Here is a 72,089-nt window from a genome sequence, read left to right on the forward strand (position 1 = left end):
TTCCGACATATGGGAAATAGTTAAGTATAATTTGGTCTAGTGTAGAGTTAGGTAAAGTGTATTTCTTTACTATGTACTTTTGTAACTTACAATCCGATGGTCACGATATGTTCTAGACATGAAGTGATCTAGTAGTTCATTCTCTCCTCTGTATTACCGACACTTGATCTATGGCTTGACACTTGATTGGTCAATGATCTCTATTTAAAGAGCATGGAGGGTCATTTTTAGAGTAACCATTCATGAGAGAAGCTTATGTAAATTTTCATTCTTTTATTAATAAATTACTAGAAGTGGCTGCACTGGCTCAGGTAGTGGACTATTTCCCTCTTTGAGGGTTTTAACCACGTCAAGAATACTGGTTTATTGATATGTGATCTGTTTGTGAGCAGTGTCCTTTGGTGTTCTATTTGAGGAACTTACCCTGTAAATTCCTACATTATTGATCAGTACATAATCACTAGGTTTTGCCTACCCTCAACTTTAATGTTTGATAATGCATCTTATTTTTCTGGAAATACCATGGTAGAATTTTCCACAAGCTAATGGATTAGCCGAATCGACAAACAAAAACCTTATAAGAATCATCAAGAGGACTATAGACCAAAATCATAGGAATTGGCACAAAGCATTGCCATTTTCTCTTTCGGCAAATAGAATAACACAGAAGGCCTCAATCGGTTCTTCTCCTTTTGCTTTATTTTATGGAAAAGAAGCAGTTCTCCCCACAAACATAGCAATCCCATCTCTTGCCCTAGTGCAATTTATCAACAAATATCATTCCTCTTCTCTTCAAGCAAGACAATTTCAGATCCTTAAACTTGAAGAAGAAAGAGAAAAGGCTAAAGCTACCCATTCCCATCATCAACGGTTAGTCAAAGCCACTTTTGATACAACCTTTGCCAGTCACAAAACTTTTGAAGTAGGTGATCTAGTTTTGAAATGGGAAAAAGCACATGAGGAAAAAGGTAAGCATACAAAGTTCTAAAGACTGTGACTTGGAGAATTCCAAATCATTGAGAAAATTGGTCAATCAACATTTCTTTTAGAAGACTTGTCAGGTAAAGTGGATTCTTTGCCTGTTAATGGGCAAATTCTGAAAAAAAAATACTTTTCCTATAAGACAAACTCTTCTATTTTTGTATCATATTGTCTTTAAGATTCTTAGGAAAATAAACGTTAATGAAGTATTTACTTTTGGATTCTCAAAATAAAATCTCTAATAATATTTTTTATTTTTCGCTTCTATAAGTATGAAAAGTTAAAGAAATAATCAGAGCATTTGAGTATCAAAATGAACCTTATTTCTTTGAAAAAACTTGACCTTTATAAAAACATTTGTTCAATGAACAAGCTCTTATATTTATAAAGTATAGATGTCTTGTTATCAGTCAAGAAAATAATCTTTCACCTAGTAAGGACTTTCTACCGATGAGTATCTCAAAACTCTATCATTATCTTCCAAAACTATTTAAAAGGATCAATGATTCACCCCATCAAATAAAATTTTATTTTTTCACAGTGTAATTCTAAAATATACAAAACTTAAAAGATAATAAGTCTCATTATGAGCTTGTTTACCATGATCATAGGGGAATAATTAAACTGATATTACCAGAAATGCATATCAAAATACGGTAATAGCCAATGATCTAATCATTCAAAGGATAAGGGGTCTCATCAAGAGCCAACTTGTTCAGTTTAGTTACAACTGGTGAATGTCATTGTCATTACTAGGTTACCAAGCCTAGACAATGTCTTTTAAATTTCAAAAGAAAATTACATGAAAAGAAAAGAAAGGTCCAAAGAAAAAAGAAAAATCAAATGAATATCGTTTTGAATTTTGAAAATTGCTTCGAATGGGAAAATGAATTGTTGTTGGTTAAAAGGTAACCTTGTTGAGGCTATGAGCACCTACTGGTAGCAGAGGCTCCATTTGTGATAAATGAGAAAACCAAAAAAATAATCTATAGAAGATCTCTTTAAAATCTTAGAATTGACTGATGCAAACATTTGTTTTTTTATCACTACTAGAGTAAAGTATTTTAATAGATATATTGAGTGAGTGATTATGAATTCAAAGGAATATGGTTTACTTTATAACTCATGTAATTGTTATCCCTATAACGTTTCTTATTTTGAAAGTTTTAGAAATTTCAAAAGATCAATCAGAGATAGCTGGTTCTCCCAAGTGAATCACCAATTGTTGTACTATGTAACAACCCCCACATTTAGACGAGTAATAGTTGATATTTGACATATAAATGAGGACCCTTTTTAAAAGTTTTAGTCTTTGAAAAATAAATCCTAACTCTAATAAATTTCCTTGAAAACCCTTAGAAAACAACCCAAGCTTAGGATCTTTATCGCAAATCACATTTCACAGTTTTTCATGTGATAACTATAAACATCTTTAAGTGAATCCTGAAATGCGATATGTGATGAACCCCCCGCTTCAATATTCTGATCAAAATTCCTTGAGAACACGTGATCACACTTCACAAAGTCACAAATAAATAATGCTTGCCATTGTGTCATCCTTTAATGATTTGCAAAATGCGATATTACAATTTTTGCAACCGTATTTCGCATTATCTCCATGCAACACTATATTAAAACGTTTAAAAGTTGCAATGCACAAATAAAGCATGAAGTGTGGGAAGTTACTGTGTTTTCATATAATAATGAGTGGTTTGATAGGGTAATTAATGTTTAGCAGCTCGAGGAGAGGTAATGATGTTGTAAGTTATGGCTAGTTAACACTGAATATCTCATTCAAAATCTTCCCATGATTCAAAGTCATTTTAGAGAGCTTTCAACCTTAATTTCCCTATATCGTCTGTGATGATATATCTCTTCCATTTCAAGCAAGCTTCAAAAGACATGTCAATTCAAAAGGTGATGCAAAAGCAGAACAAGTAGAGCATTATAGAGTCTGAGCTATCAAAAATGTCACCTATATTCTCTGATACAATTTGCAGTCTTGATGGGGAAGCGACAACATGGGAAGTCATATACAACGAGCTTGAAGATGAGCACCCCAAAATTAATGTCATAAAGGCAATGGATGACTCAATAAAACCTTTGGGAGTCCAATTCAATGATGCTACCTGTTACTTCTTTCACAAAATAGGAGTGAGAGTGAAAATACTCCCATATACTGATATGATTAGGTGGGTGGTGGAAAATATCAGTATTGAAGACAAGAAATTCAAGAACTTGAGGATGGAGCTCATCCGGTCATTCAAAGCTGAAGGCCTGAAACAAATGTACCATATACCTCACCCTCGGGACATATATGACAAGTCATACCTTGCCAACTTTGGAAACAAAAATGAAGAACCTTTCAAGATGATCCAGGGCTAGAGGGTACTAGAGAACAAGTTCAAATATGATATAACAGGTATGTATCTTGTACCCTCCTTTGCAAACCCGTACAACTATGTAGTTGCTATGCTATGTAGGCTATATGGATTACCTAATAATGCTAAGTTTTCTATAGAATGGATTCCTTTAATATATGCTTGTGTCAATTCCCACATAATGAATTGGGCCACTATCCTATCTGATAACCTAGCCACTGCCATCTCTTAGTATCGCCAGAAGAGATCCTCCTCCACAGAGAACCTTCCTCCACTTTATTTTAGTGCAAACATCATGGATGCCATCTGTTACTGCACTAAATTTCCAATCATGGGTTGGAAATGGACTTTGCAGGACCCCTACCCTATCCATATCAACCATAAACAAATTTGGGAATCCCATTATATAGCCCATTTTTATAAATTATGCCATGTTGTTATTTTTCCATTGCATCAATTGATTTTTAATAAGAAAGTCCCCATGTTTTCCAAAGAAGCCGCTACAGACCTTCTCGTAGTAGGCAAGTCTTTTGTTGAAGAATGGTTTACCTACATCAAGGTTTTTGGCAGTACGACAGACCCGCATGTCCTCCTTTTGCATGTCTCTGATAAACTACTAGCAAGAGAAATAGCCCACCAGACTGTGGGAAAACACTTGACCAAGACCCTAAAAGATAATAAAAAGTCATTGTGGCCATATTTTCCCATTCACTGTGGTTCCTTTTTGTTAGAAAATTTTAACCATGAAACCAAGGAATCACTAAGCCTAGAGAGCCTGAGGCTCCATACTCTGCCAAAAAGGAAATTTGATCGAGACAAAATAACACATAATATTATTACTGCAGTGAAGATTAAGCCATTTAACCATGAGGCTAATAATTTTGAAGAACTTTTATAGTCAGCTAAATAATTCAAACAAGCATTTGAGTGGGCAAAGAAAAATCTAAGTCCTAAAGATTTTGAAAGCTTTCAGGAATTCAGAAACAAAAGGCTCGAAATAATTCCATTGCATTTGTTAAAAACCGAGTACAAACCTACACCTAGTGTAACTGTCAATAGTGAGGGACCAAATTCTTGGATAGAGTCTCAAGTAGACACAGGGAAAGGACTGGATATAGGGAAAGCACAAGACACTGAGAATATAGCAGAATCCAAAAGGAGGTCAGCCGAAGAGCAGGTTATAAGTGACCTGACTAAAGATACCAGTTTTGCGATCAAAAGCAGCAGTTTGGAGTAGGAGTGGGACCAATTCAATAGAAAACTACAAGACACTCCGAAGACAATAGATTCCTAGGAAACCACAGAATATCACATTCCTCTGCATACCCAGAAAATTACAAAGTCTGAGTTGATGGATGAGCAAGGGACAAGATCGCATCAGACAGAAATAATTCCTGCTTTGCCCAAATCAGAAATTGTCCTAAAGGTGATTGAAATTCCTCCTTTAGATGTGTTTGACAGCCCACTTCACAAGGCTGTAGTAAGGAGATAGAGGAAAAGGAAAAGGGTAGAGACACCTGAGATCCCACTTGGGAATGAGCTGATGGACATAGTCTAGAAGGACATTCCTTCAAATAGAGTTAAAAATTTGCCCAAACTATCACAGTTTACACAGGCATATGCAACTGCCACCATGGATAAAGCTACAAAGATATCTATTTTGTTAAGAGAGAATGAAGAGAAGATAGTGCAGCTCGAGCAACAACCACAAATTGAAAAAGCAAACGTGAATTAGCAAGTTGCTAAACAAATCACTCAATTGCAGCAGAATATGGAAGTGTTAAAGATAAGCCATGAACCAGACATTTCTATGAAGAACATGCAAATTCAAGAATTGCAAGAAACCATGGAAAAATATGAAGATTAACATACTGTTGATGAATTCGTCGGAGAGGCACTAGAGCTAAATTCCCTCCTATCAAAACACAAGAGTAATTTTGCCAAAGAATGTCGCGTATCACTCCTTATATCATCACTAGTGATTAGTTAACAGATAAGGCAATTGACCAAGAACTGAATTTAACGAGCTAAATACAAGGATCTCATAATTCATTGAATGGCAAGAAATGGAAGAAGGAAGGAGAGTTAATCTTCCCGAGATTGAGGAGACACATAAGGAAATTCTATTCACGGATTGGGATGCTCGGATCAAACAAGCTAAATTAGTAGTAGAAAGAGAAGCAAGAGTGTCAAAGGACATAGTAAAAGTAGTAAACCACACTTTGCATGCCACCAACTTGGTGAAAGAAGGTAACTCGAAAATACTGCTAGATTTAAATGACTTGCATAAAAGCTGGAAGGAAAGATTGGAAATCCAAAGGGAAGTGATCGAAAAGTTAGCAAGGACTGACTTGGAGGCATATTGGCAATACCTTGTCAAGCCACATAGCCAAATCATCACCCTCAACTACTCACTCCATTCAAATCAATGGATGATGCCACCTTTCACAGATTTTATTTACGCAGGACAGGTCAGAAGACAGTTTGGGGCACCTCCTCAAGTGAAACTGATGGCAGATATATATGATTTAAAAGAGAAGCTAGCAGACAACAAGTCATCATGATAACCTCTGCTCATCAAGTCACTTTTATTTTTAGAGTTATTTGACAAGTTAGGAGGAAGGTTGTTTGAAACCTCCTCAAATTTTTGTATAATCTATTTTTGAACATTAGTTAGAATAGTATTTATACCCTTCTCATGCATTTAGAGAAGGGTCTACAATTTTATCAAAAAACATTTGCAAGGAATGCACTTCTATAAGTTTGTGAATGCCTTGATGAAATTATGGAACATGGTGATTTCTTTTAAATATCAGACTACTTTCCTTTGTTGATGCACTATTGTATACTTGGAAGATAATTTGTTGTGAAGAAAGGAGTTGATCTATGTCATTAGTCAATGAACATAACTTCACACATATGGTACTTCTAACCTGTATGATAAGTTTTGTTTCTGTTTAATTAGTGATAACACTTCATTTTCATGAATTGTATATGAGATATGTTCTTTTTGTTATGCGTTAATTGCACTACTGTATGATGCCTAGCTGAAATTTTTTATTTTCATATATAATCATCAGATATATGCGATATAGTTTATACATTTCTTTGACTAACTATTTAGTCAAAGAAATTATCTTTACACATTATCACCTCTGTTTAATGCATGATTAATCTTTATTATCACATGTCAAATAGATATCTTTTTAGATCTCATATCACACAGAATACGTGGGTTTGTATTAGATTAAGTTAGCTATAGATTTACATGACAGAATAGGCCATTTAGTGATCACTATCCTTACTACAATCGCTTGAAAACAACCCACTTTAATTTTAAAACCCACACTAGGAAACTGGTCCCATCATCCCCAGTTGGAGCCACCATTTCAAACGGAAAAGGAGATGTCTTTAAGGTCTGGTCTGGGTGGTTATCCCCCATGTTGGAGCAGCAAAAAGTTGAGGCTTCAATAGAACCCTAAGAGATTTTGAAGGCATTGATTCCATTATGCATTTAAAAATGTAATTAAATAATGAAAATTTATATATATATTATATCGAACCATTATAGATCCATCTTAACCATGAATTTATCAAGTATTGAGAGGCACTGAAATATTTCTAGTGCAAACTTTTTTTCAAAAATTTCACTTCCTCTCAGTGCTTGTTATAGAACCTGTATAGATCCATATTAACCACAAATTTTTCATGTGTCAAGAGAGATCAAATATCTAGAGGTTCAAACCTTTTTATGAAGTTTTGCACTCTAAAAGAGGTTTCACCTCAAGAGTTTTGATCCTTCTTGTCACTTACTAAATCAATGTTTAAAATGGAATTATACTAGTATAATTTTAAGGTCACAGACAAATCGTACACGGAACATTGGAATTTCCTCCATAGAAATTTGACTGCTAAAGTTTAGTGAGGTGTAAAACAAAAAAACAAAGAGATGGTAGAACCATCTCGATGAGAGAGTCCTATTAATTAAAAGTCCCATGCCAAATACATGAAAAATTCCAATTTTATAGATATAGTAATGATACTCTAGATAATCATAACAACTTGGAAGTTAATGATGCCTATGTAGCTCCAAATCATTCCTACATTAGGAAACCTGACATTCTAGAACATAACATTGAAATTATAATAATCTAGAATCTTCATTTCTCTAATTATCTCTAACACTCCCCTTAATGGAGAAATAAATTATTTGTCAAACTTAATTTGTCTCTACAAAAAGTAAATTTATCCTTTCCTAAATGCTTAGTAAATATGTATGCCGGTTATAATCTGTATTACAATAGATCTAATCAATCCCATTTTACTGTAATTTTTCCCATACAAAATGATGTTTTTCTTCAATATGCTTTGGTTTAACACGATATACTGGGTTGTTCACTAATTTGATAGATTTTTTATTATCACATTGATGATTGTTAGTTATTCTTTTTTTTCTCCCATGTCTTTAAGAGTTCTTCTTGTCCGAATTGCTTCACAGGTTTCACTACCTAAAACGTTGTACTTATCTTCAGTTCAAGACAAAGAAATAGTTGATTGTTTCTTGTAACTCCATACACAATTTCAAATCCAATACTAAATGCATAACCATAGGTGGACTTCAAGTCATCTAGATCTCTTTCCCAATCAAAATTTGTATGTACATTCACGAAATATGACATCTCTTCTTAGAAAGACTTTATGACTTGTTGGATCATACATTTTATAAGATTTATAGTTAGAAAAATAACCAATAATAATACATTTGATTTCCTTCAAAGTAAGATTTCTCCTATCGTCTCTAGGAAAATAAGAAAATAGTGTGCTTCTAATGATTCTAAAAAGAATCACTACTAGTTTATAGCCATAAAATTCTTCATAAGGTTTTTTTTCTATAAACATTTTATAGGCTTTTATTTTTCAAATATACAACAGTTCCTATTGTTTTAGCCCCAAAACCATTAGACCAATTTTTACCGTTTACCACACATCAAGCACATTCAACCAAAGCTACATTTTTCCTTTTCGAGACACCATTCTATTGAGGAGTATGTGTCACTGTAAATTGTTTTTGAATTCCATGGTTTTTGCAATTGTTGATGAATTCCCTTGAAGTGTATTATCCCCCTTAATCCAAATTGAAGATCTCGATGTATTTACCTTTGTGTTGTTCAACCATATTTTTAAATTATTTAAAGTATTCAAATACATCACTTTTTCTTCTAATGAAATAAATCCATGTGTATCTAGTTTTATCATCAATGAAAAAAAGGGAATATGAAGCTCCACCTAGTGACCTAGTTTGCATGGAACCATACATGTTTGTATATATTAACTCAATAATTTCCCTTTTTATATTTTATTTTCTTATAGGAAACTCTTCCCTATGTTTTTTTCCTAATGCACATCCTTCACATTCAAAATATTTGTTTTTAAAATTTGGAAGACATTCCACGATTTCTTTCTTTCGAAGTAACACAAGATCATTGTGATTGAGATGAACATACCTTTGATGCCATATCTCCACTGCTAACATCAATGTCGATTCCATTTCTTAATGATATTTCATGTTAACACTGATCTTGCACAATCCTCTAACTCATACTCCTCTTATTATGATGTTGTAGTTATCTTGTATATCCTTCACAATGCAATGTGGCTTAAATGATTGAACTTTCTAATCTACAATGGTGAACATTAAGATAAAATGTTTCTTGATTCTAGGAACATACATCACATTTTGTATTTGTCTCACATGACCACTAGCTAAAGTTACATATACATCTCCACAACCCTTGACTTCGTGAGATATACCATCTCCTAGATAGATGTGAGAATGATTATTATTTTCATGATATGCATCAAACCACTCCTTATTGAATGCCATGTGAATTGAAGCACTAGATTCAATAAATCATATATTAATATAATCATTTTATGTTGATAAAGTTGTATCTAAAATGAATAATCTGAAATTTTTGAGAATATCACTAAATGTGGCTTCTTTATGAACAATTTTTTTGAATGCCTTCTATAATTGGACTCATCAAATTTCATTTGATTACAATCTTTAGAAAAGTTCCCAATCTTACCACAATAGAGGCATACATCTTTCCTCTTCACATAGGTATTTTTCCTTGATGGTGACGTGCCTTGATGTGGTTTACCTCCCTTGTTATTTTCCCATGGTTTTCCTTTGTATGACTACTTCCTTTTCACTACAAAATGTTAAATCCAAACTTGGAGATATGTTAATGAGATTGTTCCTTCTTTATTACTCTTATAAGAGAATGTTTTTGATTTTTCCTTAGTATCCCAAGCCTATGTCTAATCATGATCATAAACGTACTTAAATACATAACTTACAAGAACTTTCATAATGGAAATATAACAACAGTGAATCAATGAAAGTACACAATACAAATATTTGAACGAAAACATCTTTTTACTATTCCTTCAATCAAACAAAAAAAGGGATCCCATACCAGGGATCATATCCCTTACAAATCCCTAGTACAAGACAACTATGACATGAGGTCAACTGCCTTTAACCCTCAATTTTCACAAAAGAACAAGAACAAAAATTGACTTACTTGTTGTAGCTAGATCCCAACCCTTCTTTTTCACTTTCTCTTCACACCTAGAATTCCTTTGCTTCCTTGACACAAACAAATTACTCCTTTAATTTCTTTTTCCAATCATTTGCTCATGAGGTATTTTTTCCTTCAAATTTCTTGTATATATCAACCTCAAGCATGGTCAGATTCTCACAGTGGCTTAATCCTTCAAGATCATTGTATAATTCATCCCCAAATCAACAACAATAGATAATCAACTTTCTACATCAAGATCACTGTATTCTAGCCTTCAAACCATATTATTCATGCTCTCCTTTGATGAATAGACTTCACAAAAATTACTCAACAATCTCTTCAGAATAATAGTACAAATAGCCTTCCTCTCAACTTGAGGTAGCTCTACCCCTGCTCCTAGGGATCTTAAGGCTTCTCATCCTACTCTATGATTAATTGAGGCCCTTTGTGGCCTCTACAACCCTATGTGACTACCTCTATTGTCTCGGCAACCCTCTGTAGTTGCCTCTACATCCTCAATGACCCTCTACACCTACTTGCGGCCTAGTTGAGGCCCAGTTCTCCCACTATGAGATAGAAAAAAATCTTGGTCTCCACTTAAACCTTCTTCTTGAATAGAAAAACATCATCCTCTTCCTTTAGAGATCTACAACCCCTCTTAGATTGTTATTCTTCACGAGAAATGAATTGTTAAGCAATGAAATTCCTTCGCATTTGCCTCCAATATATAGGTGTTAATGGGGTGTCTAATTAGCCCCAAGGGTCATATTAAAGGTACCTACCTAACCTAAGATTACATTCTCAAACACAAATTATTAGCAAATAAAAAGTATTTCCTTATCTTAAACCCACTCCTTTTGGTTCAAAACCCATTGCTTGGGTAATTTGGCCAACCAAACAAATTTTGGTGGGTCAAATCTACACAATTCAAGTACCCTATACTTGTGGGAGTACCTCCCAATATACACTTTTCAACAGATCCTCTTAGCGAGGGAGTTACTTCCATTCCTCAGAAGTAATTCATCAAGAACATTATCCCAATTTCTAATGTCCATCATTGTAGCATACACTAAATAATGAGCAACACGTTCCTCGGAAGCGTCTCTACCACTAGAAGCCTCTTTCTTCTTCTTCTTTTGATAAGCCTTTAGGCCATTCTATGGTTCCTTCTTTACATATATATAAGTATCCTTACTCCTTACTAACCATGCACTCTTCTTGGGTTGTAGATTCTCCCTTTAAACATGAAAACTCTCACTCAAACTTGACTCCCATTGAATCTTAGGAACTCAATTTTTCCCTTGACCTATAGACTTTCCCTTCATCATGTGTAGACCACTCTCCCTAACTCCAATGACTGTTGTAGTGGAGTTAGAGCCTCTAGATCTGAGCATTACCTTACCATCCTAGAAAATCACCCCAAACACCTTCACCTCAATCATTAAGATAGAAAACATGTTACACTTGGGCTCTAGGACCCACAGTTAATCTGGGACTCATAACAACCCTCTTGACTCCATTTGAATGGAACCATACCTGACCGTATAACATTCTTCTTACTTTTATTCCCAACTTCCATGTGCAATTTAAAGTCCCATTCGGTTAGAGTCTCGAATACTTCCTATGATCATGTCATATGCCTTGATGTTCTACTATGAATGAACCATGGACCATCATCAATGGTGCCCTTAGAGAAATGAGAAACCAAATAAAATTCCTCTTCAAATCTTCTTGAGAAGTCATCCTACTTAGTTAAATATGTAGTAGTCATTTCTATCTCCTTCTTCTTCTCATTATCTCCCTTCTTCCAACACGGATATTTAGTCACATAATGACCATGCTCATGACATGTAAAACAATTCACGTTGCTCAAATCCATTTTTTCTTTACTTTTCATATTTCCTACAAGAACCATGTTCTCTCCATCATATTTCTTCTTATGAAGATCCTTGTCCTACAATTCTTCTTGGATGAAGTCATCCCATAACCTATTCCAATTTGGATGCTTGTCTCAAGAAACTATGCCTTTGATGAATGTCTCTCATTCCTCTATGAATCCCTTCAAGGAAATCCTCACTAGTTCTAACTCTGGAACATTATCACCAATGGCAGGAAGCTCATCACAGACTTGATACACCCTCATCAGAAACATAGCCACACCCTCATCATCCAATGCTTTGGTTCTCTTTAACTTCTCTCTTAATACCAACAATTGTTCCTTGTTATTATTCTGGAACAAGTCCTAAAGATCCTTCCACATATCACGTCCAATGTTCTTCCTAGTTAGATGAAGTAACACCTTTACACCATCTAATATGATTAACTTAGCCTTCACACCCAACTCTTCATATGCTTTTAACTCCTTTGGATCTGTTGCTTTTTTAATCTCCTTGTTACAAAACTCCCAAATCATTTTCACCAATAAGACCAGTATGATCCTTTCTATCCAAGGACTATTGTTGGACAACACTTCCAATCTATCCTCATACTTTAGAATAGCGAATAAATTTTACATGTTGTTAGTCCTTCAACAATAATCAATCAACTCCCTCTTCGGCTTCTTGTTATGCACACTCTAATTCAATTGTTCCTTCAAAGTAGCTCTAATACCATGTAGTTTTCCCCTTAGTGTTATAAACATATTTGGGCACTTCAACCTGAATCACATATGTTGATAAACCAAGGGCTCTTTAACCCATAAAAGTGTTGTTTCATACCCTAAAGGATCATGGTCACCTGATTACATCATTTCCCAGAAGTTCCACTTAAAAAACAACTCAGAACTGGCCAAAATTGGACCATACTGACTGCTCCATGGTCAAGGCGTGATGCATACTGGCTGCTACACTAGCTAGGTGTGATGCATCCTGAGAGAGCCTTCTGTGGGGTGCGATGAGCCAGAATGGACAAATGGCAGAGACAGTTTGCTAAGTGGATGCATAGGGAATCTTGTAGAAACTTCTCACATGACACTTGCCTCTCTCACTTTACGCAAGGATGAGTAAGAGATCAAATAAATCTCCAAGTGGAACCAAGAAATATCAGTGAAATGACACTAATCAGAAACCCAAAGCTAACTCACACCCTTATAGGACATCTATATATGGATCCCTCATCTGAGAGATCTAGAGGCTGGAATTTTGTATTTTGTAACGAAGTGCTATTGGTTTCTCTTTGAGAAGAGACATTGTATTGTTGGGTGATCTTGCTTTCCATGAGGTGAAGAGGGCTTTAATGCTAGGATGATGATGTTGGATCAGAGAGCTGGGTTTTAATCCTCTCTTCTACTATTAATAAAGCTATTTGAGTTTTCCTCCCTATAAGCATGTATTTGTGAATCTTGTTATTTGTGAATGCAATTGTATGGTCAATGTATTTCTGATTCTGCATTGTATATAGTATTACAAATCGAGATGCTTTGATGGTGTTTTGTTGCTTTGCCTTTATAGGTATTCTCTAAAGCGGGACAAGTAGGAGAGGAGTGGAAAGCTCTATCAAGGGAGAGAGGAAACAAGCAAGGAGCCAAGTGGAAGATCCAGGTTGGTCCTCTTGCTTCTCTCTTATCTGTCATACATAAAAGAAATCACAAATTTCTTTGATTGTTTGTTTCTAAGATAGCTACCCGTCTTAGTGGGACTAGCAGATCGAAAAAGACACTAGTTTTCCAAGAAACAAAATGGAAACTCCACTGGGGAGCGATTAGTTTGTTTGTTTGTTATTGTTGTTTGCATTATAAACTACAGACGGAACCTAAAGTTGGCCAGCTAGCCTTCAAACTGCTTTTGCTATGCAATTGAAAAGTAGATGAATGATACCTTAATCAATCTCCAGGTTGGTTTATGAACTGGACACCTGACTTACAAGCATCCTAGATGTCCTTGTGGTAGCTCAATAACCTCCTAAGATCATACTCCTGTACTTTTTTTTTACTGTCTATCATAGCTCAGCCTAAATCACTGAACTTAGCTGCAAATTTTGAGCAAAAACCAAGCTCAGTTTCATTCCCTGGCCATTGCATTGTCTATAATTGGCAACCTATATGCATCACACCTCCCGTGTGTTGTAGGTGAGATGCATCCCTATTTTCCTTAAGCACAGGTACGATGACTAAGTGAAACTGTTTCTCTCTTTAGAATTTAGTTTCTTCTCCTTGTTTTTAGCTCTATTCAGTAGTTTTGCTACACATGATCAGTATTTCATTGCTAAAGCCTTCTTCCTTTACATTATTTAGCCTCCATTGATTAGGATTTGTGAAATTTTTTTATGTATTTTTCATCATTTACAGTCCTTCTTTGTTGAAAGTAGCTTAATCGAACTGTCGTCTCTTGATGCAAAAGTGTTGCAACTGTCATTTTGAGTCAAGGAGAAGAGTGTCGTAAATTCTTCCTCCTCTAGATAGTCGATTGTAATTTTGTCATTGTACTTCATTTGAATTGTCAATATTTTAAGTGTCAAAAGCAGTTTTCCATTCGAAATCGAAAGTCTCATTTTATTCTTCCTTTCATTTTGAAAAGAAATTGTTGAAGTGTCACTTTGAAGAAAATAGTTCAGATCTGTACTTAGTTTTCCTTTTTGGCATTCTCACATTAAGGAAATGGAAAAACCAATACATGCATGTGCGTTTGCATTTAGACTGCATTCGGAAAATGATTTAGGAAAAGTGCATTTAGTGTGTGCTCTTTGCTCTATGTTGAAAGAATTATACTCTTCTTTCCTTAGTAGCTAGGATTTTCGTTGCTAAAAGAAAACAAACGACTGTTTATCATTTTAGATTGCATATTTAGGAATTTTACATCTACATCACGTGGTGAACCTTGAAAGAGAAACTTCTAAGAAATATCAACACTAAAATAAATCTCAACGAACATAAAAATGCTTTGGAACCTAACACAACACATCCAGAAGTCTAGGCTAGAGATGTGTTCCAGCGTCGTAAAACCTGGTAACTATCATTTTCACCGAAGGTTGGGTGATTCCTCCTCTTTGATACAACAAGTGCAAGTACGGACTTGTGCTCCCCATACCATCGAGTATATATTGGGAGACCACAATAGGCTGATATCCTTTATCCTTAGGAAGCCATGCCTCTCGCCCTATCGATCGCAATGCATTGAACACAGCATTTGGCAAGATTGACTATTGTACCTAAAGTCCTTGGTAAATTGTCTTTAATTTACCACTAGGGTGTATATTGTTGTTTTGCGATTGGTTTGGTAATCCCTCTGTCTATATTCCCAGAGTAGTCACTTTCATTCCTTCTCGACTCCTTAAAAGAAAAAGCTCCATCTGAGCACTTGTCACTTCAGGCTCATTAAAAATTGAAGGCGACTAGAGTCATGTTTAGCTTTTTCTCGACTCTTAAAATTTTAAAAAGCAAAGTTGTGTCAAATCATCATAATATTTATTTAATACGGAATAACATCCCGGTTCCTTCATTGATCTTAGGCTGAGGTAATGGAGTCCACCAATCAAGGAATTCCCCTTGTGGGAAATCCTAGTCCTTTCTCTTCTTGGGGAGATATTAGTGCTCCATACATGGCTACATTGTCCCTTCCAAAAATCACAATTGGCCTGCCAGTATGGCTATTCTCAACCTCTGTCATTCAAAACACAGTAATTGCTCAGCAATCGAATCAGCAAACAGATGATACTAAAGTTGTCCCTTCACCTTCTACTTCGTTTGTTTCTCCCTGTCCTTCTTCCTCTTCACTTGGTGAAACTAGTGATACTAAAAACCAAGTAACTGAGAAGAAGAAGAAAGGGAAGAACAAGAAGAAGAAGAAGTTAGTCAAGCAAGGGGGCAACCATGCATCATCCGATGAAAATCTGCACACCGAACCTTCCAAACCAAATCTCCATGCATAGTTTGCAGAGGAAACCACTTTCATTGAGATTGTCCTTGCATTTCGCAGATCTTGAGAGAATGGTCTCCCCGTTTGCACCGTCCAATGTCATCAACCTCTATCGATCATGTTGATAGCACCCCATCAACTAGTGAAAATGAAGTCAATGGACAAAAAGGAAAGTTTAGATTTCCATGTAGGTTGTGTGAGGGCGATCATGCCCTTCACCGTTGTCCTTTTCTGGACGAAGCCAAAAGTGTCTTGGATAACCATCCGGCTTCACCACAACGACTTCCACCTGGATACAAGAAACTCTTTCCAAGTCCATCTCTAGCTAAAAGTCCCACTGACATAACTCAATTGTTGGTCGAAACACCTATCATTGAAATTAAACCTTATAAGTCCATTCCGGATGAAAGTCAATAGGTCAAGATGGAAGTTGACCCAGTCTTGCATTTAGAAGGTCCACCTTTAGATGATACAATCTCCAGAGAGAATGAGAACGACACCGTTCAAATTCTTTTTGTTAATACATAATCTGATGAACATGGGGGCAATCCACCCATTTCTTTACAATAAGAGGAAAGTTACCTAGTTCAAGAGGTTTATCCAGCCATTTATCCGGTACCTCCTTTGAGCATTCTAGTCATTTCCTTCGATTGGAATCAACTAGCAAGACCCTGCCTTCCATCTAGTGCACCATTCTGAATCATAGTACAAGTGTACAAAATGATCATGTCTAGCACCATCATAGATGAAGGGGCTTCAGTGAGTATCCTTTCCCCAACTGCTTGGAAAGCGCTTTGGTTCACCATCGCTTCTACCTGGGAATCAAAATTTGTCAGACTTCAAAAAAGGAACTAGTCAACTATTAGGGATCCTTCCGAAGCTACCAATAACTTTGAAAAGGAAAACCATTCACTTGAACGTGATGGTAGTCCAAGGACCACTAGATTAAAATCTACTTCTTGGATGTGACTACATATATAGCTCGCCCAGTATCCTTGCTGCTGAATGAAAAGAAAGTAAAAACTAAACTTAAAGCAACTCAAACTAAAATCAAATCAACTAATTCACACTACTTAAACTCTTCAGATCCTTTACCCTTCAGCTCAATCTACCTTGTGGGAAGCAATCATGAACAAGTCAAGCAATATGATATCTAAATGGCAAGAAATTAAATTGCATAAAAGAAACTAGTCACACTACTTTAACTCTTATGGTCCTTTACCCTTCAGCTCAATCTACCTTGTGGGAAGCAGCCATGAATAAGTTTAAGAAATATGATAACTAAATTGCAAGAAATTAAATTGCAGAAAGGAAACTAATCACACTACTTCAACTCTTCTGATCCTTTACCCTTCAGCTCAATCTACCTTGTGGGAAGAAATCATGAATAAGTTTAAGCAATATGATAGCTAAATCACACTACAGTTAGTAATATTCTGATTTCTTGCTAATAGAGTCACTTGACTATAGAAAGAAACCATAAACTGATGAGCAGTATGATATCTAAATAACAGAAAAAAATAAATAAGCAAATCACAATTTGAAAAAGGCAGTGCTGGAATTAAACTTCAGAAAATGAAAGTTAGCAGGAAGGACAAGATGATCTCATATGTCAATAGTTATCAAAAAGATGAAAATTTGCCCGAGCTGCCTAAGAAAACCTGCAGAAAAGCACTGATAAGCTGACAGCTATAAGAAAACAGAGGTGAAAATATAAACAACAGTGAGTTAAGAAACATTAAAACAGCGTGTTATGTACAAGCTAAAGATTATGAAAGCAGAAACATAATAAAACCAAATGAAAACTTTACAAGGCTTCACTGCGCAGGGGCCCTCTGCCACTTTAGCCAGTCAACGAGTAGTCACACGAATGAACTCAGAAAAGTCTTCTCATGTATTAAAGCAGCAACATATATAAAAGAGTGGGGTGATAACAATAACAGTTCAAAAATTACATATCCAAAAGCTTTTTTTACAGCGTTCATCGACGCGCTATTTATAATGAAAAAGTGTTGAACTAACTAACTGAATCCTACGCTATTAACTGCGTTGCCAAAGACACGTAGATCCCTTCAGTCGAGATCTAGCGTAACTGTCATCATGTCTATTAAATCTTCGGAGTGGTAGCTGTTGGATTCAGGTTACGGGGATGATCTCCAGGTGTGCCGGTGTGTTCATGAGCTGAGGACTGTGCCACGTAAACGTTCACGTTCTCAAAACAGAGACGTGCCACCGCTGAACTCCTTGGTTGGCTTTGCCTTTGACCCTCGTTGACCGTGACCTTCCATGGATGATTTGGCTGATTTGAAGGGACACGTTCCATGTATCCGTCACCTGGAGCTTGCCCATGTGGCTCGTTTCTTCATAGGACACCTGTAGCATAGCTTTTAACTAAATAGCTGCGTAATCCTGTGCTCGCTGCGGAAACGTGTGCTAGCTGCGGAAACTGACAAGTTTCTGTAGCTGCATGAACAAAAAACTAAACCAAACAACAGTCATAAGCATAGTCAGAAAACCATATAAAAAGCTCTTTTTAGACTATAATGCAATGATTTAACAACTGGGTGGATGAAGTAAGTGGAAAAAGAAGGCTGAGAGGGTGTATAGGAAGGTGCAGGTTTGAGGCTCAACAGAAAGACATAAAATTTCTCAGAAGGGTGCTGACTAGGAAGGAGTTGAGAAGGATTGATGGAGGAAGCAAGAACAAAATTTGCAGCAAGAATGAACTAAGGAGGAGAGGACTATGTGCTATCTTCAAGAGACCTTGGGCCCTGAACTGTTCATGTCCAAGTGATAAGGAGGCTACAAGGGAAGATCATGGGGATTCATCCATAGTTAGGTTCATTGATTTTCATGAGAGACCTATGAAGGATCCAAGCAGTCAAGTATAGATGGTGAGAAACAACACCATGCTTTTCATAGAAACTTGTAGGAAAAGCCAATGATAATAAATTAGCTTGACAAAGTACATGGGGAAAGGAAGGAAGGAATTCCTCTTGATGATGAGGTAGTTGATTCTATAGATACCCAGGAGAACATCCATAAAGAGTATAGGCAATTAGGTATAGATAACAAGCCACAAATACATCCATGTTAGACAATTAGAGAGGGTGGACAACTTATCCCCATATGTTCAGAAGGCCAGGAAGAAGGCATTCAAGGAGAACCAAAAGAGGAGCTAGTAATAATAAACCAACATGATGATCATGATCATGCAGGGTAGCAGGAAAAATAAAGTATGTAGGATGAGTCATTTCTAGAGGGTCAGTCAAAGGTTCTAGTTGAAGCTATGGTCATGGGGCATCCACTGTAGACAGATACAAAGACAATCAGTAGGGCACAATAATTTATAGTAGAGGACTTTTGGGAAATGATCATGCATTTCAAGACAAATCTTATAATGTTGAAGTAGAGAGTCTAGAAATTTCGAGACAGTGTCTTACAAGAGAATAGAAAAAATGAGAAGCTCATAGGGGTATGTGCTGAATCAATGACCCAGTTTTCTAGTGTTGAGGAACGAATCAAGTCCCTCAAAAGGAAGCAAGAGTAGTATAGTTGGGAGTTCCAAAGAAGTCCTCTGCAGAAGTACATACATAAGGCTTGAAATGCTACCAACCCCCCCTTATACATTGGGAAGAGTTGGGTAGAGTTCTCCAAAGGCATCGTGTTGGGTGACGAAGTGGACCGGCATGAGTTAAGCATCGAGCATCATCAACATAGTATAATTGCAGGTATTCAACCTTCTCAAGCGTGGATTGGCAAGAAATTATGAGGTGGTACTCTATTGATGGGTTGATTCCTAGGAGGACACTAACATCCAAGGGCATATTGCATCTTCGACCCTTCGGCATGGGCAGTGATGGAGGGTTGAGATGATACCATAACCCACAGGTCCCAGGACTTAGGTGGAATTAGGATCAAAGAGAATCCATTGGGGCCAAGATTAGCCACACGATTGTTTGGGATCCAAATAAATATATCTAGGGAACGATTGGTCGGAGGATCATTTAAGGATCAAGGTGTTGAAGGATCCATTCAAGATCATGTAGCATGGAGGTATGGAATAACACATTGGGTTGTATGGGATCCTGGTATCAATGCTTCTGTTGTGGATAGCAGTGAATTATTTGAGGGCAAGCAATCTTTGGGCAAGAGGATTTGTAATATTCCCTTTCTTGATCTCGTCAAAATGGATGGAATCTATCCATGGTATTTACCATGGTATTTTACCATGGTATCATCCCATGGTATTTTCCTTCAGAGTTTCTAGGGGAAATAATAAAATAGGGCCTTTAGAAAGTCCATTAAGCCTATAAAAGGGGATAGAAGTTAAGAATTTGGATCATTCGAGTTTATCTATCTTGTTGTGTTTTTCTTGAGAACTTGGTGTGGGGAGTTCCAGTTTGATCCCATGGACAAAACCCCCGTGGGTGTTATTTTGTCTGGTGGAACCATCTAGGGCCCACGATTGTGCTTCAATGCATTTGTCTTCTCTTTTGACAAGAAGTCATTCATGCTTTTATAGGGGCTTGAAATTTATTATATGGTCATGTACCATTTTGTTTAGTTATTAATATAAATAAAAGTTGCATTTCTAGATATCGTTCTCTTCAGTCTTTTGATTGCAATTATTTTTAACTAGAACAGCTAGATGTGTGAGATCGATTGATTATTTAGTTGTTCGAGGTATTACAATAAGTCATAATTATTGACTTTGGGCAATGTTATTATTAATATTGGAGAGCAAGAAATGCAAGGTATGACATTTACTACAATAGCTTGAATTAAATTTTTGAATGAAATATGATTTCAATCACTCTTTTCATATGGTTGATATGAAAAGATGGAAAAAATAATACGCATCAGAATAAGAACAATATAAGAAAATAGTTTGAGATTGATGACAATGAAGACTATTTGTAATTGGGTACATTCTTATTATTCACATTTTCTATCTTTCAACATTGTTACATTGTCACTTTGCATTCAAAATTTTTGTTTCATCAGTTTCCATCATTCAAGTTATTAATAGTATCTATCATCTCAAAAATTGAGGTAACTTAGTAAATTTAAAATTAAAATGACTAAGTTAGTCTTAGGCATATTTATCATATTTAAATTGATCAGAATAATTATATGTTCAACAATTTTTTTTCTGACCGCAAGACTTAAACTAGTATATATCCATCTCAACCCTGAATCTATCAAGTGTGGAAAGGGATCAATTATCTGGAGGTCAAAACCTTTCCTTGTGTTTTTCACTCAAAAAAGAGGTTTTTACCTTGAGAGATTTCATCCCTCTCGACACTTGATAGATCCGAGATTAAAATGGATCTATGTTGTTATAACTTGATCATCTTGCTCAAATTATCTTTGACAAGTTTTATTGCAACCTAAATATAATCCTCTCCTTTAATTTTTTATTTTTTAAATGCATATACATGTTTTTGTTTTTCTTACAACAAGATATAAGAGATTCAGTAACTCGTGAGAATTACCTTACCTGAACCCCACCTGAATTCAAAACAACCTACTACTTTCACACATTAGCTTCCATTTCAAGAATAAATCTTTGACCTGTTTCCACTATTATTTTTCATGCTCGTGTCATCTTAGTCATTTTCATTCCATTGACTACTTATATTTGCATGGAACCAATAAGGTTGTAAGGAAATAATGACGAAAGAAGTGGAAGAAATGAACGTGTTGGTGAGTAACATTTTATATTTTAAATTGCTTTTTGAAATTAAATTATTAATTTTAGAGGTAGGTTGCAGTTCAGTATGAATTTAGTATGAGGACACTCAGGTAATGAAGTTTTAAAACTTAAAGTTTAAAATTTAAAATTACTAATTCAAAAATATAATATAGATTAAAATTAAAAAAATAAGAATAAAATAATAATTTCAATTTCAATTTATTATTATTTCTCTCTCACTTTTTCACATACATATGTAAAATAAATTAAATAAAACAATTAAAACATATTCATAAAAAATAAAATCTTATGGGAGAGGATATAGCCAAAATTTTAATCTCAACCATAAATAAAACATTTCAAAGTTCATTTCTTATATTTTAATTTTCCATTGTCAGATAGATGTGTAATTTATCTAACTATTAATATGGAATTTATATGTAGCATTTAAAAAATATTAATAACAAAAAGAAATTGATATTAAATTCACACGTAACATTTTACAAAATATTCCCTCGATATAGTGTGAGCAAAGAGCCAAGTGGGTGGGGATGACCATCATCCCACCAAACATTTTTGGTTGTCAATGTGATGATGTGTTACTTGTGTCATCAATCCCACATCCCAACTAAGATCCTGGTATAATGTTTGCACTAAACCCTATGATGCAATTTAGATACAACATTAGGTCTAGTTTAATGGAAATTATTTTGGGGACCAGTGTAACAGTTGTTATGTTGAGTGAAGCATTTCAGACATCACAAGTAGGCTGATTACCCTCCCTACTTCCCACAAAGTATATTCACTACACTCGAAGTGGAATTCTCAGTGCATGCAAGTTGAAATTATATACAAGCCACGGGTTGTTTCATGGCACAAGCTTCAAATTTGGAATATATCACGGCCACTCATGGCCCTCAGCTCCCACACTTTACATATATTACAAGCAATGGATTCCAAAGTAGGTAAATGCTCTAATTTTTCCATATTTTTGGCTCTTTTCAGTTGTTTCGTTCTAAGAAAAGATGTTTTCCATGTTCTCCAGTTGAAAATCTCATTGGTATCATTCCCCTTACTCTAGCTCCACCTTTTTTTGTCTTTTAACTTTCAGTTCTTGACTTTCAGTTCTGGACTTTGGGGAAATACATCTTACTGGGATTTTTTGGCTCTCTCTTCAACCTTCACTCTTTGATTTCTTTCTGGTCCTATATTTTTGTAGCCTCTAAATTCCTTCACTTTCCTCTACCTTTGAGCCACAATCATTGCCCTACACTCCTGCTCTTCACATTGCATCCCTCTTCCCTAAGCTTGGTTTGGTTTCTGAGTTTGTGGTTGCAATGTCAAGAAAATGTGCTAGAAGCCAACAAGACACTACTTATTTGAAATATCATGGAGAATTTTGAGCTTAGAAAAGGGTCGAATCCTTTGCAAGGCTTTACAATTAACAAATGCCTTAGTCTATCTAGGACAAAATTGTGAGGTCAAAAGGGAAATTGCAATTGAATGTAGTTGCTTAATTGATACTGAGGCGGTTAGTGATATAGTTGATTCAGTTCATAATGTTTATCACACATATGGTTTGTTTAGCCAATATATGTTCATAATGGATATTTACTGGCACTTAAAAACTTTGTTGGATAGGTTATTGCTAGACCACAATGAAGCTAAGGAGGATATTCTCCTTATGTTAGATTAACTTTAGCTCTCCATGAATGACTTCTATAGATGTTTGCAACACATTGAAGCTCATTTGGGCCTCCCTCTAGACACAATATGTTTTCTAGGAATGAATAAATAGCCCATTGTAGTGGAAGAATCTGACTCCCCCAAGATTGGATGACAGCCCCTCTTTACTCCTCTCTTGTTCATTTTCTACGCTATTTTTTTGGTTTTCAATTTACATTTGCAATAAAATGTTATATGACTTAGGAAATACTTGTAATTTTGGTGCCTTCTTAATTTTTGGATGCTAGAAAACATTAATTTTTAGAATAGTCTAGTTTCCCAAACCACAAAAGAGGGAAAACCGAAGCACGCTTTTATCATAGGATTTAAGAAATGAATGAAACTTAACTTAAAAAATAAGAATTAGTGTGTGTGAAGAGAGAGACAAATTGTTTCTATCTCATCTATATATGCTTTCTTCTTCCCAATATGAGGGGGACATGTATTTGTAAAACATTTTAATGTGGAAAATGTGGATATAAATAAAACATTTCAATAGTCATGTTGAGTAAAGTAGTTCAATGTGAGCTACTTATATATTATATAAAGAAAAGGCAAATAAATTGTTATATATATATATATATATATATATATATATATATATATATATATATATATAGCGAGAGAGAGCATTTTATTAATTTGTTGATCAAAATTAAGTACAAATTTCTTTAGTTTTAATTAAAAGAATTATAAAATAGCAATAATATCACTGAGTTCATTGTTGATTGCACCATGAAGTTCTCTATACTACCCAATGTGGGAGAGATGTTGTGAGGTAAAATTATTTCAAAAAATAACATAATAATTACATTAAAAAATAAAAAATCTGAATAATAAAAGGACTTTCAATGTCAACCATAAGTTTAATACTTCAATGTTTATAATAAATAACATATTTTTAAATCAACTTTATATATGAGGACATTAACTAGTGTAGTCATATAAATTAAATGGTTGGTAAACATCAATTCATGATAAGCATCAAAATGCTTAATTCATAATACATCTTGCATTGACAAGATTAAAAATAGTAATAATAAATAACTAAATTATAACTTCATTTTAAAGTATTATTATTATCATTAATTATAAAAAATAAAAATAAAAAAATGAGTTAAACATATACAAATTTAAATAAACATGTAACAAAATTATTAACCATGCAGATTCACTCCAAGTGAACCATAGAGATTCTTGACCTAAAAATAGGCTTTGTTAGAATACCATTACTTATTAATACAACAAGCCCAAAAAACCATAACTCATTTTATATGACACTTTTTTATAATTAATCAATTTAATTAAAAGATAGAAAGGGAATAACTAATTTTGAGATAAATCTCAACCTAAGTAGGAATATTTTAGAATATTCCATGAAAATTAAATCACTACCATCCACCTAATAATTATTGACAATTAGCTTAAAATTCTATAAGACGTATTCCAAAATAGACACACCTATTGACATAACTAAAAGAAAGTAAAAAATAAATAAAAAATTTAGTTTCTTCCATAAGTGTTTTCTAAAATGTAAAATTCCTTCACTATTCAATATGGAGTTTCTTAATTCTTTATACAAATAGAGAGACAAATTTATTGAAACTTATACATATAGGTTTGAGTGTGTGTGTGAATTGGGCTTAGTTTCAATATCATTAAAAGCAATATGTATCTATTTTTTTATTTGGTTCATTGTACCAATAGCGTTACATAGTCAAACATGTCATTGCGAGAGATTTGAACCAAGTGAGGAGGAAGACAACAAACCCTCCCAACCACAAGACCTACACTTGCTTATATAAAGGAATTGAAAAAAAAAAATCTTATGATTAAACATTTCATGCAGTCTAGCTATTCTACATTTTGACCCTTTTTCAGGTATATGTTTTAGTCAATTATTTTTTAAGTTCAATTAAGATTTGTTAGAATTGCACTTTTAAATTGTGTAGTCTACACAATCCATGTACCCAAGGAAATTTTCAAGGATATGCATTTAAAATGAAATATATATATATATATATATATATATATATATATATATATATATATATATATATATATATATATATATATATACCACTATAGATCCACCTTATGAGAGAATTTATCAAACTATTGGGACTTATGAAATATGTGTAGATGCAAACATTTTTTCAAGTTTTTCAATTTAAAATAAGTTTTCACCTTAAGAGTTTTGATCCCTCTCAATGCTTTTTATAGAACGTGTAAAGATCCACCTTAACCACATATTTATCAAGTATCGAGAGGGATCAAATATCTAGATGTTCAAACCTTTTTATCAATTTTTTCACTTTAAAAGACCTTTGCACCTTGAGAGTTTTGTTCCTTGTTGGTACTTTCTAGATCTATGGTCAAAATGGATGTGTACTAGCATAATTTTAAGGTCAAGGTCAAATCATACATGGAACAAGGGACTTTTTTCCATAGCAATTTGACTACTAAAGTTTAATGAGGTGTAAAACATAAAAACAAATATAATAGGGAGACTACAGAACTATCTCAATGAAATAGTCTTATTAATTCAAACTCACGGGACAAATACATACAAGAGTCCCATTTTATAGCTATGGCAACAATACTATAGATAATCACAATAACCTGGAAGATAATGATGCATATGTGGCTCCAACTCACTCTTACATTGGAAAACCTCACATTCTAGAACATAACATTGAAACTATAACAATCTAGAATCTTCATTTTTCTAATTATCTCTATAACTCCCTCTTAATGGAGAAATGAATAATATATCTCTCTTAACTTGTCTCTACATAAAGTAAACTTAGCATTTTCTAAAGGCTTAGTAAATATGTATGCAACATTATCATTTGTATTACAATAGATCAAATCAAATTCCTTTGACTACAAAATGATGTGATGCTTCAATATGCTTTGATCTAGCATTATAGACTAGGTTTCTCACCAATTTGATATAGCTCTGATTATCACATTTGAGATTATTGTTGGTTATTCTTGTTTTTCTCCCATGTCTTTCAAAATTCTTCTTAGCCAAATTGTTGCACATGTTTCACTACATAAGGCCTTGCACTCAGTTGTAGTGGAAGAAAAAGAAATAGTTTCTTGTTTCTTGTTGCTCCATAACACAATTTCATATACAATACTAAATGCTTAACTATAGGTGGACTTCATGTCATCTAGATCTCTTACCCAATAGAAATCTATATGTTCATTCTTGAAATATGACATCTTTGCTTGGAAATACTTCGTGAGTCATTGGATCATACATTTGATAAGCTTTATAATTATAAAAATAGCCAAAAAAGATACATTTGATTGTCTTGACATTAAGCTTTCTCCTATCTTCTCTAGGAACATGAGAAAATGATGTGCTTCCAAAGATTCTCAAATGACTCACTATTGGTTTATAGCCATGAAATTCTTCAAAAGGCTCTAGAAATTTTATAGGAGTTCTATTTTTCAAAAATACAATAGAGCTAATTCCTTCAACCCAAAAACCATTAGACAATTTTTTACCTGTTATCATGCTTCGAGCACATTCAACCAAAGTTCCATTTTCCCTTTATGTTACACGGTTATTTTGAGGAGTATGTGACACTGCAAACTATTGTTAAATTCCATGGTTTTTACAATTGTTGATGAATGTAGCTGAAGTGTATTCACCCCCTTAATCCAACATGATGTATTTACCTCTTTGTTTTTCAACCATATTTTTAAATTCTTTAAAGCATTCAAATACACCACTTTTTCTTTTGATAAAGTAGAGTCATGTGTATCTAGTTTTATAATGAATGAAAATAAGGAAATATGAAGCTCCACCCAGTGACCTAGTTTGCATGGAACCATACACATCACTATATATTAGCTCAAGAATTTCCCCTTTTCTCTTTTATGTTATTGTAGGAGACTCTTTCCTATGGTGTTTTCCTATTGCATATCCTCATATTCATTTTTGAAATTTGGAAGATATTCCACAATTCCTTTGTTTTGAAGTAACACAAGATCATTGTGATTGATATGACCATACCTTTGATGCCATATCTCCTTTCCTTACATGGTTGCCCATTCCATTGCTTTATGATCTCTGACATGGAACTTGTACAATAGTCTAACTTGTACTCCTCTTACTATGATGTTGTAGTTATCTTGTATATCCTTCACAATGCAATGTGACTCAAAAAACTCAACTATCTAATATGCAATCGTGGACACTAAGATTAAATTTGATTGCTTCTGCGGACATACATCACATTTTGTATTTGTCTCACATGGCCACTAGATAAAGTTACACATACATCATCATAACACTTGATCTCATGATATCTACCATCTCCTAGAAAGATGTGAGCACCATTATTATTTCATGATATGTATCAAACCATTCTTTATTTTATGTCATATGAATTGAACCACTAGATTTAATAAACCATGCATTAACATGATCAATTTCCCCTCATGAAGTTGCATCTAAAATTAATAATTTGATATTTTTGAGACTATTATTAATTGTGGCCTCTTTATCAAAACAATTTATTGAATGCCTTCTATGTTTGGACTGGTCAAATTTCTTTTCATTACAATCTTTAGCTAAATGATTAGGCTTACCCCATTAGAAGCATCCATCCTTCCTCTTGATGTGCCTTGTTGTGCTTTTCACTATAACTTACCTCCTTTATCCCATGGTTTTCCTTTGCATGACCCCTTCCCTTTCACTAACAACACTAAATCTGAACTATGAGATTCTTCCCTTTCACTACCAACCCTAAATCTGAACTCTGAGATTTGCTACTTAGATTCTTCCTTCTTTGGTGCTCTTAAAGGGAATATGTGTCAATTCATCAAATGTAGTAGTTTCCCTAGCCCCAAGTCCAATGATGAACATATAATAATCATCCAACATCTCATTTAATGTCACTATTACTAAATCACTTTTGAAATCTTTTCACAATAGCACCAAGCTTATCATGAATTTTTTTAATTCTAGAAAGAAAATAACTAAAATTTTCATTTACCTCCAATTTAATTAAAAAAACCTATTTCTTGATAATAATACTAGATTTGTATTTGAATTTTAATGAGACTTTTTAATTGTATCACAAGTTTCTTGAAATGTATTACAATTAATTATATCAAAAATAATTCTGTTCTTTATATATATTCTCAATAGTATCTTTGCATTAATCTTTACATGCCAAATTTTAAACATGAAAAAAATAATATCATTTGAACCTTTGCCTTAGTCTCTGCATGGCCAATTTTGAACATGAAAAAAATATCAAATTATTATTCACCTGCCCCACAAATATCGCCATTAATAAAATGCACTAAATCTAAATTATGCCATATCCCTTTTAATACCAATTACTGCTGCAACACACAAGTTCGCTCTTCTTGTAATTAAATATCCCCCCTTAATAAAATGCACCACATCTAAATTATGTCATATCCCTTTTAATACCAATTACTGCTGCAACACACAAGTTCGCTCTTCTTGTAATTCAGTACTGAAGAAGCTTGGTATAGCTGTACATAGAACATTTTTTCAGGGTTATCAACAGGGTGGTGTCATGTTACTAGAAGGGTGTCATGTTACTAGAACCAGGGTGAGAAGGTTATCATTAATCTTCCCGAGCACTGGGGCTATGCATGCATAGAGAGTGTTTCCACTGCTTCTTTCAAATTAAGCAATCACAAATTTCTGTTCTTATACACAAGAAATTAGAAACCAATCACACAAGAAACCCTTAATTCTGAGAATGAGTTCAACGGAATCCTGAAAGCGCTGACTCTTCAAATTTATTTCAGCCTTTAGGCTTAGGGGAAGACACTGGATCAACACCCTCCTATTATTCCAGTACACCAGAAAACAAATGAGGACGATGGAAACAAAAAGCCAGAAACCAAATGAGAACACACGGCTGGAACCAGCGTTCGAAGAATTCTGTCGATATCATAATTCTGTCGAATCATGACTGACAGAAACATGAAACTCGAAGCTGCACACCCCAACCTAAGAAACTGTAAATTTTTATGCACCTACCAAATCTTTGGTTCCGTTTTTGTTTACCCGTGTTGTGAAATATATAGATAAGAAATTTTAATTTATTTTATATTTTTTACGGTTTTAAATTAAATTTACATTTTTAATCAAGTTTAAATGGATAAAATTCAGGAAAAATCATATTTTAAACGCTTCATAAATTTAAGCAATATTATTAAAATTGTGTATTTAAAATTTGCATGGTGTGTACGTCGGTATAAAGGGGAATTTTTTATGCTTTAATAAACTCGATACTTTACTAATATTTTAACAATATTGTAACAACTCCCTCTTTTACATGGGAAAAATGAATTATTTACATAGAAAAAGTACAGTACTTTTTTGATTTATTTTGCTACTTGACTTCTTGTTGCCTTGACTGCTTGCTTACATTTCTAATGTTGTGAACCTTATGTACTATCTCTACCATACAGTTATGGATATTCCTTCACATTTGAAGATTTACATAATTACCAAGTCCTTAGCACCGTTCATTACGTGAGAATTTGTACTCGTTTTTTTTTTGTGACTATTTTTGTCTTTCTATGTTTCTCTTTCCACCGTATATATTTGTAATCATTTTAATTCTGTATCTATTCTCTAAACCTATGAATCGCAGTTGAGGTTATATATCATGGTTCATTAGGTCGAGAGTACAAAGAACTTATATTCATCAAAATTTGTACATTTTTTTCTTTTAGATTATTGTTTTTTATGTGTTTTTTCAAGATATATATTTGTAATTTTAAAAGGTTATATTTTCAAAATTAGAGAAGTAGAATATGTATCGGATAGAATATATATGTTTTAATAGATTTAGTAGTCAAATCTACCTATACTAAGTTAAAGTAAATTTTTTATCCCACAAACAAAAATAATAAAATCTCATGCAATTTAGTGTCTGACTTAACTGTGACCTTAAAATTTAAATATTATAATAATAATATACCATTATTTATGGTTAACCCTAATAACATTTTATTTTATTTATTCTTCTATACATTATTATTTTATTTATTCTTCTATACATACAACCTCTTGCAAGATAGCCGCCACCTAGGCCGGTGTCACCTGATTATGAATATGTGGCTTGGGTCCCCACTACTCTCGTGGAATCCTATGCAGTTGTGGTCTTGGAGAGTACGGATCAATTCACTGTAGACGAACGGTGTAGATTGCTTAGGTGGGAGTTAGGGTAAATGACTTAATCTGGCTGGCAACGTTTCATCCTGTCGATGGACAGGCAATGCAAACGAGCTTTATAACTCCGCTCAAACCCTAACGTATAGAGGTCTTTTCCTTCTATTTTCCGGAGGTTTTTGCCAATTTTCTGAATGGATCCGTCAGCTTGACCTTTCAATCTCCAAGGAGTTTCTATGACTCGAAAAGATGATGTATAGCCACATCATTGGTAAGGATTTGTCAAATTCCTGAGTGGTTTCTACCTATTCGTTGCTTAAATTTTATTTCCGTTACGAGGTAGTTTCCATAATTAGTTACAATCTCGGTTGACATCCCTCGCAGGTTTGTAATTCAGCTTGTTAGGGTTTTATTGTTGCAACTCTGGTTCTCTTCACGTTGGTCATAACGGGGATTTCGAATTGTTCCAGACTTGGTCCTCATGCTCATTTCCAGGGTAAATTGTTACTTCAAACCTTAACTCATACTTTTCTCATATACAATTCCTTTATTTGTTCATGTTTCCAATTTTTTGCCTCGTTTCTGAGGGGTGTGATTTTAGGATTAACTCTTGTCTCTTGACAGGAGTAATGGTGTCCATACTTGCTCGCTTTCAGGTAATTATTTTTCTCAGAACCCTTAAGGCGTAGTTCTCCTCCTACTTTTAATTCTGAAGAAGATTTGGAATAAGATTTCACTTTGTTTTGCTTCTTTTCACAGGTACGCTCTTGTGGACACTTGAATTCACCCTGAATAATTGAACTCGGCTACTTCTCACATTCAAGTCGCAAGTGCTCATATTGTCTTATTAATATCTTTGCCAAGTTGTTCGCATTGAAGGCTTAAACTTTAGGTTTTCCAACAACATAAGTATAATATGTTATAGGAATTTGACCCTAGGCTGGACCTGGGTGTACCTATTTGATTAAGAGTACTATTGTCATTACGCTGATAGGCTTTCATTGGGCACTTTAATCATTTTAGGAGGGTTTATTACCCCCATAGGGTTCTCTTATTGGAATTGTGCACTTTAATCATTTTAATAATTAGAAAAATTGATCTTATGGTTTCAATTTAAAGATTCCATTGAATTCACACCACTAACTTCCATGCATATCTAAATCACATGATTAAACCTTGTTTAAATTAATTTTTTTACAAATCTTCATTAAAAATTTACCATGCCATTTGTTAATTGACACCTATAAGGATTAACCATAATAATAAGACTACAAAATGTAACACACACATTATGCATACACTTGTCATAGTAGTGGAAATGTGTATTTTGGAAAGATGATCATCAGTTTCAAACTATTGGTAACCTGTGTCCAATTCTAAATAATAGGTGTCCCTAAGTTAAAAACTAACTTAGGAAGGTAAAGGGCTTTTCCTTTTAACAAGATGTTTAACACTTCTTTAAATTTCTTTGTAAAATAACCTATTATAGATTTAGTTAGAAAGGAGAAATTTTCCTTAATCTCTTTCCTCTTAAGCTCGAAAACATATGTTATCATTTAATCTTTAATTTTTTCCCTAGCAAAAAATTTTGTGAATGTAACTATATTCACATTCTTTTAGGATGAGGAGTTACAATGCCAATAAATTTTTATTTTTTCTAAGAAAGATTATTTGGAGTATGCATAAGTTTTTAGGCATTCACGCATTTTATGAATCTTCTCATTTCAATTGACCTTTAATAATTTCTTTTGTGTTGATTTATATTTTTCATTGTACCAACTATTACAAGCTATATTGTATATTTTTGTACCTATCTTGAAAGCATTCTTTCTTTATCCATATCAAAAGATTTCATAAAATTGCTTCGTTCTTCTTCTCTCCCGCTCCCCTTAGTTTAGGGTTAGGTTAATTTTCTGCAGTTTAAACCATGGCTTGACGTTTTACCCTGTTGCTCCTTTTTTCGGTTGGCCTCCTGTTCGCGTCTCCCTCCGTTGCAGGTGCCTCTTGTCGCCGGACAATTCTAGGTGCCGCTCTCCACTGTTCAGAATGGATGTGGACATGGATTTCGAGGAGGTGGACTATACACTGGATCCATTTTTCGGTAAGTCCATTTTTGGCAGACCTAACCCTAACTGTCCTCATTCTGCTTCTCCTGTGCCAGCCATATCCACTCTAACCTTCTTTGATCCTGTGGTCTCTCTTCGGGGGCTTTCGGCCTCCTCCCTTCATTTCGGAATGCTTTCTATTGATTCCCGAGCCATTGATTTTTCGCCTCTTTCACCTAGCACTCTTCACGTGCTCTCTGCGGCCTCTCCGTCCTTGCCATCTTTTGAACCCCACCCTCCTAAGGCTATTTACCAGAGGCTCCCCTCCCCTTCCCTCCGTGAACAAGTTCTGATTGGCGCGGAGGCAAACCCATCTGTGTGGCTTTCGAACCAGGGTTATAGACTACGTACCTCGGCTTCGATCTCTTCGTCTGGGTGCTTTGAGACCCCTGTGATCGAGGACAGGTCGGCATCGCAGCAGCGTGAGGAAGGGGGCTCTCCTTCGGATCCTTTACAGGATCATTCGACCAAGCCACGTACCTGCAAACGGAAGGTAAAGTGCATTAGAGCCACCTTTATGATCAACTTCGGTGAAGGGTTATCTATGGGCGAGATTGCGGTTAAATCTAGTTTTGTCCTGGTTGGCCATGTCCGGGGAAGGTCATATTCAGTAGAGAGCCTAACTCTTTGGGTTCAAGAAATTTGGGGGAATACTCTGAAAGAGCTGCCAAAGGTGCAGCTCCTCCCTCGCGGTTGGTTTTCCTTACACTTCTCGAAGGAAGAATACACACATCTAGTCCTTGCCTGCTACTGGCATATTTAGATGGCCCCTATCCTCCTCAAGCGCTGGAGCCCGATGTTCGATTTCGAGTGGGAATAGATAGGTGCTAGCCCTCTTTGGGTACAACTTTCATGGCTCCCTCTGCAGTACTGGTAGGAGGACGTCTTTGTGTTGATCGGGAACACACTTGGTACCTATCTCCATTATGATAGATCCTACATCTAGTCGAAGAACCTGTTGGAATGGTAATTCCAACTGCAGGTCGCAACACCGTGCAGGCGGACGTGGACAATACGGTAGCAACCCAAAACCGCCAGAACAAAACCACAAACCCGCTCAGGCATATCGCACCGCTTTTGCATAAAGGTGGTTTCCGTATTGTTGGGCTCCGATAAACTATGGTGGCGCCGCGTGTCATTCGCTTGACATCAGCCGACGCAATTTCTCGGAAGCTAAAGTTCGGCAGCAAACTGGCTTCCGATATTCTTGTGAGCCGTCCGATCCGATCGCGTGATTTCCGCCGTCGATCTCCGAAGATGCAGTCTGCCCGCGTCAAGTCAGAATTTTACGTGGAGTGTTTGGTTTTCTCTGTTGACCACCGCGAATGGAATTTAATGTCTGTACGTAGATGTTAGGCGCAATTTTTAATTTTAATGTTTTTACATAGCGGAAGTATGGGCAGCTTTCGTGTGTTGACTATTTTTGTCTTCACATGTGAATTACATTAAAAGAAATATACACGTTGTGTGTTAAAGAGAAGAGGGGGCAGCGTAGGTTAAATATGTGGTAAGTTGTAAAATGCATAGTTGTGCATGGTGAAAAAGAAGAACGCATATGCCAGTTTTTGAGTTGCCCAGTGTAATTTTTTATTGAGTAGAAAATATTGTAAAACGAAGCAGGAGCAAAAAGCCAAGAAAATGCACAGCAGTGCATGAAGAAAAGAATAGGGAAGCGGCAGATGTTTTTTTATGTGTTGATTTGTTTTTGCAAGGATGAATGCAGAGTAGTGCAATGTGTGAGCTCGAGACAGCGAATAGAGAAAATGAGGAGGAGCGGATGAAGAAATGCACTACACAGCAGTGTAAATGGTGAATATATGTAAATTTATTTTACAGCAGTATATGTAAAATGTTTTTCACAACAGTGAATGTAAAAGGGGTTTTACAGCAGTAAACCCAGCACAGTGAACTCTCAGGTGGAGAGAAAAGACAGAGTTTTTGTTTTTGATGAGTGAATGTAAGTTTTGGTAAATCCCTCTCAGCAAAGAGGATGAATGTTCTTTCAGGCTTTATATTTTAATCAATAGAAATATTTTTATGGCTGTGTAATGGGCTGTTATGAGTATATTTGTTTTAAAGCTTCCCTGTGCAAAAGATCCTCGAACAGTGGAAACAGAGCATTGCCTCTGTGGTGTTAAGTTTGTTTGGTTTTGGTATATTCTCCATTCAAAAATACCCAATAGTGGTATTGGAGCTAGTCCAGGCTCTTTGAAGACTCAAAGAAGCTGAAGGAAGGTGTGGTTGCAGCAGTAAATCTTCTCCAGCAGTGTGAAGTTTCAGCGAAAGGGATTCAGGCATTTTTTCAAGTTTTTGAGTTGCTATTGAAGAAAGTGAGTTGTTTTAAAAAAAACACAGTCAAGTATTTAAAGCCTAGATAAGAATGGCAAGGTCAAAGAAGAAAGCCTCCAGGCCTGTTAAAAATGTGTCTCCCTCCTCTACTAAACTAGAAGGCAATCCATTAGAATACATTCTATTTGAAACCCCAAAGTTTGATGGAAACTTTGATGTATGGGAAATAAAAATGAGGGCTTTCTTACAGTTTCAAGGGTTTGAAGTCTGGGAGTCAGTGATTGATGTTAGCAAGATGGATAAAGAATCCATGGAGTATGATGCACAAGCAGCAAAGACTATCTTGGATGGACTCCCTGATTCTGTGAAGAGGAATCTAGGAAAATATACATCAGCAAAAGATATATGGGACAGACTGCATGACCTTCATGCAAAGGGAGCACTAACCATGAAAATGAGTCAAGAAGAAAGTCATGAACCCATCATAGAAGCTGAGAATGAAAAGCTTGACCTCATCAAGCTTCAAGTAAGAGAAAGGGATGAAGAGCTTACCAAGCTGAAGAAGGAGCTTGATCAATGCAAGAGGAAACATCATGAAGAATTCATATCCATGACAAATCAGCTGAATGAAGCAAAGAAGCAGGAAGATGCCTTGTCAAGTCAACTTGAACAAAGGCACAAGAGGGTGAACAAGCTTGTAGAAGAGATTGGACAGTACAAGGTAGAGGTCTCCTCCCTTAAGTCTGAACTACAAGAGGCCAGGAAGCAGGCACAAGAAGCTGAGAAGAAAATGGAGAGCAATCAAGCAGAAATCTCCAAAATGAAGACAGACTTTATCTCCTTCAAAATAGTAGCAGCTGAAGCTACTCGTAGCAAGGAAGAAATTGAGGGACAACTAGCAAAGAGAAATGATGTATGTGAAAAGCTAGAAGAAGAGATTGTCTTCCTCAGGAAGAAGGTTGAAGGGATGAACAAAATGATGAAGAGCTCTCAAGCTTTGGATGACATGCTCAGCTATCACAGATCTCCATCTGATAAATCAGGACTTGGGTATGTATGTGAACCCTCAAACAAGGATGAAGATGCTTTAAGCAAAGGAGATGTGAAGAAGCCAGAAAGAGATGGTGATGCTCCTAGTTCCAGCAAAGGCAAGGAGAAAAATGAAGGCTGCAATAGAAGAAATCCAGCTCCAAGAAGAAATGTAGGTGATGGAAAAAAGGCAAGAGGCAATGGTGATCATCAAAGGATCTCAAGGCAGCAAGGCTTCAGAAGTATATCAAGGAGACCTCCATCTCCCAGGTACCAAAGTTCATTTTTTGGTTATTGTTATGCTTGTTCAAACTTTGGTCATATGGCAAAAGACTGTAGAGCATTTCATGAAGATAAATGTTGTGGTCTCCGAAAATCTCCAAGAAACAATTTTAGAAGAAATCATGAAATGTCATTCATGAAAAATGTAGAATGTTTCAAGTGTCATAACATTGGGCATATGGCACGAGATTGTAACTTGACATGGGCTCTTACACAAGCCAGACCCATGCAAAAGAAGAAAGTTACACAAGTATGGAGAAGGAAGGTAATAGAATCTGAAAACCCCTTGAACTCCCGAGTGGATCTAAATTTGTTTTGAGAAGAGTCTGCCAAAAGAAGACAAGCACACATTAAAGGGGAACTTGTAATTTTTATTTGCTGAACTGTATTAACAGTCATTTGTTGATGGAGGATGTATTGCAGTGCAGCAGTTGCAAATGAAATCTTTGTTAATCCCTTTGAAAGGTAATATGCAGCAGTGATGAAATCAGCAATGTTTTTGCTTTGTTTTTATGCAATATGCACAGAAATGCATAAAGAAGAAAAGATGGTAGCGCTGAAATGTAAAGAGCAGCAGCGAGATAAGAGAAAAATGCAAAGCATGGAGACCCTCACAGCAGTGGGAAGATAGAACATAAGACAGCAGTTTGGAATTTTTTTTTGAGCACATGGATTAGAATGAACAGTAGTTTAATTTTTTTTTGTGGTGCACATGCATTGAAATGCATAGAAATGGAATGTAGTTTTCCTTTTATGTAAAGTGAGAGAATATACTCACAGCAGAGTGAGTATAATACACAGCAGATGGAAATGTTTTGTATTGGGAATGAAAATGCAAAGCAGTGAGAAGAAAATGAGAAGAAGGCAAAACGCAGCAGAGCGTAAATGCCCAGTGGCTGAGAATGCAATGAAATTTTTGTTACAGAGCAATAAAAAAAATGTAATGTTTTTTTCTTCATATGCAATGCAGCATGCAAAGAAATGCATAAAGAAAAACACGGACAGCAGATTTTTAATGCACATGGGTGAATGATAATGTGTGCCAGCAGAAAAATGAAAGAAATTGCACAGCAGTGCATTGTGTAATTAAAAAAAAATGAAACTGAAGATTGTGTGAAGCATGGGTGTAAAAAGTAACAGCCCGTGTTATTTTTTGTGTGGAGAATGAAGTGCCAAGAGTATGGGCACAGCAGTATGATGAAACAAAAGGCAGCGACAGTGCAAATTGCAGAGGCAACGCAGCAGCAAATAAAAACCCAGGGATGACAGTCTATGGTTATGGATATGGACAGCAGTGAATATGAAAAATGAAGCAGCGAGAAGTTATGGACAACAGCATGATGGCAAGAAGGAGAAGCACACAGAAATGCAAATGTGAAAAATGCAGCAGCAAGAAGTTTTGAACAGCAACACATGCAAAAGAAATTTTCCTTACAGCAGTAAAGGTAAATGTAATGAATTTGTTGTTCATTGAATTGAAATGCAATATATGCAACAACAGTGAATGTAAGAAATATTTACACACAACAGTGTAAATTTGTAAGTTGGGACAGTGTAATTGTTCCAGAAAAGGCAGAGTATTTTGTCTTTGAAAAGTGCACAAGCAGTGCAAGTGTAGACACAGCAGTGTGAGGTAGACACAGTAAAGAAGATGGCACAACAGTGCAGCAGAGAATATGCAGCAGCATAAAAGAACATTGTAATGAGTTTGCACACACAGCAGTGCAATGATTGTTTGTTTTGGAACTGCATTTGAAGCAGTCATTTGGTGAAACCCTCTGCTAAAGAGGAAGGTGCTTTTCAGCACATTGTCATTAGTGAATCCCTCAGTTGAGAGGAAGATGCTTTTTAGCATACGCATGGTAAATCCCTCTATCAAGAGGAAGGTGCTCTTCAGCACATTGTTATGGTGAATCCCTCTGTCATGAGGAAGGTGCTCTTAAGCACAGTTTCAGGTTAATCCCTCTATTAAGAGGAAGACAACTTTGTTTGTTTGTGAACTGCATCAGAAGCAGTTGGTGAATCCCTCTATGTGAGGAAGATATCTTTGTAACAGCACTACTAAGGAATCCCTCTATGAGAGGAAGAGTCTGGGTATGACCGAATGCCCAGCAGTTGAAATTAAAGGGGAGTGTTGGAATGGTAATTCCAACTGCAGGTCGCAACACCTTGCAGGCGGACGTGGACAATACGGCAGCAACCCAAAACCGCGAGAACAAAACCACAAACCCGCTCAGGCATATCGCACCGCTTTTGCATAAAGGTGGTTTTCGTATTGTTGGGCTCCGATAAACTATGGTGGCGCCGCGTGTCATTCGCCTGACATCAGCCGACGCAATTTCTCGGAAGCTAAAGTTTGGCAGCAAACTGGCTTCCAATATTCTTGTGACCCGTTCGATCCGATCGCGCGATTTCCGCCGTCGATCTCCGAAGATGCAGTCCGCCCGCGTCAAGTCAGAATTTTACGTGGAGTGTTTGGTTTTCTCTGTTGACCGCCATGAATGGAATTTAATGTCTGTACGTAGATGTTAGGCGCAATTTTTAATTTTAATGTTTTTATATAGCGGAAGTATGGGCAGCTTTCGTGTGTTGACTATTTTTGTCTTCACATGTGAATTACATTAAAAGAAATATACACGTTGTGTGTTAAAGAGAAGAGGGGGCAGCGTAGGTTAAATATGTGGTAAGTTGTAAAATACATAGTTGTGCATGGTGAAAAAGAACAACGCATATGCCAGTTTTTGAGTTGCCCAGTGTAATTTTTTATGCAGTAGAAAATATTGTAAAACGAAGCACGAGCAAAAAGCCAAGAAAATGCACAGCAGTGCATGAAGAAAAGAATAGGGAAGCGGCAGATGTTTTTTTATGTGTTGATTTGTTTTTGCAAGGATGAATGCAGAGCAGTGCAATGTGTGAGCTCGAGATAGCGAATAGAGAAAATGAGGAGGAGCGGATGAAGAAATGCACTACACAGCAGTGTAAATGGTGAATATATGTAAATTTATTTTACAACAGTATATGTAAAATGTTTTTCACAACAGTGAATGTAAAAGGGGTTTTACAGCAGTAAACCTAGCACAGTGAACTCTCAGGTGGAGAGAAAAGACAGAGTTTTTGTTTTTGATGGGTGAATGTAAGTTTTGGTAAATCCCTCTCAGCAAAGAGGATGAATGTTGTTTCAGGCTTTATATTTTAATCAATAGAAATATTTTTATGGCTGTGTAATGGGCTGTTATGAGTATATTTGTTTTAAAGCTTCCCTGTGCAAAAGATCCTGGAACAGTGGAAACAGAGCATTGCCTCTGTGGTGTTAAGTTTGTTTGGTTTTGGTATTTTCTCCATTCAAAAATACCCAACAGAACCGAACCCTCACATGAATACTGGTCCATTTCGATGATAGAGAGGGGATGGAAGAAAAAAATACTCTTTGGTGGAAAAATGTTATTCGGGTACAGATTTTGGACTACGAGGGAGTCCCATTTCACTGTAGGAGGTGTCAGAGGGTTGGACATGTCTTCAATGAATGTCCTCTCGTTAGAAAGGCTCCGAAATCACCGACCAAAGTTGCTAATGCTCAGGGACAAGCTATTCCTCGTTTAGACTGTCCTCGCATGCCGATGAAAAGTGCCTCTATTTGTGCGGTGTCTCCCTAAGAGGCAGCATGCTCCCACAGAACTCTGTCACCTCCCATGACGTGATCTAGGGAAACTGTTGAGTCCACGAGGAAAGCAGGTACTTTCTCTTTTCCCTTACCCTCTGCTTCTATATCATGTATTGCTTCTCATAATTCATCATCCCCTTTGCATTTCATTCCCTCCATCCCTTGCTCCCTTTCCTCCCCCTCACCATTTTACTCTACTATTGATCCATCCTTCCCATCTGGCACTTCATCCCCTCCCACCTCCTCTACGATGGGTCTGAACTCTCTCACTCATATAATCTGTGCTCGCGATCCCACCATGGTGAAGCATCGTTATCCGCATCAGGGCTTGGTCTCTTTACACCTGGTCCTTCCAGCAAATCTTCTCTAGGTTGCAAATCTTTTCTATCCAAAGCTATTATTCGGGCAGGGGCCAAAATAGTTTATGGAAGACAATCCTCCATTGATAGGGTACTTAGAGCGATGAATACCTAGGCGTGGCTTCCTTCATGAAGTGTCTCTTGTTTAATTGTAGAGGTATGGCTAGTACCTCAAAAAAACTAGCACTGAGGAGACTCTTCGAGTCTGAGCCTGTCGACATTATCATGCTGTAAGAAACCCTCGGTGAGGCCGAGACCATTACTAATACCATGGAAACCCTAAAACCTAGCTGGCTTTCTCGTCTGTGGGAGCCTCGAGTCGATCTCGTGGACTTGCCATTGCATATCACCCTAGATCCATCAAAGCCCTCTCTGCTTAGGGTGGCGCAGGATTTATAGGGCTAGATATTTTATCTACTCATCTTGGTTGGGAGCTTCGGATCATTAACATTTATGGGCCTTGCCATAGATGGGAGGATTTCTCGCAAAAGTTTTTAAATCTTTCCTTGGTCTCGGCCGATAATATTATCATGGGAGGGGATCCAAATTTCTCTTTTGGGTTTGGAGAATCGTGGGGATATCAAGCACAAGTGGACCACCTCTCAGAGTTCATGATGAACATTTTAGATCACCATCACCTTGCTGATATTCCCATGAACAAACCCATTCCCACCTAAAGGAATCATAGCGTTGGGGAAGCTACACTCGCTGGAAGGCTTGATCGCTTCATGATCAAGATCCCATTGATGTAGTTCCTGCATAGATACTGACAATGGATTGGGTTGGGGGGCGTTTTAGACTACTCTCCCATTTTCATGGAGATTCTAGGTCCCCACCCAAAGCCAAGATCTCCTTTCAAGTTCATCCACACCTTGCTACAAGACCCTGGATTCATCAAGCTTGTCACTGACTTGTGGAATACAAACCCTATATCGGGTTACCATTCCTTAGCGGAGGGTTTCTGACATAATCTCTCCCAGTTGAAGAGATTATCTACTACCTCGGCAAGAGAAAAATCACAGAAAGAGGATCAGGCTCTCACACGAATTGAATCTAAACTGAAAAGTTTATTGGATGACAACAATAAGGGGTTTGTATCATTACATGATAAAATACACCTCATCGATCTTGAGAAGTCCAGCGAGAAGATTCTAAAAGAGAGAGAAGAATCTTGGTGTCTGAAGAGTAGAGCTCTATGGCTGAAAGCAGGGGTCGACAATAGTAAATTTTTTCAGAATTATTCTAAGGGTAGAAAGGTTTCTAATACCATCTGGAACCTGCCCTTACCTGAGCGAGGTGTGGCTGACACCTTCAACAAATTATCTCAGTTGGGCACCACTCACTTCCAAAATCTCTACAAGTCACCTTCGGGGACAAATTTAGTAGATATCATCCATGTGGCTAGCCATTTTTTGAGCTTTGTTGATGAATATAAGAAGGCAGATCTTACCTCCCCTATCTCTTCAGCTGAGCTTGAAGGAACACTGAAATGGTTCAAAAAGGAAAAAAGTCGTGGAACGAATGGGTGGATGGTCAAATTTTACCTAGATTTCTATGATTACTGGGGGATGACTTGATAAAAGTGATTGAGGAATGCAGAACTAACTGGGAGATTATATGATGCTATGAACACCACATTCATTGCTCTCCTCCCTAAGTCGGGCTCCCCGACATCTTTTAACGACTTCAGGCCCATTTCTCTCTGCAATTGTCTATACAAGATCATAGCTAAAATCATTTCCAATAGGATTCGACCCATTCTCTCTCAGCGTATTTCCCTTGAACAATTTGCTTTCTTGGAGAACCGTAAGATTCATGAAGCCATAGACACAACTCAGGAAGCCATTCATTCCATTCAGTCAAAAAAGCTTAAGGGCATCATGTTAAAAATTGATTTGGCCAAAGCTTTCGACCGTGTTAGTTGGCTTTACATCAAAATGCTTCTTATGCACTTGGGCTTTCCCCACATCTTCATCAAATGGATCATGCCCTGCATCACCTCAACCACTTTCAACGTTCTCATTAATGGATCTGCATCACATTTTTCCATGCTGAAAGGGATCTAAGACAAGGCTTTCCCCTATCACCCCTCCTCTTCCTGATTGTCATGGAAGGTCTCAGCAGAATCCTTATCCAGGAAAAGAGAAATGGTCAACTTTTCGGACTTAAAATATCTAAGCAGTGCTACCTCACACATCTATTATTCATGGATGATGTCCTTATTTTCCTTGATGGTAGCATCAAATACTCAGAATCTTTTGCAAATGCGCTCTCTCTGTTTTCTCTAGGGCTACGGGAATGCTTGCAAATCAGGGGAAATCCACCATCACCCTAGCCTATACTAACATACAAGAGTCTCAGTTTTCCTAGCACCACTTTCCTTATAACATCCTTCCTCTGGATCAAGGTTTCAAATACTTGGGCTTTTGGATTAAGCCCTTGAGCCAAAAAAAATTTGATTGGATCTCGCTGGTCATTAAGATGGAAAAAAGGCTGACTCATTGGAGTCATCATTTCTTATCCCGAGCAGGAAGATTGGTCCTCATCATATATGTGCTGGAGGCCACACTAGTCTTCTCGATGTCACTTGCATGGATTCCCAGGAACATACTGACCAATCTACAACAAATTTGCAGCAGATACCTCTGGAATGGGCATCAAGATAAAAGGATCTTCCCTTGGGTGAGTTGGAGAAAGATTGCACTACCTAAAAAATGGGGTGGTTGGGGCCTTAAAGATCTCAGCCATTTTGCACAGGCTTTGGCTGCAAAAATGGGATGGACCCTCCTCATGTGACAGAACCTTGGACCATTGTCTCCTTTCACAAATATATCTGGCCCCTGCAGATTATGGATTGGGTGAGTCTACCTTCCTAGAATACCACAGGTATCTCCTCTGTTTGGAAAGCTCTCGTTCATTACCTCCCGATCATTCGAAATCACCTTGTATGGAGGATAAACGATGGTACATGTGTCCGCATTGGAATGGATCCTTGGGCAGGTGGGGGTTCCAGCTACCATTTCCCGAGATATCTAACTCTGCTATTAAACCAGAGGGACACATTTGTCATTGCTCACATTGCTGACCGTGACAACACCACCATCCTCTCCCAAGGATGGAAATCTGCTGAAGCTCTTGATTTACCTCCTCAATGGCACCATGAATGGCATGATTACATAACTGCTTTGACAGAATCCCATATCCAAATTATGGAGGGACCTGATGAACTTAAATGGAGCATGACTGAAAATGGTATATACTCGCCAAAAGCGAGTTATTTGGCTATCAGTGAACACAAACAACCAGAGAACTCTCTAGCATGGTGGCGTTTGATCTGGAAGCTAAATGTTCCCCCGAGGATGAGACTTTTCTTCTAGTGTGTGCTCAGTAATAAAGTCCCTACAGGGGATCTTTTAGCACGTCTCTCTTTCCATGGTCTGAGCTGTTGCGTTCTCTATAAACAAGACTCTCAGTCCTTGGAACATCTTTTCTTGAAATGAAAATTTGCTAAAAAACTCTAGGAATATTTCTCAATCCCATTACAAGCTACTAGATGGGAAGCAGACTTTATATCGAGTGCATGGAAAAACTGGTGCACAATCAATCCTGGTACAAAACTGCTTAACCTCCCCCTGCTATTTTGCTGGTCCATTTGGTTGTCAAGGAATAATATCATATTTGAAGAAGGGAATGAAAACGGGCCTATTATGACTGCTAAAATCATTACAGCCTATCACGAATTACCTGATAGCATTCCATCAGCACCGCGCAGACCTTCAGCCCCTACTCTGATTGATAAAACCACTCCCTGGGCATTTTTTGATGGAGCGAGGCAAGAGCATGGATGTGGAGGTGGCTTTACCTTGCATCTAAATGAACATCACAATTTCAATGTTAAGTTGGGACTTGGAGGAGGCACTAATAATTTTGTTGAACTCATCACTGTCCGCCATCTATTGCATTTCTCATTGGGACATGAATGCATCAACCTACAGATATTTGGTGATTCAAAAATTATAATAAGCTGGTTCAACAATGTCACAATCTGCCATGCACATTCTCTTAGACATATATTGGATGAAGTGATATTGTTTAAACCACAATTTAACAGTATCTCATGTCATCACATTTACAGGGAATATAACCAATGCGCTGATCGACTTTCCAAGGTGGCCACATTACTACCTAGAGGCTAGTGGTTGATTCAAGAATAGAATGGAGTAGAGGAGTACGAGTATTATCACCCGTCGTACATAGATCAGGCATATCATAGGGCAGACAGGCCCTAGTTTATAAAATTTTGTTATTATACGAATGAACACATAGTTTTATATGACAGCTACATTGTATATATCATTGCATGATATCCACAGAATTTTTTTGCACTCGCCCTACATGGCAAATACATTGTAATTATTTCAATACTAGTATTTATCAGATTTCTACCCTACATGGTATGAGACCAACAATCAACACTTTTTGAGTCATAGTGAAAATCAAAGATGTAAGTATTTCCTAGACATGGCTAAAAGCCAAACTGCATATGTTGCTCAACATCTACTATATGTAATTTTTCTAATATAAATGAAAGATTATGATTTTTCGTGGTGGAAAAAAAATAATTTAATGATTATGAAGCTTTTAAGTTGTTAGAAAATTTAATTTAAAGGAAGGACAAATTAATTGTTTAAATTAATTTTTGAGTTTATGGATGATAAAAAATGATAAGGGATTTGTATTTAGGATAAGATTAAAAGAAAACAAAGGTCAAATGAAATATTGTGTATACTTTTAATTATTTACAAAATTTCAGTGATAAGAGGGATAGTGTGTATATTATTGTTGACACCTAATATATAATAAAAAATGATAAGGGATTGTATTTAGGATAAGATTAAAAGAAAACAAAGGTCAAATGTAATATTGTGTATACTTTTAATTATTTACAAAATTTCAGTGATAAGAAGGATAGTGTGTATATTATTGTTGACACCTAATCATAGGGATTGGATGAACAAATGAAATTAATGTAAATAAATAATAGAAAAGATGAAGAATCACGGTGAGATGAAATGAACAATTTCTCTATCATGTATATAATAATGATCAACCTGAATGAATATTATGATTTGTTTTAAGGAGTTACCTCCTCGTCTGACATGGTATCAGAGCCAACGCCATTTTTGGCTTCTCTCTTTAACTTGTAACTCCTTTATGCCATTTCTATAGTCTCAATATTTGAGTGATTCTCTCTCCCTGGCACGTATGAATGCCCGTTTTGCATTTTTTGTGTTTGCGCATTTGAAAACCAGTGTGGAGATTGGGTCGAGGCGTTACAAACTGTTACGATATGGGAATTGAACATTGTACATTGAGGCTGGAGATGTGTTCAACTCGCAGTACTCTTCCCACAATTTGTAGTCATTTGTAATCGTTGGCATCTGTAACCCATCCACACGCAGACCCACCACATGGAATGTTGTGATTTGAGAATGCACAATTGTTCGTATGTGAAGGTCCAAGTATATGTCTTGTGCCTTGAATGGTTTTTAAAACACCGTGAATTTTGTTGACAAGTCTTTGAAGGCCGTATGATGCGATACGTTGTTGTTTTATATATGAGAGTTTGTTTATATGATGACATGTGTTATAGTGTTCGAATTGTTTCATGTGTTTAGAATACGCCCATTGATACGCTTGTGGCCCATGCGTGAGTGCTCCAGCTGATACGCTGTGGCCTCCCTTGGAGATTGTATTGGAGGCAGTGGCAACATGTCCCATCACGACTTAATGCCAACCTGTGTGGCCATTAAGCCATTCAATTGATACATTGTTTCAATTGATACACTCCTCCAATTTTATTGCTATCTAGAGCCTATGGGTGAGAGCCTCCTCTCCTACGCAAATGGTATGATTATTTTTAGTGACTGTGAGAGGTTCCATTGTATATGTGTATGGCATTGAATATTAGATTCGGTGAATGGTGAATGTTATTACGCTGAATGATATTGCGGTGTATGGTAATACATTTTGTATAGTGATACCTCTATCTCCATATATCAGAATCAAATTTTTTTAGGAGTAAATTTTTGCAGCAAAAGTATTTTTTTCCACAGCACACAGATTTTACAATGCATTCAATCATATCTATTATGGTCGTAGTTCTCACTAGCAATGATAACTATCCTGAGTCATCCTAGAAAATAAAACACACCCTCATTTTCAATGAGTTGTGGAAAGGAGTGTGTGTTGGAGACGGAGACAAAGAGCCAGAACAGCTTACCTCAGACAAGGAGTTCACCATTTGGGAAAATAAGAATAGCAAGGCATATGCATTGATTACAGCATCAATAAGTGAAGAGGTGAGTCACCATATTTTGCCATCTTCAAATGCTTTTGAAGCCTTACAAAAATTGAAGGAACTCTATGACTCACACTCTACACTTGAAGTTGTTCAACTCATGATTAAACTCTTCACTCTTGAATTACAAAATAATAATCCTCTTGCTCTTGCATCTGAAGTAAAATCTATAATGCATGGTATCAAAGCAACTAAGGTTGAATTGGATATTCCTTTGATTGCTTTTATCAAGGCATTTTATCCTACTTACTCCAATTATCCTGAGTCATTGCAAGCAAATGGAAATCTCAAAGATATTACCTTTGACTCTCTTGTGAAAAAATTTGTTGAAAGAGAGAAAGCTTTTGGAAAGAAGACAACCCATGAATCTTCTGAAGAGGCTGTGTGCCTTGCTCATAAATAAAAGAATCTTGCCCAATATTCTTCCAGAGGAAGAGGTGGTCGAGGAGGAAGAGGAAGATATTTTAGAGGCAAGGGGGGCAGACACTCTCAAGGAGAAAAGTTAGATTTGCACTACATAAGATGCAAAAGAAATGGATCACATGATGCCTCCACATGCAAGTTACCTTGGGACAAAATTGAACAACAAATAAACCAACCGAAAGGTAAAACTAATGACACAGACAAAGGTAAAGCACCTAAATCCGCTCATTATGTTGTGGCACAATGTAATATTGGAGTAAGTGAAGACTTATTTAATGCTTCACTTGCTTCTTCGAAAAATGATTGGTTGCTTGATTCAGGAGCAACTTGCCACATGACTCATAGAAAAGATTTTTTTGAAGTATTTACTGACAATATTGATGGAGCAGTATACTTTGCAGACCAATCAAAACTCAAGCCATCAGGGCTTGGAACAATCAGGCTTAAATTGCCTGGTCTTTAAGACTTTTTTCTGCATCATGTTCTATATCTCCCACAGCTCACAAGAAACTTGTTGTCCTTGGTCCACATCTTCCAGCAAGGTCACTCCATTCATATGCTTGATGGCAAGCTTGAGGTGAGAAAAGCAACTGACCACTCACTTGTCATGACAAGGATAGAAGAAGAAAGGTTTAGTGTGACAGAATGCAATCCTTTTACTACTCCAATGGAACAAAACTTAAAGCTCACATCCATTGAAGGAAAATAATTTGAAGATGCAATAAAGTATAGACATCTTGTAGGAAGTCTCAACTACCTAACTACTACCAAACCAAACACTTTGTTTGTTGTTGGAATCCTTTCTAGGTTTATGCAAAAGCCTTGTGAGGGACATTGGTCTACTGCAAAAAGAGTTCTAAGGTACTTGAAGGGGACTCAAGACTTTGGAATCAAGTATACACAGGTGGGTGACTTCAGCTTGATTGGATACTCTGATTCAGACTTCTATGGAGACAAAGAAACTCGGGAATCTACTTCAGGTTATGCTATGAGTCTTGGATCAGGAACTGTCTCCTGGAGATCATGCAAACAATAAGTTCCAACGGATTCCACAACAGAGGAAAAATATGTGGCAACAACTAAGGCAACAAAAGAAATTGTGTGGCATAGGGAAATTCTTGAAGATTTGCAGGTAAAACAAGTACAATCCACTCCACTCATGATTGACAATACCTCGACAATAAAGTTGGCTAAGAACCCAAAGTTCCATGATCGAACAAAGCACATCAATACTAAATATCAACTGATTCGACATCATTTTGAGGCCAAAACAATCCATCTCCGCCATTGTTCCACTAGGAGCAAATTCTAGACATCTTCACCAAAGTGCTTGGAAGAGAAAAACTTGAAAGATTCAGAATGATGCTTGGACTCACCAACATCCCTTCAGATTAAGGGGGCGAATGTTGATACCTAATCATAGGGATTGGGTGAACAAATGAAATTAATGTAAATAAATAATAGAAAAGATGAAGAGTCATTGGGAGATGAAATGAAGAGTCTCTCCCTCATGTATATAATAATGATAAACCTGAATGAGTATTATGATTTGTTTTGAGGAGTTACCTCGTGTTCTGAAAATTATTAGTTATTTAAAAATTTTGAGTGATAAGAGGGATAGTGATAGTGATAGTGATGAAATATTTATTTACCAATTTAAAATTTAGATATGAAAGTATAGTATATTTTTTTTTGGATTTAATTATCATGAATTTAATTTTTCTATTATTAACAGTGATATTCATCTTGGAGCAAAAAAATTGGATGATTATTAGTTATTTGGAAATGTATTAATATCTCTTTTCCAAAAGAATAATAGCATTGGGGCCAACACAACCTACATCTTTGGCACATTCCTCTAGCTTATCAATGTATATGCCAAAAAAAAAAGTACAAGGGACACCCTTACTTGACTCCTATATAGCATTTAATTTCTTCCAACCAACCCTTAGTAGTCCTAAGTTTAACATCAACTCTCAACTCAAAAGGATAAAAAATCAGGTATATAAAAGATAATTAAACAATAGTTCACCTATCTAATTATAAATAATGTATTTTAAAATTTAAATAACTTTATTGCAAAATTATAAACTTTGAAAAAAGAATGTCATGGATTTATTTGTAAATTATAATTATTATGATTAAATATATACCATTTAAACCTAAAATTCTCCCACCAAAATAATTATGTTTGAGATTTCTTATGCAATGATGGCATCACTCTACATAGACCAATGAAGAAAAGGGATGGATTGCTTATTTTAAAGGGTCAAAGTTCTTTAAAGGGAGCATTGTATGAAATTGAGAACTACATGAAATATCATAATTATTTTAACCATGAGTGTAATGTTATAATTGTTAGTATTTTCTTAGAAATCAAATAACTTTTCATATTTTGAGTAATGTTATTTTTATCTTTGGTTAATTGACACCTATGAAAATTAACCATAATGGGAAGACTACAAAATGTAACACACACCTTACACATACACTTGTCATAGTAGTGGAAAGGTTTATCTCCTAATAAGATGATCATCCATTTCAAACCATTGGTAACGTGTGTCCAATTCGAAATAACAGGTGTGAGTAGTTTCATTAAATTGTACACCAATTACACCCTTTCATGCTGTTAATAATAACTCCAAAAAATAGGTGTTTGTGTTTCCATTAAATTGTCCATCAATTTCACTATTTCATGCTATTAATAATAACTCCCCCACTCCATCTCTGATTGTAAAATGGAGGAATATACAAGTGGAGTAATAATAGAATAACTCTACCACTCCAACTAGCATTGTAACCTAGAGGTATAATATAATAACTCAATAGCTGCATCTGGGATTGTAAAGTAGAGGAATAAGAACAACTTAGAGGGTTTCAAATTGTCATTAAATATTTATTGTACTTGTTATTCATAACTATTCCATCTATTGTAAGCAAAGGCTTCATGGATGCATGCATTTCTTAGTGCTTGGGTTGGAATTGTTGAACGGTTACTGGAGCCATTTGAAGGGGCTTCTCTAGACTTCTATCTGCTAAGAAAGGTGCACAATCTTTCATAGCCTTCATTTTCTCTACCTAGTGTTTTTTCAAGGGTTTTCCTTCAAGATGCATTGGAGGAACCCTTTTCGTTGAAAATGGTAATGGTAGCAGCAAGAAGTAGAATTCATTTATCATGATATTTATTGAATATATGTTATGATTTCCTTTGTTGGTATAGCCATTAGAATATTTCAATTTGAAAAAAATGGCTCTAAGGTTAGATGTACCTTTCCTATTTTTTGTTGAAATGGTTTGATAACTTGTGTGATCAAAATCACAAGCTAAATAATTTTGGTGTCATAAATTTGTAAATCATGGTATGTCTACGCAAAGGCATGTTAGTGTTGTTTGAAAATTTCAATAAACAATTGAATGTATTTTGGAATCACTATTACCTTCAAACATTCCACTTCCAAAGCTATGGCTTTCTTTATACTAAAAATTAAAGCTTCATATTTAGGGAAGTTGATAGTACATTCAAATTTTAAATGAGACGACTTCATAGCCCAGCCCTAACTCACTAGATACATAAAAACTTATGGTCTCATTACAATATAAAAGGAATTAATGGTCTCATTACAATATAAAACGGACTAAATAGAATAATTACATGTCGTTTCCGCAGTGACAAATGTTGACCTCCTCTTACAACAGGTTCTGAATCCAGGTCTATTCCCAGGGGCATGTCAATCACCTAAATGCGTTCCAAACACGTGAATGTAGAGGGCCATATCCTAATAGAGGAATTGCACGAGTAGATGGTGATAGGGTTCCCCACCTTAGTTTCACGCAGAGAGTCTTCTATGAAGTAACTCTGGTTTGAAGTAACTTGTGTGTAGATTCGAAGTAACGAAAGAATGAAAAAGACGGAACAGTGATTTGAGAGTTTTAAAGACTGATTTAAAAGTTTTGATCTGCGAATACATATAATATTAATTACAATATACATATTAATTTAAATACATTAATTAGGCCTCATTAGTACTAACAAAACAAATTTCTCAATATATCCCTAAAGTTTATATATATTTTCAAATTATTAAATTACAAAAACTAACAAATACATTTATGTTGTGCCTGCTCTTTGACATAAAAAAATCATTCACACCCACTGTTATGTTCACTTAATGTAAAATTGATTGTACATGTCGTAGTAAACAGTTTTCAGAAAGCAAAAAAATTAAAAAAAATATTTACTCTCAAATTTTCATTCATAAACTTATATTTACTCTCAAATTTCCATTCATAAATCTAAATAAAAATTCTCATAAAAGTAAATAAAAATTCTCAGAGACTTTTATCACAGTGCATTCAACAAAGATGTTGATGTTCTATCAAAACACGGTCTCTCTATTCCGCCTGGGGCGATTCTTTACCTGGCATATATGCAGGGGCCAAGGCACCATCCCACACATAGGTTTTTCTACAGACATTTCGGTTGTCAAAGGTCACAGGCACAGATTTTAAGAACTCGTTATCTAGTGTTTATGTTTTAACTTTTTATCTGTTGTGCCGTTGATATGAGGCATATGTTTCATATGTTCTCACTTTAGTGTTTATGTTTTAACTTTTTATCCGTTGTGCCATTGATATGAGGCATATGTTTCATATGTTCTCACTTTTTGAGGGATGATCCATTTAATTTTGGAAATCATGCTTATGCAAAAATATGTAAACATGACTTTCAGTAATGAATATATGTTCGATTTTTCTTTAATGTTCATTGAAACAATTATTTTCAATATATTTGGTGAAAACAGTTCATCTAAACAAAAATTTGTCAAATTCCAATCAAAACTTCCAAAATATCAGATTTCAGATCACCCATTAAAAATATTTATAAATATATAAATTAAAAATGAAAATACAGTGTTAAGATTAAGATCAACTTATATATTATTATTTTTTTTTAAACAATGAAGACTTATAGACTTAATTGTTTTAGAAACAAATTTTCTTAATGGTTAAGAACATTCAAACTATAATTATTATGATTATTGTATGATTAAAAATTACATTATTAAATAAGAAATACTAGAATTGAAATATTTAAAAAAAATTATAAATATATAAAATTATGTTGAAAAATCTCACAAAATTAAAATAGACTGCATTTTATATTTATTAATTTAACTACCATAATTTAACTACCATATATTGGGTAATCATAATCATGTGGATAATGAAATCCAAGCTTCCTCCTAATTGATAATGTCAAATCTTATGTGTGTGTGGTTGCTTGGTGATGCATGAGCATCTAGCTAGAAGGAGTTTCAATTTTTTTTTTTAATTTGCATTTAAATTTCTAGTTAACGGCATTTAGGACCTTATGTTAAGTTACTATTTGTTTTCATTTACGTTCTTTTTATTTTTGTTTAAAAGTTACCTTTTGAATACACTCAATAAACAACGGCTATTAGTTATCAAGGAATAACTAAATGTAACTACTAACACTTCAATAACTGTACAGTGATCTATACAAAAAAGAAGAAAACTACTACGGTAATGATCATCATAGGATTGAATAAAAACCAGCATGAAATAATTCTGAAAAAAAAAAAAAAAAAAAACAAGAAAGTGTGAATCCATATATTGCAGCCTAAGTATTTTCTTTCTAACTTAACAAAGATCATTTAACCATTTTATAATGAAGACAGAGAATGAATAACTAACACAAGAGTAAAAAGAGTATGTAGACAAGTTCAACAAAACAACGGAGTGAGCTTGCACAAGAATTAAGTAAATCACTATCGAAGGAATAAGAAAATAGTTACAAGTACCAACAAAACTCGTATCATTCTCCTTTGCTATTTAATTAACAAAAAGAAATCATTGTGTGTATATATAGATATTGAATAGTTAAAGTCCATTATACAGTCACCAAATATAGACAAGCCATGAAAACAGAGTTCCTCCACTAACAACACCAAAATACAACCATGAAGTCACCATAGGACCAATATAATTACAATTCATAAGTTAAATAGCCGAAGGCATAAATACATAGGCCAAGACACAGTGAGGCCGAAGCCAAACCCCCAACAATAGACTCAGAGAAGACGACCAACATAGAATGCTTCAAACAGACAGATAGACGCAAAACAAGGAGGGAACTTACCCGATACAAGTCCAGGTGCCCTAGGGCACGAGACGAGCGAATGGAGAGACTAGCCGTATACCTACGTGGCCAACAAGTAGGGTCATTAGAACCGAGTAAACGAAGCCACAAAAACAAAGAACTAAAAGGAGGGGCAAGGGTTTAAGGAGAGACTTACAGAAGGAGCCGAGCCCATGCGAATGAGGAAGGAAGCCGTAGACCAAGGTCATAGTAGTAGAGTGGCCACTGCTTAGAAGGAGCAATAAGAGTGAGTGACAAAAAAAAACGAGGTAGAAACACAAAGCAAAGAAGGAGAACTCACCTTTGGTGGAATGCTGAATGAGAGGTGAGAGCCGACCCACCCTGCAACCATAACTTACAACAAAATGCGAGGGAAGCAGTCAAATAGCAAAGCAAACACTTTGAAACCAATAGCATAGTCGAAGCTAGCGTATAACAAAGACCCACAACCAAAATCATAACCAGGGCCAAATAGACAGAAATCAAAGATTGGGATGAGGGGTTCGAGACACAGAACTTCATGCTTGGAGCAGGAAACATCACTAATGCATGCAAATAGAAACCCTCATGAGGAATCATTCCCAGAGCTGGGCAAACGAAACCCTCGTGAAACAACAACCAGAGACTAGGTGCCGAGACCTCGACGTAGTAGCGGAATAGTAGATAAACACTAGAATGGTGAGAGTTAGGGTTTCCTAACGATAGTGAAGAGGCAGGAGAAGCGAGTCCGAGGAGGAGGACAATTTTCCTCATGACATAACCTCCCATACTACACTATAAAGTCAGCCAACCAGAAAACAATCAACTTTACAATCAACAATAAATTATAAGTCGTAGGTGATCAGGGTTGGTCCCATCAAATTTCGGTATGAGAGGAGGTTAAAGTTAATTTGTTTTTATTTACAAAATGGAAGTCAGAATAAGAGGTCGTGGCAAATCTATCCGAAGGGTAGTAGATGAAGGATTGAGAGAAGAGATTACGGTCCTGAATGCCTGTTTGGCATCGATAGAAGCAGGAAGGAGGAGGGATCTAGAAGGAGGAGACGATAGTGATGAAGAAGCTATAGTTACGACAAATGGATCAGATGAGGAAGGACCTGAAATGAGATTGTTAACGTGAGTTTTATTGGCTAGCAGTAAGCCAAAGCCTGAGATTTCAAACTATGATGGTAGTTTGTCCACAAAAGTGTCGTTGGACTGGATTAGTGAGTGAGACAAATACTTTGAATGTGAGGAGATCACCGAAGATAGGAAATTTAAATTCGTTGCCACCAAGTTTTACATGTGGCCTTACGGTGGGACAGTGTCCAAGCAGAAAGGAGAAGATCAAATAAGTTACCTATTAAAAAGTGGATGAGAATGGTCGCCAAGATGAAGGGGAAGTTTTTGCCCAAAGATTACCAGATTTCTCTGTATCGGCAGGTGCACAATTTGAAGCAGAGAGGAATGATGGTGAAAGAATATATCGAAGAATTTTATCGGTTGAATCTAAGAGCTGGTTACATTGAAGATACCCCAAAAAAGACATCAAGGCTTTTGAATGGCCTAAGGATGGAGATATAAACCAAGATATGTATTATTTCTCCAAAAACCATGGAGGAAGCATACAAGAGTGCTGTAAAGGCAGAAGAAAAGATCGCAAGGAAGTAGAATGCCAAAAGAGATCATGGATCTCGCAGAGGGAAAGGACAATCCTTTGGTAGAGGAAGGACTGCCAACAATAGTGAAGAAGGCAGCAGTTCAAAGACCTCATGGACAGCAAAAAAGGAAGGTAGCACTAGGGGAGGAAGGTCATACTAGAGAGGAAGGGGTAATGGCAGAGGTAGAGGGGCCACCTACAAGCGTTACAAGTCCCACAAGTGGGGGCATGGGTCCTTTGAGTGTCCTGAAGGAGAGCAGGCTCGACAAAGAGGAGCATATGTTGCTTAAACAGAGGAAGCAAAGGCACCACCTCAAGAGGTAGAGAATGTGCCAGGTAGTTTACTTGGCCATTTGTTTGATAATTTGGAGCCATTTGCTCGAAACATCAGATCTTCCAATCCTACTTCTCAAAGTAATGTGGTCCCACCAAGAGTATCATTCATTGGTGGTAGCATTTCGCGTGGAACAATGGAGGTAACACAATGATATTTTGATTTTTGCCACAATAGTGGTTGTTTTATTACATTCCTATATTTACAAAGTTTTTTTACTAAATTTATAAGGTATTTTATTCTCTTGGAATAGGATACAACTTGTTTTAATAGAGGTCTGGAATTTAATTCCCAAAGCATTCCATATACGAATCTCATAAGTGAATATGAAGCATGTCATAACCATCCTATGCATTATCCTCGACTATCAAATTGCCAAACTAATGTAAATTTTCAATGTTTTTGATTTTCTTTTCATTTTTTTTATTTCTAGTTGGTTGGACATTGAATTTTATGGTGTATTTTATTTTCTTCGGATAGGACACAACTCATTTCAATAGAGGCATACAAATTAACATTGTAGATGTTTCATCCACTGATGTAACTAGAAGTGAAGAGGAACCATCTCATAGCATTCATCCACATTGCTAAACAAATGTAAATGTTGAGTGCATTTGATATTTTTCTCATTTTTAAATTTATTATTGATTGGACATTGTATTTTGTAGCCATTTATGGAGAAAACATGATTTCATCTCAGTAGGTTGGAGAATTGGAATAAAAAACATCAAATTGTAAAACTAATGTGGATGTTCAATGTATTTGATTTGTTTTCCATTTTTGAATCTTTATTTGTTGGACATTTAGTTTTATAACGTATTTTATTTTTTTGAAACAAGAAACAACTCATTTGAATAGAGGCATAGAAACTAACTCCCAAAATGTTTCATCCACTAATGTTAGAAGCCAAGAGAAACCATCTCATAACCCTAATCCACATCAATACACAAATGTAAATTTCGAATGTGTTTGATTCTTTTTCAATTTTTTCATTTATAATTAGTTGGAAATTAAATTTTAAAATATTTTATGACAAAGATACCTTTACATCCTCTCAGGTTTGCAAAATGCATACCATAAATTTGGAAATACCTTATCATAGATCCATTCCACATGCTTCAAATTTGCGAAGGGAATCTCATGTTCCTAAAGATGAAGTACATTTTAGAAGAAATTTTAATCTTCGAAATGGTTTCAACATGGTTCGCCCAATAGAGATTATATTCATTTTGATGAAAACATGATTGTAGTGCATAAAAGATTTCAGGAAAAGATAGATAGCTTGTCAGTTGTCCAAATGTGCCACATTTGCCAAGAATCGTATCCCGTAATCTAGGTTTTGAGACATTTTGAAGGACCTATTTGAAAATGATGTAAGAGTGAAAGAGGAGCCCATCGTTTTTTCCGATTTAATAACATGGATCATGGCGAGAAACCTCATATTTTAAGAGTCCTTACTCAAGTTGAAGAAATGTTAATAGCACGTGTGAATCCTATTTTGCAAGTGACACATGTTTGAGGTGGGAAATATAAGTATAGTGATCATACAATTAGCTTTCCTCAAGATATTTCTAAGATTGTACAAAGTATTCCCTGACATGTTGAAGATATTGACTTTCTAATTGTGAGGAGACATGCCACTCAGTCTAAATATTATGAATGTTATGTCAAAAGATCTCGAGAGATGGCTGCATTACTTTTCAAACTGCAACATGATCAATATTATCGAGATGTTGTAATTGACTATGGTTCAGTGAATGCACTGTCGGAAATATCAACAGATGTCTCCTCTAGGCTTAAATTTATTGATTGGGATATTGAAGAATTTGAGATCAATGAAACTAATAATGAAGGGTTGCCTACTAAGCGTTTTCCCTCTCATCCTTCTTGTTTTGTTACTCGCCTACCAAACAAATGAAGAGAAGTGGAATAAATTAGAGAATTTCTTGATAATGTCGAGTCTTCACATGTTCAAGACATGGATTGACCCATTATTGGAACCTCTCCAGTGAATGAATATAATACAGAGGGGTTACTAGATATGGCATTCCCAACATTGTTCCCCACTCGTGATGCTGATTCGTTGCAACCACGTATTTGTAGTGTTCAACTTCATGAGTATGCATTGCATCTTCTTAGGTACTATGATCAGAGATTTGGAAGCCATCCTCACTTTCAATATTACCTATTGAACATGATAATTTGGCATCAGAGCCAAGCAACACTGTAGTTTTTGTAAAGAAACATTCACATGATAACTTACCTACAAAAATTGAAGTGTTGCGTCACCAACTATCTGATTTACCATATAATAATTTGGATGAGCATCTTATGCAGTTTGGTTCTTCTCTAAGAGGTACAAGGGCATACTAGACTAAGTGTCAAGCTGAATTGACTGACATGATTACTTAGTTAAGATGTCCATCTTTATTTTTTACTTTGAGTGTAGTTGACACAAAGTGGCGAGAGTTGCATAACCTCATGCCCATACATTCACATCCCCGTTCTTGAAATGAGCATCATATGAAAATTGAGAATGTTATCCAATACCCTCATATTGTTGCCACATTTATGCACCATAGATTCAAAATTATTTTCGAGAGAAAGTTATCCAAAAATATCTTGAAGCTAAAGACTTTTGGTGCATGTTTGTGTTGTTGAATTTGTTTTATATACTTTGTCAACTTTTATTATGATTCTATTTATATTGTTTGTAGTAACTGTATCTTCATTGTTTTCAGATATGAGTGAAAACATAGAGGTTCAACACATATCCATGGTTTCATATGGTTAGAAGGCACTCCTGACATCGAAAGACTTGAATGCTCCAATGGTTCTGATGTACATCTTGCAAAGAGATTCTTTGACAAATATGTAACTGCATGGAATCCACGTGACATACATCATCACAACATAATGGTTCCACGAAGCCTCAATAATGACCCTTGCCTATTGAATGCTAGTCAGATTTTCTCTTGTAATCCTCATAATGATTATGAAGAATTGTTAAATCATGTCTAAAGGCACACAAAGTTTATTGTAGATTCATGTTTGTGCAAAAAGGGCACTATTCTGACATGTCGGTACAATGATCCATGGGATCTTTGTGATGAATCAAGATTGTTCATAGATGATCAAGGAAGAAAAAAATATGAGTCAACAAGAAATGATGACAGACTTAATGTACATAACATTGACCTTCTAATAATGTGGTGTGCAAATGTTGATTGCGAGCCAGTGCTTTCTCGTTATGCTGTCTTGAAATATATTACTAAGCATGCACCAAAAGCATAAAAAAGGTCTGAAAGTTATCATCATATGTTAACTAGAATTTCAAATTCCATTGGCTCTGAGGATCATGATTTATGTGCATATAAAAGTTTTCTTGTAGAAACGATTGTTGATCGTGAAATTGGAGCATAAGAAACATGCCATATGTTCCTTAAGCTACCTCTTGTTGTTTGTAGTCGGAAATGTGTTTCCTTAAATGTTGGAAGAAATGTTTTTAGGAAAATCTCAAGGGATGGCTTGCAATGTTCATTTGAGACTACTTTGTTTAACATTGTTAGAAGATACATTTTTTCCTTGAACATATACCTTTGATAGAAACAATAAGATCTTGGACATTTGATAGCAAGCGTAAACAAGATCAATGAAAGCCAAGAGATGTTCATGCTATTGTTAAGGTTTGGCCAAGGTTTTATTCTACTCATAATGAGGCTTCAGTGGAATTTGAAACCTTTTCTTGGACAGAATTGCTCTTGTACAAGCCATTCCGTGACATTCCTACAGAAATTGGCCTTTGAGCTGAAATTATTATTGAAAATTGGAGGAATTTTCGATATCGAGCATGGCATGTTGATCGAAATCTATCAATTATAGACAATATTGAAGATGAAGAAGATGGTGATTTTTATAACTAGGAAGTGAATCTTGAAGATGATTTTCAAAAATGGTAGATTTTCTCTCGCTTGGTTCCAACAAATGATGTGAATTTTTCTGATCTTCACACCCTTGGTCGAAGGGACTTTCATATATCCTTTGACTAGGAAAGTACAACGATGTTGTAGAAGAAGCTATTAATTTTATAAGGAATACAAAATCAAGGGGTGATATTGTTGAGCTTTCAAATAGAACATTTGCATCTCTATATTCTTTGTGAGAAAAACAATGACTTGCTTTTGAAATTCTTTTAAGGCACTTTGTTGAATATGAGATTCGTGAAGATCTTCTTATGATTTTTCACGACACTGTGGGCACTAGGAAGTATTTCCTTATCGATTGCATTTTTTAAGCTCTTTCTAATTCATCAGGTAATGGAAGAAGCCCATTGCTTCTTCTTGCCCCAACAATAATACCTTCTTTTAATATACATGCAAAAAAAATACACTCCGCTCTAGAAATTCCAATTAAAGATATGCAATCACTACAGAGGTAGTCACTTGCAGTATTCCAAGAATAAAGGCAGCATGGTAGATATATATTGATTGATGAAATGAGATTTCTAGGATCAAGGTTGTTAATTCAAATAGATGCTCAATTACGAGAAGAATTTCGAGAGAAAAAAATTATCCTTTTGGTGGCAGGTCCATCATCCTTGTGGGTGACCTTGGCCAACTTCCTCTTGTGAGAGATAATCCTTTGTGTGTAGGTAATGCAATAGGGAAATTCTTGTGGAAAAAATTCAACATTGTTATCACTCTTGGCACAATATTTTTCCAACAAGGGAACTATGAGAAACAATCTTATTTTCGTAGAGTCCTCAATAACATAAGAAATGTACAACATGTTCTTGAAGATTGGGAGTTTCTTATGTCAGGGCTTGATATGACGTTGCATCCTAGAGAAAGAGATTTATTTAATGCAACAGTTCACATGTTTCCAACAAATAATTTGGTCTCCTTCCATAATAGACATATGTTAAAATCATTAAATTCTCTAATTGCATGATGTATTGTTGAGCATTCAAGGCATCAAGAAATCATTGGTGTTGATGATGATCAATTGGACCGTGAAGTTTTTTTGTGTCTTGGTGAGCGTGTTATGTTGAAATGTAATTTATGGGTTGAAGTTGGCTTGGTGAAGGGTTCACTTGGTTATGTTAAGGATATATTTTATACACCTACCTCTAAGCCACCTCAACTTCCAATGTTCACAACTATTGTTTTTGATAAGTATGTTGTTGTTCCATTTGATGCAAGCAATCCAAACATTGTGCCTATCACACGAGTGATAAGAGAAAATCGAAAACAAAATCCTTTGAAGATGCCATGGGTTCTTACAATCCACAAGTCACAAGGATTGACTTTAGAACGAGCATCAGTTGATATCGTGAATAAGGAGCAGCAAGGCCTTACCTTCACAGCCATATCAAGAGTGAAATCAATAGATGATTTACACATTGCACCACCTTTCTCTTTTCAACGTTATGCCAAGATGAAAGATAGTGCATATGTTACAATTAAGAAGAAAGAAGAGGAGCGATTGAAGTCCATATCGCTATGACAAACAACTAATAACATTGTGACCTTCCTTATAGTATGCTTTTTGAATTTATTTTATTGTCCTCTTAATTTACTTTTAATATAATAATCATTTTCATAAATTTATGAGATTAATAAATTCATCATATTCATTGATTTATTTGAGAAATTTTGTTACATTGTCTTTCATGTTGTTCATTTTACTTATTTTTTTTAAGTGCATATTGTTCTTTTCTTTGCCACAAACCATTCGGACATAAAAAAACGAGTTATATGAACCAATCATTCAAAATCATTTTTATAATTGGTTCATATTGATATTAATATTCTGGATTCATATTACATCATGAAATGCAAAAATGGAGGTTTTGAATATTGGCCATCACCATGGCCAATATTTATTTTTTGAATATTGGCCACGGTTTTATTCTACTTCCACGGTTTTTTCTATTGTATTGTGAAATGAGGCTTATATTTGTAGAAATTTTTATATCATTCGGTTCATGTAAGACTAGATTGTTTTTTTCATCTAACATTATAACATTAAGTTTTCTTAACATAAACACAAATGGGGTGTTATGTTTTAGGTATATACATATATATGTGTGTATGCTAATTTATTTGTGCATGTCTTTATTGATTTTTCTTTTGTTTTTTTGTCTTTCAAACACAGATATGGACAATAATGATGTCATCTATTATTCCAGAATAATTCACAATATTGTTGTTGATCATATTAGTGTGCCAAATGAAACAAAAACACATGTAAAATACTTGTTACATGCGCACCAGAGGGAGTTTGGGAGGAGAACAAGAAGTTATTGGTTGGAAAGCGTTAAGTATTGTGATAATTATCCTATTGATTTGAATTGGTGTTGCTTTGGTCATCTGTCTCGTTGTGTTTTAGAAGAGGCAACTCCATAGATGACTTTTTATGGAGTGTTTCAAGTTCAATTTTGTAGTGGAACTATTTGATGTAAAGAAAACAAAAGATATATGTTAAGACTCAGTGTTCTTTCTGTGGTTGCAATGTTGGTGAAATTCAATTTTTTTTCTCGTTGTTATTTTGATGTAAAAAAATGTATATCTCTGGTCTTAAAATGTCCTATTATGTTGTTCTTCTTTAAATCCAATGTATGCAATTTAGATGTGTTTTTGCATTTATGTTCCTTTGCTCCAATGGCAGTGTTACTATTTATTTTTTTATCTTGCATTTGTGATTTTTGTGGTGTTTTGTGTGGATCCCTTTACTTTGTTCATGTCTTTCAAAAATGAAAATATTTTTTACATTTATAATATTATTGTCAGGCTTCAATGTTCTAGTTTTTTATATCAATATTCTTGATATTTATGCTATTAATACATTCATGTAATGATATCAATGTATTTATGGCTTAAAATTTATTTATTGTTTATAATGTAGTGATATATATTTGTTATTATTACTGTGATGATGATTTATCATGTTTTAATGCTTTATTGTTTACAATGTGTTTCTTATATTGGTTGTGTTTTATGCTTTTTATTATTGTTTTGTGTTATAGCATTATTTATGTTTATAATATTTGTGCCATGGATTTAGAGCTTAGGGGTTTTAAAATATTTAATATGATATATATTTTCTCCTTTTCAAAACCAATCATCATGAGCATTGTTGAACATTGCATTATAACAAATATTGTCTTCAGATGAAAACCATAATCAACCATCGTGAATCATGGTCAACCATGGTCCAACACCGCATTGTAACAAAGATTGTCTCAATATGAAGATCAACTATGGTTAAAGTATCCATTGGGGTTAAAATATCATTCTTTTTCATTTTTAATATTGATCCCTTGCATCTTTTCATCCCTTAGGTTTATCCCTTGGGTTTATTAGTTCCTTGGGTTCATAAAATTAATAATCCCTTTGGTTGATTAATCCCTTGAGTTTAAAATATTAATTCTTAGGGTTTATTAATCTCTTTAGATCTTATATTTGTTTGTTGGATTTATTAATTCCTCAGGTTTATTAACCCTTTGTGTTTATAATATTATCTTGTCGGGTTTACTATTTCCCTTCGGTTTACTATTTCCTTGGGTTTATAATATTAAATGATTAGGTTTATTTGTTATTTAAGTTTGTAATATTAATAATTCCTTGGGTTTATCATTTATTCCCTTTGGTTTATTAATCCCCAACATTAATGTTTAATATAATAGTCCTAAGGTTTAATATTAATCCCTTACGTTTACAATGTTTATCCCTTCAATTTATTAATGTGTTGCTTTCATAATATTAACAATACCTAGGGTTTATTGATACCTTAGGTTTATAATATTCATAGTCATGTGGGTTGATCAATGTGTTGGGTTTAAAATATTAATTCCTATGTTTTATTAATCCCTTTTGTTTTTAATATTGATCGCTTTTCATTTTTTATCCCTTGGGTTTTTAATATTTTTCCCTTGAGTTTATCAATTCCTTAGGTTTATAATATCAAATGCTTGGGTTTCTTTGTTCTTCAAGTTTTTAATATTAATAATTCATTTGTTTTATCATTTAATCCATTGGTTTTATTAATCTCGTGACCTTAAAATATTAGTTCCTCGGGTTTATTAATCATTTGGGTTTTAATATTAGCTCATTGGGTTTATTGATTCCTTGGGTATATTGATCCCTTGAATCTATTAATCATTTTTTTTATAATATTAATGCCTTAGGTTTGTAATATTAATAATCCCTTTGTTTTATAAAACCCCAATATTAAGGGTTAAACATATGTCCAACTATTTATGATTATGTCAATATCAAAATAGATTAATCTAATATGGAAATCAACCATGGCCAACCATGTTTATTTTAGGGTTTATAATAGTCATGTTAGGGTCTATATGTGTTGGGTTTATAATTTTTATCCCTTAGGTTTATTATTCCCTTGGGCTTATAGTATCAATCATTTCAGTTTATTGATCTAGGGGTTCATATTCCTAGGGTTTAATATTATTCAAGGATGATCAACACTAAACAACAATGTTCGACCATGATCAACCATTATCCAACATCAATCACTTGGGTTTATTATTCCCCCGTCAATGATGGTTTATTATGATGTCAACCATGGTCAACCATGGTCCAACATGGAATTGTGATAAGGATTGTCTCAATATGAAAAACAATGATGGTGAGCCATGTTTATTTTAGCTTTTATAATATTTCTCTTAAGGTTTATATACGTTGGGTTTATAATATTATTCCCTTGGGTTTAATATTATTCCCTTGGGTTCATAATCCCTTGGGGTTTTAGTGTTAATTCTTTGGGTTTATTATTCCTTTGTGTTGATAACATCAATCCCTTGGGTTTATTATTCCCTTAGGTTTACAATATCAATCATGGTCAACCATTATCAATCATATCCAACCATGGCCAACCATGGTTGAATGTCGCATTGTGACAAGGATTGTCTCACCATGAAAATAAACCATGTTTATTTTAGTGTTTGTAATATGTATATTGGGGTTTACCAATGTTGGGTTTATAATATTAGTATCTTGGGTTTAATATTATTCCCTTGGGTTCATAATCCCTTGGGTTTATTATTAGGTTGGGTTTATAATATCAATCATGGTGAGCTTTATTAATCTCTTGTGTTTGTAATATCAATCCCTTGTGCTTTTTAATCCCTTAGGTTTTTAATATTTATCCATTATGTTTTTAATATTTATCATTTGGTTTATAATATTAATAATCCCTTTGGTTTATTAATCCCTTGAGTTTAAGATTTTAATTCTTAGGGTTTATTAATTCAACCATGTTTATTTTAGTATTTTTAATATTTATCTTAGGGTTTGTATACCTTGGGTTTATATTATTAGTCCCTTTTGTTTAATATTATTCCCTTAGGTTCATAATACCTTGGGATTTTAGTATTAATCCCTTGGGTTTATTGTTCCTTTGTGTTTGTAATATCAATTGCTTGGGTTTATTATTCGTGAGTCAAACATGGTTTATTATGGTGTCGACCATGGTCCAACATGGAATTGTGATAAGGATTGTCTCAATATGAAAATCAATGATGGTTAATCATGTTTATTTTAGTGTTTATAATATTTATCTTAGGGTTTATCTACGTTGGGTTTATAATATTATCCCCTTGGGTTTAATATTATTCCGTTGTGTTTATAATCCCTTGGGGTTTTAGTATTAATCCCTTCAGTTTATTATTCCTTTGGGTTTCTCATATTAATCCCTTGGGTTTATTATTCCCTTAGGTTTATAATATCTATCATGGTCCACCATTGTCAATCATAGCCAACAATGTTCAACCATGGTTGAATGTTGCATCGTGACAAGGATTGTCTCACCATGAAAATAAAGCATGTTTATTTTAGTGTTTGTAATATTTATATTTCGGTTTACCAATGTTATGTTTATAATATTAGTCCCATGGGTTTAATATTATTCCCTTGCGTTTATAATCTCATGGGGTTTTAATATTAATCGCTTGGGTTTATTATTGCCTTGGGTTTATAATATCAATCACTTGGATTTATTATTCCCTTAGGTTTATAATATCAATCATGGTCAACCATTGTCAATCATAGCCAACCATTGTCAACCATGGTTGAATGTCGCATTGTGACAAGGATTGTCTCACCATGAAAATAAACCATGTTTATTTTAGTGTTTGTAGTATTTATATTTGGGTTTACCAATGTTGGGTTTATAATATTTGGCCCTTGGGTTTAATATTATTCCCTTAGGTTCATAATCCCTTGGGGTATTAGTATTAATCCCTTGTGTTTATTATTCCTTTCGGTTTATAATATCAATTCCTTGGGTTTATTATTCCCTTAGGTTTATAATATCAATGATGGTCAACCATTGTCAATTATAGCCAACCATGGTCAACCATGGTTGAATGTCGCATTGTGACAAGGATTGTCTCATCATGAAAATAAAACTTATTTTTTTTAGTGTTTGTAATACTTATATGTGGGTTTACCAATGTTGGGTTTTTAATATGGTGTGATAAAGGAAAGTTGATCGATAGTCGGGGGAGAGGAGAGCAGGGATGAATAGCTAGGGTTTAATGGCTTTAGAAAGTGTTGAACTCCATGGAAGGGCGCAAAGGAGGGATCTCCACTCCCTCCTACAAGTAGACTGTGGCCAGCCGAGGTAAGAAACCAATGGAAAATGTCAGAGGTCTTGCAGAGGAAGGGAAAAGGAGCATGGAAGAGGAGCAAGAGGGAAACAAATTAGGGGAGAATAATAGCACAAAAGAAACGAAGGATGAAGACAAGGAATAGGGTGCAAAAAACAAAGCACAAAAGGGACCATGTAAACCCAAAGCTGAGGTCACTCCAACAGTAGTTTTGAATGATCTTGCTCTGCAGGCACACAAGGACCACATGAGGACATATGCTATCATTTGTAAATTCATGGGTTTATGGCCCATTGAAAAGGAAATACAGACATGGATTAAATACCACTAGAAACCAAAAGGAAGCATTGACCGACACCTTGCGTCAAAGGGATTCTTTACTGTGGTCTTCACAAATATTGAGGATAAAGATAGGGTGTTTGAAGGAGGGCCCTACTTCTACACAGCAGCAGGCCTCTACATGCGGCCGTGGATGATGAATTGTGTCCAGAAGCATGAGACTTTCACTTCAGTTCCAATTTGAGTAAGACTCTACTCCCTCCCTCTTGATTACTGGAAAACAGAATTGTTAACTTCCATAGGAAATAAATTAGGGCGTTTTGTCAAAGCTTCTGAGGCCACCAGAAGGGGGAAATACACTTCCTTTGCACGAATTTGTGTGGAGATGTATCTCTCCAGAGCCCTACCAGATGAGGTTATCTTGGAAGTTTTTGATGAAGAATGGGTGCAGATAGTAGATTATGAACATATTCCATTGAGATGTCGAAGATGCCATGAGCATGGACACCTATTCAGGGACCACCCTCTCAGTAAAACAAAGAACAAGAGTAAAGCTATCACAATGAAAGACATTGAAAGCTTTCACAAAGTGAGTCATGGAGGAAAAGGAGGCAAAAGGGGACTAAAGCATCATCACACAGAAGGGCTACAGGCCAGTCTAAACAGGTATCAAGTCCTCAATGAAGAAGAATAAATAACAAAAGTAGACCAGGGAATGGAAGGAAATCATGTGGAGAAGGATAAAGAAGAAGACAATGACCAAACAACAGATATTAATAAACAAAAAGAGACTATGATGAGTGATGTAGAACTGGAGGTGGACCAGAAACTGACCTAGAGTGAGATGGAAATGGAGGAGTATGAACTACAAGAGATTCTTGATAGAGAACACCTAGATCTGGAAGGATTATTGAAACAGGGAACCAAGGGAGGGGTAGACTTGTTTCCTCAAGAAGATTCCTCTAGAGTACAGTAGCTGTTCTTATGGAAAACTCAGGCTAAAGGGCTGGATAGGCAAAGAAACACTGAAAGACAGGGTAATGAAGGTGTGAAAACTATGAAAAACACACTAGGATTAGCACCTAGAAGCCCAGGAAAGAAAAGAGGCATGAAAAAGCAAAATGAGCTACTAATGGAATGTGGAAAGCTAATGATAGATTCAGGAAAGATGAAAGACCTAACCAGCTACTCCTTTACAAATATTTAATGATGAAGTTTACTTCTTGGAATATTAGGGGTCTAGGTAGTAAAAGGAAACAAAGATTACTTAGTAAAAGAATGAAACAAGAAGCTCCAGATATGATCTTCATCCAGGAAACTAAATGTTCCATTCAAAAAATAAAAGAAATATACAGCAAATGGCTCAATAGATTTGAGTTTCTAGAAGTCAAAGTAGAGAATACAACAAGAGGCATGCTAACTCTTTGGAAACCCCAAAAGATTGGTATAATAGATGCTGAGGCTTCCAAGAATTACTTATCGGTGGTTATTTAGCCTATGGGAGATAGGGAGACCTATCTGGTCACGAATGTTTATGGCCCTCATAGAATGGATGATAAACTTAGGTTTCTAGATTCTCTTGTGGATCTCAGAGAGAGACATGTAGGTATACCATGGATCATGGATGGGGACTTCAACATGATCAAATCATTTTCGGAGAAAAAAGGGGGAACCGAAACTCTAAACAAAGACTCTTTAGCTTTTCAAATTTTTATGGGTAACATGAAGCTAGTCGACCTTGATTCGAGTAATGGTCTCTTTACTTGGAATAATAAAAGAGGAGGAGAGTCTCAAGTAGCCTCAAAGATAGACATATTCATGATCTCAAAGGACCTTATGCTTATCGATAAGCAAATGGTAGCGAGAATTCTCCCCTCTGGAGGCTCAGATCACTAGCCGATTCAACTAGAGGTTCACGGCATTGGTAACCCCCGGAACAGACCTTTTAGATTTGAGAATATCTGGCTCACCCATCGAGATTTCATCAACAACATTGCAAATTGGTGGTCTAAATATTTGCATATTCATGGTACAAGAATGTTCCTTCTACACAAAAGACTAAAGCACATCAAGCTCAGGCTTAAAGAGTGGAACAAGAATGAATTTGGCAATATTTTTGAGGGAAAAAAATCTGTTGAAATTTTTTTACAGGAACTCAACCAAGCCCTTATCATGGATGGCTTTGATAAATTTAGAAGTGATCAAGCCACCAATTATCAGCAAGAATGGGAGAATTTATGTAAACAAGAGGAAATGTTTTGGAGACAAAAATCTAGAGTTCAATGGATTAAAGAAGGAGAGAGAAATACTATATTTTTCCATAGATCCACCTTGGCAAGTAGAGTTCATAACAGAATCTCTTTGATCAAGGACGAGGGAGGGCATCTTCTTAATTTCCATGAAGATATAGAAGATGTGTTGGTTTAGCACTTTCGTGGCATAGCAAAGGAAACCATTTTAGATAGAGAGCATTCCATCAAGGACTTAACAAGACATATACCTAGGCTGGTGTCTAGAGAGGATAATTTCAACCTCAATAGGCCAATGACTGAAGAGGAGGTTAGTGCAGTTCTCAAGGAAATGCAGAATGGTAAAGCGCCAGGCCTTGATGGTTTCAATGTGGATTTCTTTAAATCTTGCTAGAATATTGTTAAACAGGATATTCTAAATGTAGTAGAAGATTCCAGGATGAATAGAACTATTTTGGAGGTGCTCAACACCTCCTTCATCTCCCTAATCCCTAAATAGGACATTGCTAAAATCCCAGATAAGTTTAGACCCATAGCATTGTGAAATGTGGTTTACAAGATAATATCCAAGGTTTTTGCCAATAGACTCAAACCGCTTCTTCCTACCCTAGTGTCTAGGGAACAATTTGGTTATGTGGAATGCTGGAAAATTCTCAATAATATCATTTAAGTGCACGAGGTGGTGCACTCACTGACTAGCAATAGAAAGACTGGAATGATCATGCAACTGGACCTAGCCAAAGCTTATCATATGTTGAATTGGACCTATATTAGGAGGGTTATTGTTTCTTTTGGGTTTCATCATAACTGGGTTAGGTGGGTCATGGCCCTGGTAACTTCTTCCATATTTTCAATTTTGGTTAACAGTTTTCCCTCTGAGACTTTTAATCCCACAAGAGGCCTTAGGAAAGGAGATCCGCTCTCTCCCTTTCTCTTCATGCTCATGATGGAAGGACATGGACGGTCTATAAAGCATGCAAAAGAAGTTGGCAAACTCAAGGGCCTTCAACTCTCTAAGAATGGATAGGCCTTAACTCACCAACAATTTGTTGATGACACCATGCTGCAAGTAATCCCCATGGTCAAAGGAGCTCTTTCTTACAAACAAATCCTGAGTGACTTTTCCATGGCTATAGGTATCGAGGTTAATCTTTCCAAATCTAATATTTTTTTCTTTAATACCAATATTTCTATTCAAAGGAATATCTCCAGAATTCTGGGCTTTCAAAGCGATGTGCTTCCCTCTAAATATTTGGGATTTCCTCTAACTGCTAATCCTTTGCACAAGAGCATTTGGGAACTAGTGATTAATAAGATGCAGGAAAAAGTCAAGAACTGGACCATCAGATATCTAAACTTGGCTGGTAGGTTGGTGCTTACAAATGCTGATCTTCAATCAATACCAGTTTTCTTACTATCAGCGCTCCTAGCACAAAAAGGAGTCTTTCAACAATTTAGAACCATTCAAAGAGATTTTATTTGGGGTAAGGGGGAGAAAAGAAAGAAATGGGCCTTGGTAGCCTGGGAAAAAATTTGCAAAGCTAAAAATCATGGGGGTCTTGGATTGGATGATCTAGAGGTTCTAAGCAGGGCTTTAGGGGCAAAGTTATGGTGGCATTGGGTAAAAGACCTAAAGTCTCACTAGGCTAGTATCTAGAAAGAAAAATATGCCAGAACGTGGCAAATTAATGATCACATAAGGATGTCTAGAAGTATAAAGGGCTCACACATCTGGAATAATGCCTGGGAGAATAGAGGCTTAATACAAAAGAATAGCTTCTGGGAAATTAGAGAGGGGGATCTTGCCTTATTTTGGGAGGATAAATGGCAACAAGAACCTATATTGTTAAAAGATAAATTTGTGGACCTCAAGAAAGAGACAGATACCATAGGGTTATCTAAGGTTAAAGACTTTTGGGATCAAACCAATAGTGTAGGAAAATGGAGAACGTGGAGGAACATTGATTACAGAGATGATAGTCCCTTGAAAGAAAAAGCAGAGGATCTAATGAAAGTGTTGGAACAAAGGAAGATTCTAGTAATAGGGGGGCATGACCAGCTTAGATGGGGCTACAATAATGAGGGTACCTTTAATCTTAAGGAGGAAAAATGCATACTCCTTGAGCTAGGTGCTCATGTTCCAGATAGAATTTGGCAGAACCTATGGAGGCATCAAGGTTGGATAAAGATTAAACTCTTCATGTGGCTGGTTCAACATAAGAAAATTCTTACTTGGGATAACAATTGAAAGAGGGGTGTTCTGGGGCCCTCAAGATGCCAACTCTGTGAGGCTCAAGAGGAAACTATGGAGCACCTTCTCAATAATTGCTTCTTCACCTCTAGGTTGTGGGATTATTTTGCCACTATTTTCCAACAGACCAACAGGGATAGCGGGAGTATTATCAATACCCTAAAAACCTGGAGGCGAAACTTTTCTCATAATGAATTTCTTGGCTCAGATTGGGTTCTTACAGCAAGCTTCATTATATGGAATGTCTAGAAACAAAGGAACATCAAAATCTTCAAAGATGAAAAGAAGCCCTCCCAATATCTTTTTGAGCAGATATTAAAATAGATTAAAGAGACAGTTGGCACTTTAGTGCTAAATCCCCCTAAGAATCCTCCTTCAGGTGCTAAAATGAGGATACTCTGATAGTTGGGTATATAGGGGCTTATTCCTCAGGTACTAGATAGGAAGGTAAGGCAAATGGATACTGAGTAGGATTATTGGCATCCTCCCCCCCCCACCCCCCTAGGTTTTTTGAAATATAACATTGATGGGGCTTCCAAAGGCAACCCGGGCACTACTGGCTTTGTGGGGTGCTAAGGGATGAAAACGAAAATATCCTTTTTATTTTCCATTGCCATTTAGGTAGAGCCACTAATAGTATGGTGGAATTAATGGCTCTGGAGCAATGTTTATAACTCCTAGAGTAGGATAATCGCCAAAATGTGATTGTCGAGGCTGATTCTGAGTTAATCATTAATTCAGTTAAGAGAATTAGTTGTGGCATGGAGCCAAAGAAGGTCTAAAAACATTGGAGGTTGATCGAGGTCTTTCAAAGGATTCAGCTCCACTTCCTTGGCCTTTGCACAATAAGCTTTAACCATGTGAGAAGGACAGATAACAAACTTCCAAATATTCTGGCCAATCAAGGAGTGCATTGTACTGTCGGCAGGGTTGCGATGGGTTAGCAAGGATTGCTGCAGAATATAATTAAGGCACACTATCACGATCAGGCGGATGAAGACATGATGGTTTTTTGAAACAGGGCCATGGAGGAGGGGTCTAGATGATTTGAATCTTTATGGTTGGATTTTTTTCAACAGTCAGGTCCTTCTGGGGTTGCTCGGCAGACTCTGCTTCTTGGGCAACTGGCTGGAGGGATGGAGTTTCCTTTTACAGGGGTTCATGAGATGGTACAAAGGGGATGGAGTGAGTGGCTGGAATCCGGGCTTTCTCTGTGGCCAGAATACCCCACCTTTTCCTCATATGGACACTATACCGCTCGCGGAGTGGTTTGTGGTATATCACGAGCCTTTAAAGCTCGAAGCAGTTTCTATGAATTGGGAGCGATTCCACTCACCACGCGACACGTGGCTGAAGGGAGGGAATGAATATCGCCCTCATCGCGCGCTAACTATCGATGCGTTACACCCATGCGATATGATCCTCAGCCGTCAGATCAAGCATGGAGGATCAACAGTCAGGAATGATCGAGCTAGTAAGAGGATCCAAGTGGTTATTTGTCGGGCTCCTAGGTACTGCGATGTTTTCATCAGTCGTTGGATCAGGTGAGGTTTTTTAATGGTTGAGGTTAAGGATGCAAGTCTGAATGAGGATTATTTTTCGTTTTTTGGCGAGATTTGATGTTTGTT

Source organism: Pinus tabuliformis, chromosome 6, assembly GCF_031772625.1.
Source record: "Pinus tabuliformis cultivar Carrire ecotype Pingquan chromosome 6, CPIR1, whole genome shotgun sequence".
In the NCBI taxonomy this organism is placed as follows: domain Eukaryota; kingdom Viridiplantae; phylum Streptophyta; class Pinopsida; order Pinales; family Pinaceae; genus Pinus; species Pinus tabuliformis.